A 54,983-nucleotide genomic window follows, 5' to 3' on the forward strand; every position below is an offset into this window, starting at 1 on the left:
TTCCATCCAACCACCCAGAACAAGACTTTTCTTTCCCTGCATCTTCTTCTGGCTACCGCAAGATCTCCCTCCTTCTTCTCTGCCGCTGCATCTTTCTCCGCCGTTGCATCTCTCTCTACTTCCTCCACCGCAGACTCTTCGGTTCTCTTCCTGCATCTTCTTATGTCTACTATAGGAGTTCCCTCCCTCTTTTCCGCCGCTGCATCTCTCTCTGTTTCCTCCACCGCAGACTCTTCGACGCTCCGTCTCGGATCTCAACAAACAAAGAAACAAAGATTTGTCATTTTTTTTTCTTCCCCTTTCTTATCCGTTTAATACCAAACACAGTATAAATAATACAGTTATTAGTCCGATACTGCACCAAACGCCCGATTAATTTAGTCAGTACTATCCGGTGGCTATTTATCTTATCCGACAGAAATAGTCAGTACAGTCCGAGCTGCCAAACGAGGCAAGTTGGTTGTCACGTAAACCTAATCCTTCCAAGCATATCCACAAATTTCAACAAACTGTCTTTGACCCATTTGTTTCTTGCATGTTATGTTTGGTAGGAGTAGGATAGAGAGAGATTGAGAAAAGATAAATCCCACAACAAAAAAAATTGATATAATATATTACTACTTGTAAATTATTAGTTATGAACTGTCGGCCGACTCTGAAATCTTAACACAGTATCGGTGAGATTACTTGCATGTCTTAAGTGACAGGCCCAATATGGTCCATTACCAACATTACTATTATTGTCCTAACGGCGAATTTGATACCAAATTAGGCTGCTCATTGTGTGACTGAGCCGAACTCCCACTTCCCATAGTGTAAAAATATCAATGTACTAAAAAAAAAAAAAACTACCTATTGCTAGGTGTTAGGTTGTATCATAAAAGGCATCGGTGATGTTAGTGGTGGAATCTCTAACTGTATATATTTCTGTCATATGTCCGACGTGGGATTCTATTCTCCAACACGCCCCTTCACGAGTGGCCTTACATGGGGTCACAAGGGAAACCAATTCCCACATCGAACATCTATCAAGTCTTTATACCAAAACATTGTTTAAACATTTCTCCGTTGCGTTGTGGCAAAGGAAAAAAAATTTGAATGCACCGGGCTTTGAAATGCACCGAACTCAAGGTGTTATATTCACACGCCCATAAACCAGAAACCTCATGGGCCTCCACTGCTTCTAATGCGCTTTAGGCCTTCCTGATGGCATGAGTTTAGGCTTGGTCGTGAGTTTCGGCTGCATCTCTCTGCGCCTAAACCATTAATTTTATGTTTTATAATTTTTTTTTGTTAATTTTTTTTTTCCATCCCACAACACCAAACTATCATCTTCATGTTCTATAAATTGATTTTCGGTGAAAATTTTCTAATAATTCATGTCAAAAAATTTGAAAATAAGGATATAAATCTAAATCTAAATGTATGTAACCTAGGAAGAAAAAAATTTCAAAGAAAGAAGGAAAAAAAAAAAAAGGAGGGAAAAAAATAGAAAAGGATACGATCGGTATGATGATAGCGACTTTATCCACAAAAGGTCGATATTAATATAGCGACTTTTGACCATAAAAGTCGCTTCTGATATAGCGACTTTATGCACAAACGGTCGATATTAATATAGCGACTTTTGACCATAAAAGTCGCTTTGATCATACCGACCCCCCTTTTTTCAAATTTTTTTTCTATTTCAGTTTTTTTTTTTTTTTTTGGTTTATGTTTCTTTAATTTTTCTTACCATAACAACAAACTATCGTATTCATATTCTTCAAAATATTTTTTTTTCGTGCAAAATCTATTATAATTCATATTTAAACACTTGAAATCAACGATTTATAACATAAATTTAAAGATATTTTTCTATTTTGAACTTAAAAAAAAAACAAAAAAAAATAGTTTCGGGACCAAATAAACATTAGGATCACGTTCAAAGGTCTTACAATATTGTCCTTAACTCCAACGCAAACTATTTCCTAAAGCTAAAATTTTAATTTTTCCACAAAAACTGTGAGTTATAACCCACAATTTTCCAATCGATTTGGAGAACATTTACAACATTCTTTATAAGCCTTAGAGTCATTCTACTAGCACCACATGTTACCTAAAATTAATTTAGGACATTTTGAAGATTTCAGACACCTATAATTCCTTTTGGGGGTCCCGCTATTAGCTTTCATTATTTTTTCTATTTTCAACTTTAAAGATCAATGAAAAATAGTTTTGGGACTTGATAAAGGATAAAATTACATCCAAAGGTCTAGCAACATTTTTGTTATTTCCCACACAAAATATTTCCTAAAATTAAAATTTTCAATTTTTTTACAAAAGATGTGAGTAGAACCCATGTTTTCCAATCGATTTTGAAAACTTTTACAAGATTCATTGTAGTCAAAATTTGAGTCATTTTAGTCGCCCCACATATTCTCTAAAATTAATTTAAGATATTCCAATGATTTTTGACACCTACAAATCTCTTTTGTGACCTAGCTGTTAGTTTATATTATTTTTCTATTTTTTCAACTTTAAAATTCAATAAAAAATTGTCACATTCCGGCCCAGGCCCCACCACATCTCGGGCTCAACTTCACCATAGCACGATATTGTCCGCTTTGGGCCCTACCACACCCTCATGGTTTTGTTGACGGCCAGTATGCCTTGATTTTGGTCGGGGTGTGTCAAAAATAGTTCAGTGACCTAACAAACAGTAGGATAATATTCAAAGTTCTTGCAACATTTTCATTTTTTAGGACATTCTTATGATTTCGGACACTTACAAATCTTTTTGGGCGACTCCGCTATTTTTTTGTTAAATGATAGATTTTGTTAGATTAGCTACTGACAGGGTTTAAATCCATGCCGTCATGCAAATGCTTAACACATTTCCACCATTGCAGTAAATGGCCACTTGCCGGGGCCCCGCTATTAGCTTTCATTATTTTTTCTATTTTCAACTTTAAAGATCAATGAAAAATAGTTTGGGGACCTAATAAAGTATAAAATTACATCCAAATGTCTTGCAACATTTTTGTTAATTCCCACGCAAAATGTTTCTTAAAATTAAAATTTTCAATTTTTTCACAAAAATTGTGAGTAACCCACGTTTTCCAATCGATTTTGAGAACTTTTACAAGATTCCATTATAATCAAAATTTGAGTCATTCTAGTCGCCCCACATGTTTTCTAAAATTAATTTAAGATATTCGAAACCTACAAATATCTTTGGGGGCCTCGTTGTTAGTTTATATTATTTTTCTATTTTTTCAACTTTAAAAATCAATAAAAAATAGTTCAGTGACCAAATAAACGGTATGATAACATCCAAAGGTCTTGCAATATTTTTGTTATTTAGGACATTCTTAAGATTTCGGACACTTGCAAATCTTTTTGGGGGCCCACTATTTTTTTTATTATCAAACGATAGATTTTGTTAGATTAGTCACTGACAGGGTTTGAACCCACGCTGTCATGCAAGGGCTCAATACATTTCCACCACTACTGTAAAGGGCCACTTGCAAGTGCCCCGCTATTAGCTTTCATTATTTTTTCTATTTTCAACTTTTAAGATCAATGAAAAATAGTTTTGGGCACTGTTCTAAAAATCTCCACCTAGCGCCGCTTAGGAGGCTAGCCACTGCCCGGTTAATGTCTAGGCATTTCAAAATTAAGAAAGGGCATATAAACCTGCTGAGGTGCTCGCCTAGACCGCCTAGCCCACCCAAACCCGCATTGACACCCGCCCAGGTTGCGACTCACTTAGACAGAAAATAGATAACTGCATTTTGTATTTTATTTTTTTTTCAATAAATTGTAAGAGACTTGTTGAATATATAAATGAACACACATTATTTGCTTGTTCCCCATGTTTTCATTATGTTCCAATACTTCTTAAAATTATATATATTTTAAGTATAAATTGTTACTTATTTACACGAAATATAATAAATCTACTTATATCCGCTTAGTCCACCAAGGCATTAGGTCCCAACCCACCGTCCGACTAGCGCTTAACGTCTTTTAGAACCTTGGTTTTGTGACCTAATAAAGGATAGCATTACCCTTTCATATGATTTACGTAGATGGTATCCCTAGGATTAGGATTTGGATCCCATTTGGATCCAAATTGTGAGGATCCTAGAGATCCTCACATCCTAACTATTCATTGTATATAGTGCGACCAAAAAAACATTTTGAATTTTAAATATAAAATTAAGGAGTTTTAACGAAAAGCTCACGGTACTGTTCACTTTAACAAAAAAACCACATTTTTACACTAAAAAATAAATCCTGATACTATTGACTTTACCCTTTATTTTGTCCTTATCATTAAAACTCAAAGTTTTTAAGCCTTTTTCATTAGTTTTCCTATAAAATTAAACACAAATAGTACCTAACGAAAATTGACCGCATGATATACGATGAATGACTAGAATATAAAAATCCCTGGGAGAAAAAAGATCTAGAGAGAATCCTCATCCCTAGCATTACCCATTTAAAATTCTTGACGGACATTCTAAAATTTCCAGAAAATAAGTGAGCTACCATAAAAATAAAAATAAGGGTAAAGTACAAAAAACTACTTCAAGTATTGGGGTCATGACAGTTTCATACCTCATCCTTTAAAATTGACAATGTTATACCGCATCTTACGAATTTGTGACAATGTCATACCTCCATTAAATTTTCTGTTAGTTTTTCTGTTAAGTGCTGACGTGGCAAGAGATGGGGACCACTTTCTATTAAAAATTATTAAAATATTATTAAAAACTAATTTTTTAAATATTTTTAAATATTAAAATAATAAATAAAAGTTAAAAAAATAAAAAATAAAACCTTAGTTGTCCCTTCCCTTCCCCTCTCTCTCTCCCCATCTTCATCTACTTAATCTTTAACACAAAAAAAATAAAAATAAAAAAAAATAAAAAATAAAAATTTTGAAAACCCAACCCCACCTGCCCCTGCCCCCCCCCCCCAGGAGAAGGAGGAAGAACCGAAGAAGAAGAAGAAGAAGAAGAAGGAGGAGGAAGAAGAGGAGGAAAAAAAAAATATTTGAAAACCCAAAAAAAAAATTTGAAGAGGAGGAAAAATTTGAAAAAAAAAAAAAGGAAACTGCAACCCAAAAAAAAAAAATGGAAACCGCACCAATTTCAATTTTTTTTGTTCTTCTCCTTCTTCCTCCTTCTGCTTCTTCTTCTTCTTCCTTCTTTTGGGTTTTTTTTTTTTTTTACTTTTATTTATTATTTTAATATTTAAAAAATATTTAATTTTTTTTTAGTTTTTAATAATTTTTTAATAGAAAGTGGTCCCCATCTTTTGCCACGTCAGCACTTAACAGAAAAACTAACAGAAAAATTGACGGAGGTATGACATTGTCACAAATTCGTAAGATGCGGTATGACATTGTCAATTTAAAAAAATAAGGTATGAAACTGTCATGACCCCAATAGTTGAGGTAGTTTTTTGTACCTTACCCTAAAAATAAAAATAAAGAAACATGTGAGCTCCCACGGTTTTCCAATCCCTTTTTGTGAATTTCTACAAAAAGCATTATAAAACATATTTTCCTTACACTTGTAAAGTTTAAGCTACTGCCAGGGGGAGAGATTCTCGCAGACAAAGAGGAGGGCGATGGGAGCAACTATTGTTCAAACAAACCGACCCACATGAACAATGCACAATGACATGGGGCCTGGAAATCTCTAAACGACACCTACTCATACTCTTGACTAATATACTTAACTGAAAGCAGTAAATCCACTCAAGAAACTCCTACTAATAAAACCTTAAATGGATCAAGCCACTGTGGTGCATTGCACAAACTAGCAACCATTTACAACCTATTTTGTTGCAATCATCTCGGTCACAGCTAGTTCTGGAGCCTTCAGATTTCCTCCTGTTTCAGCAACCGATCCATTCTCCGACAACTTCAGTTCCTCACTGGTCTCAGCACTTGGTGTCGGTTCCTTAATCAAATCTAAGTTAGTTCCAAATGAATCCAAGGATTTGAGCGCCTCATTTGCCCCATTATTTCTTCCATCACTTGGCTTCCCATCCAATACCTTCATTCAGATAATCAGCAGAGAATACAATAAATTCTTCTGAATCCAACTGGCTTAATTAATGGCAATTACAAATGTAGCAGTAAGAAAAGAAAAACAGCTTAATGCATATGAAACAGTTGCATTGCATAGAGGTCCTGCAAAGAAAGGATAAAACCACTACACTTCTAAAATAAGAATTACTGGATGAAGGGCAAAAATCTTGCCTGTTTCCGGATCTGCTGTTTTGCTTTATTTTCCTGAATTGTCTTCTGGCGAGCTTCATAGAACTCAAAATCATCCAAAAGGCTTGTTTTACTGGAATGATCCTTGAACATCTTGATCATTTTAAGCCCCTGCTCTGGCTTGACCTGCATAAACACATTAAGCTTATCACCGGACAAGATAGAGGAATAACAAGATGAAGAAAATAAGTGGACATACCTCTTGAGTGTCCCTGCTGTTAGTGACAGGTTTGTTTTCATTGTTCTCTAGGGTAATGTGCTTTAGCAAACTGTTGGGTACATCCTTTACAATGTGCCACTTAACTGGAAAATAGCCAGTCCACTTGTCTTGTTGCCAATGTTCCAAATTCTTGTTAAAATCTACCGGCCCCACCATCTCCGCTAGGCCAACAAATTGGCCACTGGCATTCACCTAGAGAAATAACAAGAAGAAGAAGCTAAGCCAAGGAAAGCAACAAATGAAATAATGGACTAAAGCAGTGGATAATGATGCTCACCGAGAAAAACAGAAACACGGGGCAGCCACCTGACTCCCCCTGAGCCTCTTGGTATGCTGCATGAAGTTTATTGTTTCCATTTGGTGTGCTGGCCCAAACATTATACTTTACACTCTTATGAACATCATCCTCACTATATGACTTAATAATGAAGAACTTAGCATCAGCATAATGATTACAGATATCTGTTCCGATGTACTGCTCCTGCTCTGCCATTATGCTAGCTGCATCCTTCTCATCGTCAACTTTATTCAACAGCATATTGTTCCCCTTAACTGCTACAGCAACAGGTGAATTTCCCTTTTGATTTTTTAAACTTTTAACTCTAGGTCCCTTGTTCAACTCATCCAAGCCTTCTATGTCTTGGTTACCAAAGCGGAAGGAACTGTCTCGCCCCCTGGTTTTATACTTGTTTTGAAGAGCTGTCCACCCACTTCCATTTCTATGCATACCAAAACCATTGGATCCAAATCCCATACCGAGTCTAATTGGGTTCCAATAATGACCATACAATTCATTGGCATACATCCCATTCACAAGTCCGTTAGCTGTATCCATACCGTATCCCATCCTCGTGTGGTACAAATCCTACAAAGTCATGTAACAGAAATCCTTAAGAGGCCATCCCCAAGAACAATCTATAAAAGTCAGATCATTCCATCAAATAAAAATCACTACACGATAAATGAAATATGACCTATAGCATAACTAGTAATGAAAAAGGAGCGCTGCAACCGGATCAATCAATTTTCTAGAGAGGTAAACTCCAAAGAGAATAGCTACTATTTCTACCTAGTTGGTTTCCCAACAGAATTCAAATGGGAAAAATCTGAAGATTACAGTTACCTTGCTGCTCAACCAACCAGATCACAGGTAAATGTGTTTAATATCACACATATACTAGGTACAAATATGTGAACAGAAGATTGATTAGCCCTAAGAAAATAGTACGAAATGTAAACAGTGATAGAGCTAGCATACCATGAATTGAGAGTTTGATCGGGAAGTCTGATTCTTGGAAGATGGAGTTCTGTTGACTGCGTTTCCAGTCATTGGTTTACCCAGTCCATTTGAATACATTGGCCGTTCAATCCATGGGGTAGGAGTTACCAACCCATCAAAACCACACATTGCATCATAGTACCCATTGCAGGAACCCCTTAGATTCAGTGATGGGTTTTTATATGGTGGTTTTGAGAAATCGGAAGGACTATTTCCCTTCTTACACACACTGGCCAGAACACCAACGGGATTCCCATTAGCTGTTCCTACAAGTGAGGGCTTGTGGCCAGCATCCTTTGCGGTAGAGACAGCCCCCTGGGAAGGAACAGCTGAATTAGGGGTGTGTGAGCCACTGTTAGGTTTCAGCTGCTTAAAATAGGGAGGATATTGGTACTGCTGAGGTCCATATAGCTGACCATCACTTCCCACAGTTGAAACCGGAGACCCCGATGTTGAATATGTGCTGTAGGGTGCATAACCATAACCATGATGATACATAAAAGAACCATTATCCCCATAGACAGCCTGAAATATGCAACAAGCATTATATGATATGATGGCAGGATATAAAAGAGTTTCTCAGAGAATATCACCCTTAAAATTCACCGAAGAGGTGTAAGAAGATGTAAACAGAAATACAAAACTCTGATAGGTACAGACACTTTGACCAAACAGACTGTAAAACTCACAGAATTCACATCGTTTCCATTTGGATTAACATAACTTGGAATCCCGCCCCACTCATTTCCAGTCCCATCATAGCCTACAAAACCCAGACCATCAACAACAGAATCATCAATAACATGCAAACCATAAAACCCTTCATTGCACAAGGGATTTTCAACACGACGATGGAATTCAAAACTCTTAGCTGAGCACTTATATAATAAAATCCAATAACAGATGTGATAAAGGAAGACAGCACCTAAGCATTACCTCCATAGTAATAGGCAGAAGATGTGTAACCATTAGGTAGATAGCACGCAGATGGATCCATAAAATTCTTTCGCAATGGGGCCGTAGACCGATCATAAGACTTGCTCTTAGAAGTCACGTCAACGGGCTGAAAATCATGAAATTGATAATCAAGCTCGAAACACAAATTCACCCGTCATTTTCCGATACAGTTTATTCACTTGTTAAAACAAACAAGAAGTTCATAATTTTTTTGAGTAAGGGCAATAAAGCATAAGAGCAGAGACGAGAATTACCTTCCTGGCAGTGGCAGGGTCAGGGATATCATCAGGACCCTGGGTCTGAGATTCCAAGGCCAAATTCTTCAGCAAGTCTGCAGCTTCTGAAGAAGACCCAGAAAGTCAAGGAAATACAAAATACAACAGTAGATGCAAACAAGCCCAAAATACAATTCAAATCAAAATAAAAGCAGAATTTAAAAAAACAAATAAATAAATACAAAATCCCAAATCAAAACGTTGAGAATCACCAGCTTTTACGTCAGACAGAAACCCCTAATAGCACTCAAAGAAGAAGCAAGCGACAGATCTACTGATCTAGCCCCGTACATAAATATATGTACAACAGAGCTAACATTCCAAAATACGAAAACAAAAAGAAGCCCAATAGACGAAGAAGCGGTGAAAGTGTAAGGATACGATCCGCAGGTGGGGAAACGGTGGTCGCCATGACAAAGAGTGACACTTGAGAGAGCGGCCTCAGCTGCTGCTGCTTGCTTAAAACGCGAAAGGGTTTTAGGGGTTTTTGGGTAGAGAGAGAGACGAGTCGTCTATAAAAGTCTTGGTCTAGCGCACCTAGTCATTCAAAATTGGCTTTAGGGCGGCATTTATATCATATGAATGTCCTTACATATTTTATCAACAAATTGCAACACAGGTATTATGAGGGGTAAAGATATTTATAAGGCGGGAGTTTGAACTCAGTGCAAATACATTGCTTTAGCTAATTGGTTTCACACACATGGCACGTGAGATATTTTGTATCGATGTGTACGATGAAACGAGTTTGGATTGGTATTTAGCTTGATACAACAATAATTCAATTAGATAACCTATTTTAAAATCTCAAATTTTATGACTTGAATCTTCGTTACTATATTAATTATCGCACCGTGTCTATTATATAATTCGAACCTCCTCTAAATCTATGGCGCAATAACCTTTCTTATCTATCACACTCTAATTTAGTACGTTATAAGACCTAAGAGAAGTTCCAATAATAACGTATATTTGAGTCCTACTCCAACAAATTATTCCTTAATTTTGCTATAGAAAGAACAATCTTCATACTCAAAATTCTCATAAAAATTAAATAATTATTATTAACGTTTTAAAATTCTCATTTTCTACTCCAATCTTTTTATATTTAAAAAAATAAACACTTGTGAATAGTACAAAATATGATTTTTAAAATATCAATAACAGTTTCATTTACTGAATGCTACCAATATCGATACGAACTATGTGAATCAGGATATTTTCTTAGGCTTTGTTTTCACTGGGCTACAGGGGCTGATTTAACTTTGCTAGACCGTGACAGAGGGGCCAGTGGAGCTTATCCTGTTTTCGATCATAAGTTACAAAGAATAAAACGAAAAATAAGGAAAATATATATACCATACAAACTTTTGCAACGAGTCGAGGCATCTCCTCTGATTTTATTCTTGGCACTAAAATTCTCAACAAAATAAATCAACAAGCACAACAAACACACGACACGGCATACATGAAGAAAATACGAAGCAAAATAAAATTTTAAACTGACTATATTGCAATATTTTCCCACCTTGCTTCTTCTAGCTCACTTACAATTACAAACGCAAAAACTTGCTCCCCAAATGGAGGAGGTTATGATCTAGATTTACAAGACCGGAAATAACCAAACAAGTAAAAGGCAAAGGTAAAACAAGGAGAAAGTACTAAAGGTATAAGCAAGCCTGAACCCAAAATCCTAGGCAACCCAAAACATGTTAGAGCTTCTGCAAAACACCTGTAAATTGACAACCCAAATGAAAAACTCTGGGGGTGGCACTACTACAATTACTCGGATCCCTAGCCTGCCCAAGAACAAGATACAAGAAACTCCAAGACATTATTGACTTGCCATTCCTCAATGAACTATTGACTACTCTAGCAGGGCAAGTCACTATAATCAGGACGGCGGTCCACACAAGTAGGTAGGCAGCATTGGATACTGGTTTTCTCCAACATATTCATTAACACCAGCACACTTCAACGCAAACCTTTCAAGAACACTGCAAGAGCATGGACCACCGTTACGCAAGGCAGAAGCTAGCAACCATTCGCAACCCCATTCACTACAACCCTCTTCTCTGACACAACTGGCTTAGCACCCTTTGGGGCATCTCCAGATGCAATTGATCCGTTTTCTGCAACTTTCGGCTCCTCACTTCCATTCACCGCCGGAACAGATTCCTTGGTCAACTCAGCGGAAACCTCCAATGAATTTTGAGTCTTCAGTTGCCCATTTTCCACCTCCTTCTCATCATTGTTTTTTCCTTCCCATACCTTTTTTTTTTGGTATTTTCAAATGGTCAAATGTTAAGTATTTGGACTTGTTAACATTCATCTCTAAACGGCAATATAAGAAGAAAACAAATAAGAAAATAAAAGGAGCAGCAAAATTAACAGGAAGGCAAAGTATTTACCTGTTTCTGAAACTGCTGTTGCTTAGCCTTCTTCTCCTGAATTGTCTTCTGGCGGGCCTCATAGAACCCAAAGTCATCCAGAATGCAAGTTTTGCTTATATGTTCCTTGAAGATTTTAATTATTTTAAGCCCTGGCTCCAATTTGACCTACACAAACCCATAAGATGAATATTCACAAGGGAAGAATAAAGAAGGTCAAGGCAAAAAAGAAACACTAAGCTGTGAACTTACCTCCTGAGTGTCCCTACTGTTGGTCACAGGCTTATTCTCATTATTTTCAAGAGTAATGTGCTTCAGCAAACTGTTGGGAACATCTTTAACGATATGCCACTTGACAGGGAAACAGCCATTCCACTTGTCTTGCTGCCAGTACTCCAAGTTCTTGTTAAAATCAACAGGGCCCAACATCTCGGCAAGGCCAACAAACTGTCCACTGGTATTGACCTAAAAAGAAAACAAGTAAATTACTTCAAACCGAATAAAACTTTTAAACTACAACCTCACAAGTCCTAACAGCAATGGATGATGCTTACCGAAAAGAGAAGAAAAACCCGGCAGCCACCAGATTTCTCCTGAGCCTCCTGGTAAGCAGCATGAAGCTTCTTGTTGCCATTTGGCGTACTGGCCCAAACATTATATTTAATGCTCTTATGAACATCATCCTCACTGTATGACTTAATGATGAAGAATTTGGCATCGGTATAATCCTCGGGAAAATCTGCTTTGTTGTATTGTTCTCGATCTGGGACACTGGTTTTTTCGTTTTCCTCATCATTACTAGGATTCGTTGGTACCTGCCCCTTGATTGCTAATGCATTAGAGGCAAATCCCTTTTGATTCTTGGAGCTCTTCGCCCGAGGCCCCCTGTTTAGTTCATTTAATCCATCCATGTTCTCATTACCATATCCATAATAGCCACCATTTCTTCCCCTGGGCTTATACTTGTTGTCAACAGCAAGCCATGTGCGTCCATTGGTTCGTGAATCATAAGCATGATACCCAAAGCCCATACCAGATCTAACTGTGTTTCCATACTGACCATACAGCTTGCTTGGGTACATCCTATTTATAAACCCTTGAGCTGTACCCATTCCTGACAATGGCCTTGGGTGGTGCAAACCCTGTGGGATCAAATAAATGAAGTTTGTAAGGGTGAACACATCTCAGTAGAACATTTAAAGTAAATATTCAGATTCAGCCTCCACAGAACATCTATTAGCATTTGATATGCGGCCAAGGCCATAATTGAACAGTCATGCCATACAACTCGGATGACATTTCCACTGGTGGAATATGGTAATCTCCAAAAGTAAGACTACAAAGCAAAGATTATAAAAAAAATATATTAAATATATAAGCATGTGACCAACATACCATGTAATGAGAATTTGGACGGTAATTCTGATTCCTTGAAGACAAATTAGTATTGCCATTGGAGATTGATGAAGTAATTGTACTTGTCACTGGTCTAGGTTGCCCGTCCGAAAAAAGTGGGGCATCTAACCATGGACGAGGAGAACGCAACCCATCAAAACCAAATCTTGGGTCCTGGTATCCAGGAGTAGGAACACGTCCTGGCAAAGCACCCCTCCCATATGAACCATTAGAGTTGAAAGACGAGTTTTGATATGTTGACGAGGGAGCTGAAACATTATTTCCTTTCACACCTCCACCGTTTGCAATGCCATTAGAAATTCCATTAGCTGTTTCCACAGACAGTGGCTTTTGGTCAGCAGCTACAGAGGTGGCGACATCAGTTTGTGGGGCCGCAGGGTTGGGAGTGTACGGTCCACTGGTTGGAGTCAGAGGCTGGAAATAGGGAGGGTATTGGTACTGCTGAGGTCCATATAACTGACCATCATTTCCCATAGTTGGAACAGGGGAGCCAGCAGGAGAATATGGGGCATACGGTGCATACCCATAACCATGGTGGTATATCAGAGACCCATTGTCCCCATAAACACCCTAAAAAAACACAAGGAGATAACAAATTTATAAGTTTAAGAGAACGAATTTACTCAAGTTAGATCCAAATCAAACACGATCACCATGAAACATTACACAAAAGGGAAAAAGAACTTACAGAAGTCATCTCTACTCCCTCAGGATTTACATATCTCGAGTAGTCATCCCACTCGCTGCCAGTCCCATCATAGCCTAAAAGAAATTCACAAAACCATCCATATCATACACATGAATTTCCTATCAAAAAGTACACATTAATTTTCATGAAGAATCTAACAATCCACCAAGCAGAGAGTTCAGGCATAAGTTTGACCTCCATAGTAATAGGCAGTAGACGGATAACTGTTCGGGAGATAGCACATAGATGGATCCGCGAAATCAGGTAACAATGGGGTAACAGAGCGATCTTCTGGGATCTGTCCATTTGCAGCATTGCCAGAATCAATAGACCCGGATTGGTTAACAGAAGGCTGCATGGAAAAGAAATCAGCCTTCAGAACCACATATAACCTAAATGAATAAATGTTTCAAATGCAGTTTGTTAATACTTTTTCATGATCCAATCCTCATGGCTGAATTTTCATGTTCCATTTATGTTTAGCAAATAATTATCCTATCTTGAATTCACATTCAATCATCACATTGCAAAGTACGGTACCTTCTTGGTAGGCTCAGGAATTTCCAGAGTCTTGGTTTGAGAGTCTAATGACATCTTCTGTAGCAAATCTGCTGCTTCTAAAGAACGCAAACGGTGAAGGATATAAACAATTTTGTAAATCAATCGAGATGTCTAATGTACAGTGCTTTTTTTCCTGTGTGTATTGTAAATTTGTAATAGCCATACACAATCAACAAAAAAAATCTAGGTTCTGGTCCTTCTGGAGCAGTGAAAATAGTTTGAATTTTATATGGAACAGTCAATTCATTCACTCCATCTACAAGTTACAAACAATTTACAAAAATCACCTGATATGAAACTTCAATTCAACCAAGCACACGTTAATCTTTACTTAATCAAACAACACCAAATTCAAAAAATTAAGCAAACCCATACCAAGAACTTGAATTGTCGCACATACAGCCATAAATTTCAGACACGGTCTACAAAACCACAAATCAAGCATAGAAATCCATAAAACCAACACAAAGCGCCACAATCCCAAAAACTAAACAAACGCCATAGAAGAAACTCACAGCGATCTACAAATTTAATGTAAGCCATAATAGCAACAAAGGTAGAGAAGATCTAGTTTCACCGAAAACTAATCACTAAAGAAAAGATCCAATTAGAATAAGAAAAATCGAAGACAAACAATACCCAGATGGCTAACGTCTAAAGTTTTAGATTAGGATACGTTCCACAGGAGGAGCAACGGTGGCCATGGCCGTCAATTGATAGCTAGATCTTCTACTTCTCCTTCCCTGTCCTAAGTATTGCCAAAAACCCTAAATCCCAGAGAGAGGTGATTGGGGTTTTAGCAATCGGAGAGAGAAATCTCGATGCTTAGAGAGAGAGAGAGAGAGAGAGAGCAGGGAACAACGGGTCTCACAGCCGCCAAGGGTTTGGGTTTTTGGAAAGAGGGATTTTTTCATCCAAAAGCGGTGATTCAAATAGAACCACGGCTCCTCTTCAACCCTCGCATTCAATCACCCGCGGGTCACGTTGTGAGCACATCGGGCCACTCCTATTGGACCAAATTTCCACGTGGCCTTTATTCATAGGACTCCCCTATGTCGTTTTTAGTCTTTCAGGGTCAACGTGAAATTGATTGGCCCGGTGATTTTAATCTGAGTGAATGTATCCCTCTCGGGAGGAGTTTGAAAACCCTAATTACAAAAGGACATGATGCCCCATCGCACTCGGGCATGTGGCAAAACCCTACCATTTTACATGGGGGGTGTTGTGGGCATTATGGGGTTTACACTGTGGGCAACCGAATTTTACAAAGATGTATAACTCAAAAGATAATTAGTCCCTCCCTCCCCTAGACATCAACGACTACCTTTTGATTTTTCATGAGTTTACCAACGACCATTCATCCATGGGTTGTGAAACTACTATAAGCTAAATTATAATTGGGTTTTTATCACAAATAATTCTTAAAATTGATTCACACCATCAAAATTATCTTTGAAATTAAAAATCAATCAATGTTGTCCCTGAAAATAGGTGTCGCAAATCAATATGATTATTCCGTCGCAATTTTGTTAAAATTTTTGTTAAGTACTAATGTGGCATACAAATGGGCTTCACAAGATTTACAGGTTTTTATCACTGAAATTGACTCACATCATCAAGATGGTCCTTGAAATTGACACACACCATAAATATGGTCTATAAAATTGAAAATCAATCAATGGAGTCATTCAAAATAGGTGTTGCAAATCAATATGATCATTTCGCCACAATTATGTAAAAAAATTTGTTATGTGTTGTTGTTCGTTTAATAATTAATTAAAATTTTGTATAAATACCTTTTTGCACAATGAATTTTTTTTTTTTTTTGTTATAGTAGGGCCTACTCTAAAGAGAGATCCCTTCCATAAATTCTCAAATGCACAAGGCTTAACCAAAGCCTAAGAGGGGTTGTGGAAATAGTTTTAAACCAACAATAGACGCACCTCAGTTATAACCTCATTATCTCAAGGCAGACTTCGTCGTTCTTTGCATCACCAGACCACCATGGAAGCTCTGAACAAGCTCTCCAAGATTAAGGTTGTGAGAATGCTAATTGCCTAAATGTTAATGATGATGTCTCAGTAGTCGTTTCCAACGGGCCAAGCCATCACCAAAGGTGATCTCGATCCAAGTTCAATTTGATAAAGGGTATCGAAGTGTAAGATGGGTGTATTTAATTTTTTTTTTTTTTTTTAGATAATAGAGAGCGAAGGAGGTAGAGAAATATGGACTGGGATTGGAGGTGATTGCATGACTATGTATTTGGGTTTTGACAATTTTTTAATTAACTATTAAATTATTAAGCATATTTGTAATTTTTTTTAATTTAATTAGACTTTTGTGACCCATTTATGTGTCACATCAGCATATAACATAATTTTTGACAGAATTGTGACAGAATAACTACGTTGATTTGAGACATTTACTTGCGGGACTATATTGATCACTTTTCAATATCAGTGATCATTTTGATATCGCGGGTCAATTTCAGAGACCATTTTGATGTCGCAAGTCAATTTTAAGGACCATTTGTGAGAAAAGATGACTTATGGAGCCTATTTATGTGCCACATCAACACTTAACAGAATTGTGACGAAATGACCACATTGATTTGCAACACTTATTTTCAGGGACTATATTAATTGATTTTAATATTTAAGGACCATCTTAATGATGAGGGTCAATTTCAAGGATATTTTTTGCTTCATGTAATATAACCTTGATTCTCCTCAATAAAGGTGGGGTGGGTGCGATTTGGCCAAGTTCACCCATAAAATATAACTTATTCAGTTCAATTCTAAGTAAAATTGAGGAAAATTCTCAAGTTTGTTTGTCAGATCATGTGGTTGTACGACCACACACACAAATAGAGGGCTTTCGGGAAGTGTATTCTTTTCTAATTCTATCCATGGTCTTTCCCGATCCTCTCTAAGGGCGTATAAAGCCGGTTTGACAAAAGTTTTCTCCGTATTATGGCCCAAACGTCATGTTTGACAAACTCATATTTGAACAAAAAAGACAAAGTAACTCATCAAACATAACTTAGGACATTTTTTTAATTACTTTATTGCCCATATTGATAGAAAAGTTACAAAGAAATTTATCCCCAAGAATTGAAAAACATAAAACAAAAACAGTAATGGTAGAACATATGTGTGATAGAACATGTGTTTAAAATTTAGTGAGCTGATATTGATGAAAAGTCATCATGCACTTTAACCATAAAATAACTTTTTAAAGTGTCAAACGACATTTAAAATGAGCTTAAATAGTGATTATACGAGTGATGCAAATATTCATGAGAGTCACAGTAGATGGTGTTGACAGATACAACCAAGAGATTCCTGACCTTGTGGAAGCCATCGAACCAATCTATTCCATAATATGTATTTTCTAGGTTTAACTATGAAAATATCAAAACTACAGGCCATATTTCTACCTCTACTCCATCAGTTTCCAAAAAGGTACAAAAATAAATCGCATTCTTAGTTTTCCCCACGTTGCGGACGCTTTTTTTGATCGTCACGGTGAATTGGAGATTGGAAATTGGTAACTGTGATGGAGGGGTAGTTTATGTTGAAAATTTGAAGTTCGTACTTGTGGACAGCTCGTGTCACTTCCGGGAGAGCAAAGAAAATCTGATTGATTTGGTCACCGGTGTAGCCAATGTTGCGGAGGAATAGAACGTTTTCGCTTGTTTTCATGTCGTAAACGAGGCCTGGATCCATCCGTTTGATGAGGTCAATCAATGTGGCCGGCACCAATGTCAAAGGATGTGTCCCTCGTGTTTGCAGTGACAATTGAACATGAATTATGATCAATGGCTGTTTTTTTATGTAAGTACTAACAAAATGTGAGCATCCATCTCAAAACCATTTTTTAAACACTTTATGCAAGACTAAAATCACCAACACAAGATGCTCTGAACACGTACCTGTGGTGATGAGAGCAGACCTACTGACTGCGGGAGACCAATTCGGATGTGCAGATTTGATAAGGGCAACGACTCCGGACACATGAGGTCATGACATTAATGTTCCCGACGGAAAATTCCAGCTCACAGAACGTTTATCATCAAGTGTTAAGGTGGCCGTTTGTAATGTGCCATGGTGGGAATGTGGATCATGTTCTGTTACTGTATAATGCACATACGTATGATCGGCTGTATAGAAGTACATCTTATGGTATATATACATGCAGGGTGATGCAGATTGATACCTTGAGAATATAAGGTGCAAGTGAGCTTGGTCCTCTTGAAGAAAAGTTTGCAACTCTAGGAGCTGGAGAATTACCGATAATACTTTTACTTGCTTCTCTTCGCACAACAGGTTTCGTGTGTGGTATTGTGGTATAGTACACAATATTAACACATGTCACGAATTTAAGTGCAGCCAAATTTGTCGACAACATTACCAACAACTAGTTTGAAGTACCGATGATATCAATAATATCGAGAACATATCTATATTTTTAAAAAATGCAGTTAACTGCGCTAGAGAGCGACTTACGTGGAAGATTGAGCAAGGTAGTGCTTGATTTTAGTCCCCTGCTAAGGGTTGACATGGACTGAGGGGATGATGTCGACGGCAACCTGCCTTGTCAAAGATGCCACAAAGATCAAACCCGATGCGTTCGCTTTCTTGGCAGCTGCCTTTGCCTCAATGGTCCTATGTTTGAGAAGCATAGAATTACTCTTCGAACCGCAAACTTTGATTTTATCCAATTCCCTGGCCTGCAAAACCTGCATTTTAATTTAATACATTACATAATTAACAAGTGATTAATAGATCAGATGGAAAATTATGAGAGAGAGAGAGAGAGAGGTCACTCATTAACTAAATATATGGTTGCATCTGCTAATTTTTCCTTAGTAGGTGTGGTAATAAAGCTTTCTCCCTATGCAAAATGGAGATTTATGAATGACTCAGCTAATTAAGGTGCTGAAATATATATTCACGAAATGATTAGGGTCGTGACCCACTGTTAATTAAATTAGAGTATCACCTGAAACAAAGTAATTAAAATTTGACCTTTTCATCACTGTATCATAATTAACATGTAATGCCATGTATAACCCATGATTTATATGTATTAACAAAGAGCTTATTGTATAGGATTATTCGGGTTGGAGACATTCGATCAACGGAGGAAGCAGCTACACAAATTCCCCAAGGAGCAACGTTTGTGACCTGTGAGGGGTCGGGCCCTTCATTACCTGCAGAGAACACCACACTAACGCCCAACTGCATTGCATGAAATGAACCAATTGCAGCTAATGATACAAACAGTGGCAAAAATGGCGGCTTTGATCCAAACGACGCTGATATCACGTGAACTCCATCGTGCAAAGCATCATCTGCAAGAATGTCTGCTTCAGGGCACCTGCCATCGTAGTCCTTTCCCCAACCCCAACATACTTTGTACACCGCTAGATGTGCTCTTGGCGCTCCTCCCCTGGCGGTTCCTGGTGCTAAGCCAAAGAAACTTGCATTGTTTTTCACTATATAACCATGGGTACGCTAATCAAATCAACCAAAAAATAATGTACCATAAAACTTGTATGCTTAATTTGTTATTAGATATTTCTATTAATTAAGGACTATTGTGAAGAGACAAAGACATTGATATTGGAGGCCACGCGTGGTAGTGGTGGAGCTCAGCTAGCATGAGAGAGAGAGAGAGAGAGAGAGAGAGAGAGAGAGAGAGAGAGAGAGGTGGTGAGCTTTGCTTTCTTCCATTCCATTCCTTTCCTTCCATGTCAATTTGTGGTCATCATCCCATCTTATCTCATCTCATCTCCAGGGGTTTCTAGCTAGTCCGAAATTGGACAACATTATGTGCACCATATAGACTAAAGACTATTATGTAGAGGTTGGATTGGACCCCACCATTCACTGGCTCTCTGCTTGAAAAATGGCATGCACTATATAATGTTGAAAATGGAAGAATTTTGGGCATGTCACGTTTTAGAAGAGATTAACATACAGAGTTTTTCGTTTTTGTGAGATTAATCGGACAAAATATATTGCCAGGCGGTCTAATCAAACATTTCTTCTTAAAGAAGACAACTAGTAGAATCTCTGTCATGCTCAGTCAAGTCAATTAGAGTCATAAGGGTGGGAGGTTGACCAAAATTAAATTCATCCTACATTTCCCATTTTGTTGCTAAGTATGTGTAGTGTTGAGTGATTAACAAATTAACAACTCCAATTTTCTGGAGGAATTGACCTTTTGTCACATCTCGGCCCGGGCGAGACCACTTCCCAGACCCGACTCCACCGTAGCACGATATTGTCCGCTTTGGGCCCCTAGCACACCCTCACGGTTTTGTTTTTGAGAACTCACACGAGAACTTCCCGATGGGTCATCCATCCTGGGAGTGCTCTCGTGCGCTACTCGCCTAACTTCGGAGTTCCTACGAAACCCGAAGCCAGTGAGCTCCCAAAAAGCCTCGTGCTAGGTAGGGATGAGAATATATATTTAAGGATCACTCCCCTGGGCAATGTGGGATGTTACAATCCACCCCCTTAGGGGCCTGACGTCCTCGTCGGCACACCATGGCCAGGGTTAGGCTCTGATACCATATTGTCACATCCCGGCCCGGGCGGGACCACTTCCCGGGTTTGACTCCACCGTAGCACGATATTGTCCGCCTTGGGCCCCTAGCACACCCTCACGGTTTTGTTTTTGGGAACTCACGCGAGAACTTCCCGATGGGTCACCTATCCTGGAAGTGCTCTCGCGCGCTACTCGCTTAACTTCTGAGTTCCTACGAAACCCGAAGCCAGTGAGCTCCCAAAAGGCCTCGTGCTAGATAGGGATGAGAATATATATTTAAGGATCACTTCCCTGGACGACGTGGGATGTTACACCTTTTCTTCTTTTCCCAGTTGCCTTCATTAAAAGGAAAGTAGTATAAGTATTATGCAGACACATTGAGAGACATAAAAATATTTCAAATATTATAAAAATATCATGATATATTTTCATGTGCCGTCCAAATGACAAGTGACGAGATGCAAATGGTTTTTGTAGTGAAAATCTGGTGTGAGTTTGTTACACCTATTTCCTAGGTCTTGTAAAATAAAATAGAATAGTAATAGATTATTAGCAAGAGAAACAGAAAGAGATATACATATATAAATGCTTTTGTTGTTTGTATTTTTCAACGAGTGTGAATCAAGAATCTTTTAGTGATGATGTTTGTTCTCATCATTTTGAATTAGAATAATTTTAACAAAATCACTATAAATGCTCATCTTGTTTGTATCTTTTAAACAGTCTATCACAATCACACCGTTTCAAAATCTTGCGAGCCAAGATTAGTGGAGAAATAAATTAATAAAATCAATCTTTTACTGAGAATAGGGGGAAAGAAATAGTTGCCATGAATAGCAAGGAGAAAGTGTATAAATTTGACTACAAGATTTGTGTCCTGTGTATTAATTTACATTATCATTGTAGGTGCAGCTAGAAAAGCAAAACTACTATGTACTTATCACCTTTTTGAGCAAGTTATAGTTAAAAGCCAAATGAAATGGGTTCAACTTGATTTTATGCTCATGCTCATGGAACAAGTTCATTATCCAATATAATGCTCCAAGAGTGGATTGCCCTATATATTAATATCTTCATACATACATTACCCACCCACATATATGTGGTAATTGTATTAATACCAGTGTCCAGAGTCTCTCTGAGAATCTTTTTAATACAACTTATTTTGATAAAAATGAATTGTAATAACTAAATGCGAACGTATTTTTATCTTATGGCGGTTATTTATTAGCCTTTCGTGGCTAGAGAACCTTACTTTATTGATGCTGGTTGTCTTGTTGACGTAGCCTCTCCTAAGTTGAATTGGCCTTTTGATGGATTATGAATTCAATTTGTCCGTAGAAAAATGAAAGTTAGGTAGCAGCAGCTGACTACAAACCTTCCTGCTATTGCCTATTGTGTACTGATAGAGAGTGGGAAAGGGTCAAAAAAAAAACAGGCATGTGGACGAAAGGAAGAAAGAAAAGAGAGAGAATGTGTTGGAAATGGAGAATGATGGAAAAAGAAAGATTGGTGGAATTGAAATCCACCATATCTGCGCAGTGCGCACTAACAAGGAAGCACAATATATTTTTGAATCCGAAAAAAAAAAAAAAAAACCCCTTCTCTACTAATGTGGGCCCATTTCTGCCATGGCCAAGAACCAGCACCCACCTCAATCCCTCTCCTCTCTACCCCATCATTACCTTACCACCAAGAAGAAGAATTCTCTCTCACTCTTTCTCCTCCTCATTCTTCAACAATTTCAAACTCACAAGAAGAAAACAATTTCCCCACTTAAGTTCTCTCCTTACTCTTTTGGCTCTGCTTTTGGAATTTCATTTGCTTTTCAATTGGGGGTCTGAATCCAATTCATCCTTGTGAAATGGTGATGGGTGGTTGGTGAGGAGGAAGTGGGGTTTTTTTGGTTTTTTTTCTTCTTCTGGTTTTGGAAATAATGGGGAATTGCTGGTACAGGTGGGAACCTTCTGTTTACAGAGTCTCTTCCAATGCCAAGTCAGGTTAGTCCCCATCGTAAATCTTGCTTCTTTTTCCTCTTTTTCTTTCTGTTTTGTTTTTCTGATTAGGTTAGTGAGAGATTAGAGTTGAACCTTACCTTGGTTCAAAATTCAAAAGATCATGCTCTGTTTTGGATCCTCATGTATAATTAATAAATTAAATTATGTGCTGGCTCCTCCTCATGCAACAGAAATTTCAAGAAGAATTCGTTAATCAAATTGATATAGACTCTCTTGTGAAAATGGAAAATCAAGATTGCATTTTTAGGATGATTCACATAACCATATGCAAAAAGATCATTTCTTTTACTTGTTTGGACTGAGTTATACCAAAAGACCGAAATCGACAAATTGAGCTGATTCTCTAATTTTTCATTAGTTTTTGCTGATATTGAAGTAGGTTATACTATTTTTGTTGGATTCTTTATGTAATCCTTTACGTTTAGAGGAAAAAACAAATGAAGAGGATCTACTTTTTCACCTTTTCCATATGGCCGGTTGAAAAGGTAATAGATTATTAGATTTCCTTTCCCGTACGAAAGTGGATATTCTACATTGCCGGTGCCTTGTTTCTTTTCTTGATTCTTACTAGTATTTCTGTTCACTCTAGCGAGTTTTCAAAAGCATATCCTTTCTTGTTCAAAGTTCAATTTTTTCCCTTCCTTCTACTTGGAGTTATATGCTCGAGTCTTTACTTTGTGGGACCATTAATCTTCAGCTTCCTCCTGGTCCATACGAAGACAATCGAAGATTTATCTTATCCCTCTTGTATACATTTGTATCTAGAACTAAACTTGCACAGGAGACTAAAAGATTACACATTTTGCCATAAAATATTAACTTTGGTATGTAAAAAAGAATTGCATGTTACCTTCAAAAAGTTGATGGTGCATACTCTACTCTGGCATGCTAGGGATTTTTATTTTAATTGTTTTTCTTAGTTCTTTCTATATGATGCACTTCAAGTTAGTTGTGATTGGATTTGGATGGTTCAGAGGTGTCATGTTATGCTCTCAATTTTCTTTTCAGAGTCCCCAAAAGAGCAGAGCCCCTCAGTGAAACATAGGGAAGATGATAGTAAGTTACCATCAAATCCTGAAGAAGTTGAGATCCTACGTCGTGATTCAGCTGCAAATCCTTTGATTGCATTCACATTCAGTGAACTAAAGATAATCACTGCAAACTTCAGGCAAGATCGCATGTTGGGTGGGGGAGGATTTGGAAGTGTGTATAAAGGGTTCATTACTGAGGATTTAAGAGAGGGGATTGACCCCCTTCCGGTAGCTGTTAAAGTTCATGACGGTGATAACAGTTATCAAGGACACAGAGAATGGCTGGTAAGCTTGGTGTTCTGTATTTTAACTCACTAAGAAGATTAAAAGAAAGATCAGTTTCATTAAGAGGTTGATTTGTGCATTTCTAGGCCGAAGTCATATTTTTGGGGCAGCTTTCTCATCCAAATTTGGTAAAGCTTATCGGATATTGTTGTGAGGATGAACAACGGGTGCTGATATATGAGTATATGGCTCGGGGTAGTGTGGAAAACAATTTATTTTCCAGTAAGTACATAAGTATTTTCTCTCTCTCTTTTTCTATATTAATTTCCAAAAAATATTTCTCTGATTAATCTGGAAATGCTTAGAGAATTACAGAGAGAACAGGAAGACAAAATATAACAGAGGAACAGAAATATGATTGACCAGGCACAAAGACTTGAGAAAATTCCATTTTTGCTTTATTAATGCTTCTTGCATCTGGCCCATCTGGACGACCCTTTGCGCCTATGATGGCCATGAAAGTGGCAAAAAATGATGTCTAGAACTTCTGTCAAATGTCATTTTCACATCAAAATGGAAGATAAATGCCAAAGGGACATAAAGAGACTTGTTTTGGGGTGAACCGTATAATTTTGTGAAACCTATGGCAATTGACAAGTCATGCTGTTATTCGTTATTTGGTGAGTTTTGTGGAATAATATAAGACTGTATCTCACATGCGTATTTCCCTTTTTATAGGAGTGCTGCTTCCTCTGCCTTGGTCCATAAGGATGAAGATTGCATTTGGTGCTGCTAAAGGACTTGCCTTTCTCCATGAGGCCGAGAAACCTGTCATCTATCGTGATTTTAAGACATCTAATATTCTGTTGGATCTGGTTAGTATACTTGATTTTTTTTTTTTTCAAAGAGAACAAATTACATCACTTGGGACATGTACCAATTACCATATCAGTTGCACTGTCTAGTCTCCATTTCCGGATTCAATCCAAGTATGGATGATATTCTCTAGGGGTCATTAAAAAAATCATGGGTTGATCGAATGAGCTGATTTCAGTTACTGCAGCATACGTATCATTGATCTTCTGAGTAATTTCAATCAGATTACAATCGCACCTTCTTTGCATGCCTCAAAACAGGACTATAATGCAAAGCTCTCTGACTTTGGCCTTGCAAAAGATGGACCGGTGGGGGACAAATCTCATGTTTCTACACGCATAATGGGGACATATGGATATGCCGCACCTGAGTACATCTTGACAGGTAAGTTCTGTTACAAATTTAGACGCACCTTTTGGCAATTGGCAAGGTCTTTGTAAACCAAATGGAGATGAAGTAATTTCATTTTGTTCCCCATAACATCCAAAATTAGGATTGCATTGTTAAAAATCGACAGTTGAACTCATATTGGGAACTAAAGATCATTTACTATATCTATCTCCATACGTGCAGGCCATCTAACTCCTAGAAGTGATGTTTATAGCTTTGGTGTTGTTCTTCTCGAACTTCTGACCGGTAGGAAATCTTTAGACAAGTCACGGCCAGCCCGAGAGCAAAACCTTACTGACTGGGCTCTCCCAATGCTGAAAGAGAAGAAGAAGGTGCTGAACATCGTTGATCCGAGACTAGAAGGAGATTATCCTGTTAAAGGAGTTCAAAGGGCAGCCATGCTAGTGTATCATTGCTTGAACCGAAACCCAAAAGCAAGGCCTCTAATGCGAGATATTGTTGACTCTTTGGAGCCTCTGCAGGTTCCGGAGGAAGTTTCTGACAAAAAAACTGTAACCGAGATCATCCAGTTTCCGGAAGCTGAAACTAAAAGAAAAGAAGACCCAGTGTAACTGACATGCATGCGTTGTTTGGTTTGTTAGCTTCATTTGTGTGCGTCTGAGAAAAGATATGGTTTATGTGATGATAATTTGTAATTGGATTATTGTAATTTTGCGTAAATGTCAATCTCAAAGCACATATTCTCTTGTTGACAATGCAATATTCATTTGACAAGAACACAGAATATATAAACGATATATAAAATGAAACAAGTGCAGACCGCAGAGGCAGAAGAGTGATGATATGTCACCGGAGTGACATCACTATATCTAATTCACTCATCTTCAAATATTGGAACTTTAAACCACTTATTTTCTAGTTCACTCATTTTCAAAGATTGAGTCAGAAAAAAATCAACCCTATTAAAACTTGTTTGATCGTTTTGATCAACGTTGTTAAAATTTCCGTGTTTAACTGAATAACATAGTTACTAAACAATTTAAACTTAATTGGCCTTTTTGATCTTTAATGAATACCCTAGAAAAAAAATGGTTCGGAACCCTGTTCATTGCCATACAATTACAGTCGAGTCACCCATTCCAGTTGACAAAAGAACGAAGAAAAAGTGAGCCATTTGGTTTAGATTTTTAGACTATATCCAAATGATATGTCAAATATAATACGTTAAAATTTTATTTGATGGTTGATGTATCAAAATCTTCTTCTTCTTTTCTAATGGATGTGTTAAATATTTATTTTATTATTTTATTGGGCCTTACTATTAAAAAATAATCAAAATTAGTTTTAGTTTGTATTCTATTCTTTGTTAACGGGAGCCATGCATTAAAAAATTAAATTAAATATATTTAACTCATTCTTTGTTTACTGTCAAATGACTCACATGCCACAAGTGACATCCTACATTGCCCAGGGGAGTGATCCTTATATGTATATTCTCATCCCTACCTAGCACGAGGCCTTTTGGGAGTTCACTAGCTTCGGGTTCCGTAGGAATTCAGAAGTTAAGCGAGAAGGGGGTTAGAGCAATCTCATAATAGGTGACCCACTGAGAAGTTGCTCGTGAATTCCCAAAAACAAAACCGTGAGGGAATGGTAAGCCTAAAGCGGACAATATCGTGCTACGGTGGTGGAGCGGGCCCGGGAAGTGTTCCGTCCCGAGCCGGGATGTGACATCATATCATATATGACATATCTATTGAAAAACACTTGAATATCTTTTAATCTTATTTAACATATTTTACATCTCATCGGGAGATAGTCTTAGGAGACCACGGAAAAGCATACAACGTCTTGATTCTTGAGATAAACAAAAAGCCCAATCTTTGAATTATTTGAGCCCAATATCCCAAAACGTCATTCATGCTTGCTGCGTAGTCGGAGTCTCCAAGTTCTAGAGTGTTCGGAAGAAGGACAAACGAAAGGGCAACCGACGGTCCAGATGGAGTTTGGGTCTGGAAATTTCAAGAGCTTAAGTCAAGGGTGGGCAGTGGGTCCCTATAATATTATTGAATCCCTACAAGGCTAAACCTAACGCCTTGCTCGCTCGCAGTCGCCACTTTTTTAAGATTTCACTCAAGCTCACTTCCTTTCCTTGTGCTCTCTCTCTCTCTCCCTCGGGCGTTTCTTATCCAAACCCACCAAAACCCAGAAGAAGCTCCTCTCTAGTCTTCCACTCCGTTGCTTGGCTCTAAGGTGACACCTCTCTTCACTCTCTCTCTCTCTCTCTCTCTCTCTCTCTCTCTCGCTCTTGAAGCCCTGTTACTCAATATTTACTGTTTTCTGGTGCTTTTGAGAGGCGGCTGGCCGTCCGCTGTGTTGTGCGCTTTCCTTATCAATTGAAGCCCTTTTGGATTCTGTGTTTCGTTTTCCTTGCAGCTTGTTTTGTATTGGATTTGTTCTTTGTTCCCTTTGAATTCAGTTCACCTTGATTTTAATCATCCATTTGAATTCAAATGAAAAGACATGAAATTGGTATTTTCCCATTAATTGAATATAGATGAATTGTTTTTTTTTTTTCAATAAACAAATTGGATAATGTGTTCAGCTGCCCTTATCTGTGGCTCGTATATTGTTGGGATTAACGCTCAATTTTATCTCATTTTGTATATTGTTGTTCGGATTATGCGCTTTTACGTGGCTATAAGTATTTTACTGACTTGTCGTGTTTCTGATGTTACTGAATTTGACAAGGGTAGATGGCATCCACATTTGCAGCCATGACTTCAGTTGGTTCCTTGGCTGCTCCTAGCGGCCGTGTCATTGACAGGAAATTCGACAACTTGTCGTCTCGTGCTTCATTCTCTTCATTCTCTGTCTCTAGGAGGCAAAATGTGGCTATCAGGAGGACACGGTCTCCCAGGATCTGTGCCATGGCCAAGGAATTGCACTTCAACAAGGATGGCTCTGCCATCAAGAAACTACAGGTGAGTCTTTTGAAGAGCAAGGCTGCTATTTTGTTTACATGCTCTAACTTTACGCGCTCAAAATTATTATCTTATTGTTATACAGACTGGTGTCAACAAGCTCGCCGACCTTGTTGGGGTTACACTTGGTCCAAAGGGAAGGAATGTCGTTCTAGAGAGCAAGTATGGCTCCCCCAAAATTGTTAACGATGGTGTAACCGTTGCAAAAGAGGTATATGATCCTTTCTTGTTTCACATTTTCGGTGGGAACAAGTTTAAAGCTTTCAAGTGTTCTCATTTTTGCTTTTATATGTTGTGGTTCTCAGCACATGAACTTAGATTCCTTTGCGTTTTGAGCGTCCATGTTTCTTTTAGCATTTCAAGTTGTAGTGTGAGATGAGAGCAGCATGTTGTGAGTTTGGCAAAGCATATGAGCTAAATGATGTTCGTTTTTCGTTGAATAAAGTTCTGAAATGAAACGTATTCACTTTGTCCAAGGGATTGCAATTTTGAGTTTAGGACAGTTTTCTTGAGTCACTTGAGGACTCCAATTTCGAGATTTTTAACTTCGTTCTTTTTGGCCTTTAAAGGTTGAGTTGGAGGACCCTGTTGAGAACATTGGGGCTAAGTTAGTGAGACAGGCAGCTGCCAAGACTAATGACCTAGCTGGTGATGGTACAACCACTTCTGTTGTCCTTGCACAAGGTCTTATTGCTGAAGGTGTCAAGGTTTGTACCATGGTCTTTCTGATTGCATTTTGTTGGGAGAGTTTGTGTGAAAACTTCTGTTAATTGAGTTCAATTGTTCAGGTGGTTGCAGCTGGGGCAAACCCGGTTTTAATCACACGTGGCATTGAAAAGACCACCAGAGCTCTAGTAAATGAGCTTAAGTTGATCTCCAAAGAGGTAGTGTAAATTGTTTTCTGATTTATTTCAGTCTCAACCATTGACCATGTGGTGCTAGCATTATGATTTCCTTTGTTTCTTTGCATTGCTTCATATTCCTTAAATCTCCTCAGAACAAGAAAAGTTTACAACTCATTGCAGGTTGAAGACAATGAACTGGCAGATGTGGCAGCTGTTAGTGCAGGAAACAACTATGAAGTAGGAAACATGATTGCCGAAGCTTTGAGCAAGGTGGGTAGGAAAGGTGTGGTGACCCTTGAAGAGGGAAAGAGCGCTGAGAACAGCCTATACGTTGTTGAAGGAATGCAATTCGATCGTGGTTATATCTCACCTTACTTTGTCACTGACAGCGAGAAAATGGCAGTTGAATATGAGAACTGCAAGGTAACTTGTCGTCTTTCCCTGGGTGATGAAAGCTTAATTTTCAATGTGTTATTTGTGCCTCCTAATGCAAGAGTGGGTTGTGTGCAGTTGCTTCTTGTTGATAAAAAAATTACAAATGCAAGGGACCTTGTTAACATTTTGGAGGATGCTATTAGAGGAGGATACCCAGTTGTAATCATTGCAGAAGACATTGAACAAGAAGCTCTTGCAACTCTTGTTGTAAACAAGCTAAGAGGAGCCCTTAAGATTGCTGCCCTTAAAGCTCCCGGGTTTGGTGATCGCAAGAGCCAGTACCTTGATGATATTGCTATTCTAACTGGAGGTACTTTTACGTCTATCATTTTTTGGTCTCAACTCTTTGCCTAGGTGTCATGTGTGCTAATGGTATAGTTCTTCCTCCTGTTTGAATAGAGGGCTGGTGTAACCTAAGAGTCTCCTTTATTATTTTCTGTTTGTAATGTGATATTGAGATACTATTAATTTGCTTATAGGAACTGTTATCAGAGAGGAGGTAGGACTCACATTAGAGAATGCTGGAAAGGAGGTCCTTGGCCATGCATCGAAAGTGGTTCTTACAAAGGATAGCTCCACAATTGTTGGTGATGGAAGTACCCAGGAAGCAGTTAACAAGCGAGTTGCCCAAATTAAGAACCTCATTGAGGTGAAACCCTCTTTTCTCCTTCTCTAGAACATGCTTATGGACGTTTGTCATTCTTTATAGTCTTATAGTCTTAACAAGTTAAACATTAATGCAGGCGGCAGAGCAGGACTATGAAAGAGAAAAGCTAAATGAAAGGATTGCAAAACTATCTGGTGGTGTTGCTGTTATACAGGTAAGTTTCTATGTACACGTGTAGACAATTTGGATTATGATGCATGCGAATTGTAATTCATTTGTATTAACTTTTTCTTGAATTCTCCCAAGGTTGGAGCACAAACTGAGACAGAGCTGAAAGAAAAGAAACTGAGGGTCGAAGATGCTCTGAATGCAACGAAGGTAATGCAACTCAAACTAATATTTTCATATTAAATACTTATTTTCTTTCATCTGATTTTTGGCGCATTAAAGCACCATCAAAATTTAAAGCGTTGGTAATTGTCCAGGCAGCTGTTGAGGAAGGTATTGTTGTTGGAGGTGGATGCACACTTCTGAGGTTAGCATCGAAGGTTGACGCAATCAAAGATACTCTTGATAATGATGAAGAAAAGGTAACGTATCGTCGATTGTTAAACTCACCCTATCTTTTGGGGTATGACTCAGAAGAAGGTTCTCATTATGACTGAAATTCTATTGAATATTGGCTCAAATCAAATGGTAATTGCAGGTTGGAGCAGATATTGTTAGAAGAGCTCTTAGTTACCCTCTGAAATTAATTGCCAAGAATGCTGGTGTAAATGGAAGTGTTGTCAGTGAGAAGGTATTGTTTCATTTGGCTCAATATGGAATACGCGTACTCTCTGAATGCTATGTTTGTTATAATAAATTGGAGTCTCCTTTTTCAGGTGCTTTCAAATGACAATCCCAAGTATGGATACAATGCTGCCACTGGAAACTATGAAGATTTAATGGCTGCTGGAATCATTGATCCAACCAAGGTGGGTTTCTGTACAGAATCTGCGTTAGAGCAATCATGGACTTCCACGAATAAAATCGAAATCTCATGCACATAATTTTACCAAAATTTTGATTCCTTTTATTGTTCAGGTGGTGAGATGTTGCCTGGAGCATGCATCCTCTGTTGCGAAAACTTTCTTAATGTCAGACTGTGTAGTTGTTGAGATTAAAGAGCCAGAACCAGCAGTGCCCGCTGGCAACCCCATGGACAACTCAGGTTTGCAGATAATCTAGTGCTCTCTATTCCACTTTTGTCTTGTCAAAATGCAAATTGCCAACTTCTTGCTCATGTTGTGACAGGCTACGGTTACTAAAGTTGATCGGAGAGTGAGTACGGTGTGAGGAAGCGGAGCAAACAAGGTCAACCTAGAATCCTAGACCCTAGAGGGTGGCATCAAGTTTTTAGAATGATAGTATTTGAATGGAAGAAATTTTTGTATGCATAAAAGATTCAGGTGAGAATAGCTCACCGGAGTGCTGCAGATGTTGAAACCTGTTCAGTGTAGCAATCACTGCAAATATAATTTGAACGGAAGAAATTTTCGTGCCAAGAGTGTTTGTATTCTCGGTTAGTTAAGTTTTGTTTGAGTTATTGGAGGGATTTTTAGTGTGATCGGTACACGGATTGGTACACCAAATGATATTATATAAATGGTGAGATATGTGTGTTAAAGAGTTAATAACTTAAAAAATAAAATTTTCCACCACTTCTATTAAAACACGTGATGTACTATTTGTGTTTCCGTTACAATGAAAAATTTCTCAAGTTATTGTTGAAACTTTTACATTGAATTATATGTCAAAAAGAGGAAAAGAAGCTCACCGGAGTTAAAAGAGAATGGTTAGGCGTCGGCCAAATAATTTGAATGGGGTTCGTGACTGATAAGATGCATTTAATGGTGTATTGGGTGATTCGGTTGGTGTATTTATCATGTTATTAAGTTTAGAGCGGTATAATGGACTCTAGATATACAATACCTAGTGCAGTGAATGGGTATGGTATTCCTCCAACCCTACGTAACTCCAGTTGCTTGGAAATGGAAAAGCAATAAATATTGGATGTGGAAAAGAAGAGCATGCATTATTTTGTCTTTGTAGTTTCAGTCCAGTTTCACTTTAATCTCCGTAAGTTGTTTCAATGTACTTCTTGCTTTTGGTAGACATTAACTTCTTGTTATAAATGATTTGGTCTTGTTTTAAGATGTAAAAAAGCTCACACGCATGTCCCTCGTTAATATTGTTGAAAATTTGACGGAATTAAGTTGTAGGTGTTAGTAAAATATTTACAGAATTCAAATCATAACAATTGTAACTACTATATCAAAGTTAAAGCTAAAGAATTAAAAATAACAGAACTTAATGCTTAACAAACCATCCTATGTTTGTGCGAGTTATCGAAACACCCCTTAATAACTTTTACTTGTTTGCTGACTTGTTTTTGGTCAAACTACTTTTTACTCGCTAATCTACATCTTTTAAGTTTTAAATATATGGTGAGGATTTAATACAGAAATGAAGAGTAATTAATTATACAAGGAAGACGTTATGGAAGGGAGGATGTAAAAGTGATCCGTACATGAATTACCGCTACAACAGAAAACAGTTAATGACGATCCGAACATCTCGCCACCTCACTGTTCCAACTAAACTTTAGTTAGTCAATCAGTCTATCTCTCTCTCAATTACATGCTTTTGGGGCCACGTACACGTATCCAATCGAATATTTTGATATGAACTGGACTTAGTTGCTGAAAGATCAGCCGCAGCTGCTGCTTATGACCAATCACGGTTGGACATGTGTTCAGTCATGATTGGTCGTAAGCAGTAGCTGCTGATCTTTCAGTAGCGAAGTTCTATCCTTTTGATATGGCCACGTATACGTATCAAATCGAATATTTTGATATGGCCACCCTTCTCTTCGGCTTCAATGCTATTGTTAGTAATATTTTAATTTTTACAGCCTTATTTTTACCCGTTTAGAAAAAAATATTCAAGGTTTCACATGTGTATAATTTCCAAGCAGAAAGCTAGATAAAAAGATGAATGAAGTAGCAAGTAGGTGTATACACTAATGTAATGTGAACCCAAAGCTTGCTTGGTATTTGTGGCGATGGGCTCCCTTTTCCTTAATTGAACAAAAAGCTAAGGCAATAAAGGCATGTAGGGTATGCCATTGCCAATTCATAATGTATAATATTTGGAGAAATCTACAAAATTAGGTAACAGATTGACACACCAAAAGAAAGATACAATATCTATATGTTTTCACTCACGCATAATCTCTTACTCTTAGGAGTGTGGATGCAATGGTGTGGGATAGCCCACTTCAACAACTACGAGCTTTTTATTTTGCTTTTATGTTTCACTTTGTAGTTTTTAATAGATAATTGTAAACGTTGAACAAAGCAACAACATAGCAGCAACATATGTGAATTGATCAGACCAATGTGCTTGTCCTCTTAAACTCGAGTTTAAGTCTCCTTTCAAGTGTACTAGAATGACATTAAAAAGCTAGAATTAAAAGACGGTCAAGTCTTAATGTCTGTTTTCATTGAAGAAGAAAAAGGAAGCCAATATAATCAGCACATTACACAAAACAAAGCGAGTGAGAGTGACTAGAGAGGAGGGCAGATGAGATGATACATAGAACAGGTAACGTGGGATATAACATACCGAAAACCAAACAAGAATAAGAAGCGTTCCATTCCCACATTTCCCATTTTTCTATTTTTCGTCCAATTCATGCATGAAAATGGCAAATATGGGGATTGGAGTGGGTGGTGTTGCCAAATGGCCATCTCTTTCTCCTTTTTTTCTCTTTCAGAGTAATGAAAACTTCTCTCCTTCTCCTTGACGCCGCCTCATTCTCTCTCACTCCTCTCCTCTCCGTTCCTCAATTCCTCTCTCACCTCACCAAGACCAACAACACTTATTAACACACACTGTCACTCCCTTTGCACTCCCGATTGCTTTTAATTTCCCCAAAACACCCTCTTTCTCTTCTCCAATTCTCTGCCCAACACTCTCTGTATATGCCTCTGTTTTCTCTCTCACTCCGATTCTCTACTGCCACCCTCATTGCCCTTTTTTTTTCACTTCTCCCCCGTACGTCTCTCTCTCTCCCCTTTCTTCTTTTGCTTGCATTTCTTTATTGGGTTCCTTTTCTTCTGCATTGTTCTTTTGTTATGTTAACCCGCACCTGATATTCCTGCCTTTTTCTATTTTTGATATATTGATTGTGAAGTTGCGATATTCTTGTGATACTGAATTATAAATTTGGCGTCTTGATGATCAGGATCATCTGGGTTTTCTCACATTTGATCAGCTAAAACCCACATTCGATCAGCTATCGAATTCGGGTATTCGGGTATGTTTCTTTCTCCTTTTTATTTGATGGGAACAATTCAAAGCAATCGGATTGATCATCCATTTTCTCTGTTTTGCACGCAAGAGTCGAGAAAAATATTTTTTTCTATTAAATTAATTTTTTTAGTTGAAAATATGTGATGATCCTCATCGTTTTCATGCATTGTGTGGACTCTGTTTCTGGACTGAGAGCTGACATAACGGCCTTGATTGATCGGTACTTTTTTTTTGTCTAATGGAATGTAGTCCTTATTTAAAAAACAATTAAAATATAAAATAAAAAGTTATAAAACTGGTGTATTTTAATGATCAATTTCTCTAGTAGGAGGAATTTTATCAGATTGAAGTGTTTTGTCATTTCAAATTGGAATTCTGGTGTGGTTTGTGTTTGTAAAATGTGGGTTATTTTGCATAAATATTGTAGGATTATGTCTTGAAGTTGATAGTTTTAAGTGTGTTGGTTTTGTACGTACTGATTTTTGTAATAATGTCATTTGTGTTTATTTTGAGCTGTAATATATAAATTCTTGCTGGATTGAAGGGTTTATCTTGGGAATTTGCTTGCCTGCTAGTGCTTGCTCTGTCTGGCAGAGTGAATTTGTTAAACGGACTGCGGATACGACATGGAAGAAGGAAGAACTGAACTAGAGTTTGATGAATTTGAAAAGCTTCTGGGCGAGATACCAAATGCTACTTCTGGGAACACACATTCTGAGGAATCTGGAACAAAGAACGCGTCATTGTCTCCTATCTGTGTGAACTCCTGCAAGGGGCCATTGAGTGACAAACTCCATAACAATGGGAGGTTGGATGAGGGGAAGAACTCGGCAAAGAAAATTCAGAAATCACCTGTGAAAAGGGTTCAACGAGAGGTAACAAATCTGCCCGATGATCAATCCTTAACGTCTGCACTCGCAGGACTGAGCTTCAATGGCGCAGTGAATATGGAAGCTGGGAGTCATGTCGAAAATTGTAAATCCTTGCAGAACTACTTTTCAATGGATGGACAAATCCCAAACAGCTTAAAGATGCAGGTTTCGAGCATGGATACGCCAGTCATGGTTGTTCCCTCTTTCCAAGCACCAAATAAGATACCTTGTGGATTTTATGAGTTTGATGTGACAAACTCAGGCCAAGAAAGTTCAAACATGTCAAAGTTCAATTCTGAAGAGCTTAAGAAACCGCAGGCTGCCTATTCACAACCTATTGAAAATTTATCTCCTGGTGTTCCTCTAGCTCATGCTGTGGAAGGTTTTCAGTTCCTCTCTAATGTGCCTGCTCCTGGTCTGCAGTTTCCTCTAACTTCTGATCATCAGCAGCAATTCTTTCTTGATGCACAATCTAATATTCCTTACCTACATTCGCAACAGTTAAACCAGAATCAAATTAGCTGGAGAAACATGGAAGAGGAGCAATACCATAGGATGCAGCAGCAATATGTATACTTGCAGCAGCTTCATGATCAGCGGTTGGAAGCTCAGCATCTGGTTCAAGGGAATGGGAATATCGCAAGCAGGCTCACGCGTTCAAACCCGAGGCACCCCCATTTTGAGGTGCCAATCTCTCATCGGCTTGAACAATCTAATCAAGAACGAATATGGAACAATTATGTGGTTCCCAGGGGTCCACACGAATCGAATCCTGCTCTTTCGTACACAGATTTTAACGGGGTTCAATTTCTTGACAAGGTGGGAAAGCAGAGTTTTCCTAAGAAGATTCTAACAAGATCACAGGGAATGAACACACTAAAAGCTGTGAGGTTTGGTTCTGTTGGAACAGATGAATCACTTACTCATATTAGCCAGAATGGCAAAGTTGTCTCGAATGGTCATTTCCGGCATGCCTTATCTACTCGAAATACCGGATGCTTTCAATTGGATAGTTTGAACACATGGGGTATGTTCCCTAGTTTAATGCATCTTAAGAATACAGATATGAAGGTGCTACCTCAGAAATATACTGATCTGAAGACATTGCCTCAGAAATATAACTCCATGGATGAAATTACTGGAAGAATTTATCTAATGGCTAAGGACCAGCATGGTTGCCGCTTCTTACAAAGAAAGTTTTCTGAAGGCACCCCAAAAGATGTCGAAAATATTTTCTTTGAGATCATTGATCACATTGTTGAGCTCATGACAGACCCTTTTGGGAATTACCTCATCCAGAAGCTGCTTGAAGTGTGTGATGAGGATCAGCAAATGCAAATTCTTCATTCAATCACTAAAAAACCAGGGGAACTTGTTAGGATTTCATGTGATATGCATGGGTTTGGCCTCTCTCTCTCTCTCTCTCTCTCTCTCTCTATATATATATATATATATATATATATATCTGTGTGTGTGGGTGGGTGGGTGTGTGCACTCGCTCGCTTGTGCATGTGTTTGAGTTATAATCTCTCTGCTGCATATTTTCTATATTTTGATATGATAAAATTGGGGTTCTTCCCAACCACAGGACTCGAGCTGTTCAAAAGGTCATTGAAACCCTCAAAACTCCAGAGCAGTTTTCCATGGTTGTTTCATCGCTAAAGCCAGGGATAGTGATGTTGATAAAGAACACAAATGGAAATCATGTTGCACAGCGCTGCTTACAGTATTTAACACGTGAATATCGTGAGGTAAAACATATAGTACATTGAATGATTTTTGAAGTTTATGAGTACATGGATGTTGCTGATGTGGAGATGTTTACTATCTCTGTGCAATGTTGCAAGCGTGATAATTTATTTATATATCTTCTTATTTGTTGTCACTTGGTTTAATTCAGATTACCTTACTACATGAATCAGTTTGTAAATTCATTAAATCATGTATCACGGAATGAAAGATGGCAATGATTTCTTTTGCAGTTTCTTTTCGTAGCTGCAACTACTAACTGTGTAGATCTTGCAACTGACCGCCATGGTTGTTGTGTGCTACAAAAATGCCTTAGCCATTCGGATGCTGAACAAAGAAACCGATTAATCTGCGAGATTACTTCAAATGCACTAATCCTTTCTCAAGATCCATTTGGGTACTCTATTTTCACCCCTTTCTTTTCAACGTCCTTGATTTAATACATTAAAAGCATGGCATGATATCTGCGTCATTTTTTGTTTGCAGGAACTATGTTGTGCAATTTGTCTTTGAACTTCAGCTTCCGTGGGCAACTTTAGATATTCTTGACCAGTTGGAAGGTAATTATGGGGATTTGTCTGTGCAGAAGTATAGCAGTAATGTGGTTGAGAAAAGCCTGAAATATGCATGTGAAGAGCGGCGAATACGCATTATCCAGGAGCTGATAGAAAATCCGCGCTTGGATCAAGTCATGCAAGACCCTTATGGAAATTATGTTGTCCAAGCAGCGCTTAGTCAGTCAAAGGTAAGTATTATAGTCCATCTTACATTCTATCTTGTGGTTTAAATGAAATTCGTGTTCCTTTACGAAAGAACAATTAAATTAAGAGATCTGCATTTAACAACAAAATATAAGAAGTGAAGTGATCAAATCAATTTTCCAAGTTATTTTTCATCGGGGCAACGATGAGGTTCTTCTATGCTTGCCCTTCTGAAATTCTCTTTGCTGTTTGAGCAGGGAATCCTTCATTCTAAGTTGGTGGATGCAATAAAACCTCACATGCCTGTTCTTCGGACCAGTCCTTATGGGAAGAAAATCCTCTCTAGCAACATTTTGAAGAAATAAACTATTGGTATTTTGCTACAATATCTTCTTCTTTGACATAGCATTCAAGCTTAACCCATTTTCACTCTGACACAGCATTCGAGCTTATACGATTTTCTTTCTTCCACGTTGTAGGTTTTAATTCGTTCAGAGAGTTCCTGTAAATCTGCAATAAGCAGGTGAAGAAAAGCTTTATATAGGGCTTAATGGTTTTAGTTTTGAACAGATGTAGATGGAAATTGAGTCTTAATCTTTGTGTTTTCTTCCTCAACAGGTTTTGACAATGTCAGGGCAAATCTCGCAGCATGTCACCAGATCGATATGCTTGTAGATTAGCAGATTCGTTTTTGTCCCGTTTGTTTTTGCGTAGGAATAAAAGGGAATATGTGAAGATGAAGATGTAGAGCTGTTTGAGCTATGGGGAAACTGTACCATGGTTGGAAGTGGAAGATGGAGCAATGTGTATCTTACACCTATAGATTATTACTGCCAACGTGCTTCATCTGTGTTTTTGTTGTTTATTAGTATTCGTTCAGAAACACCGTGTTATTGTTTAGTATTTAATAAGAAAATTGTTAATGGTACTATAAAAGTTTTATTTTACACTTCTTATAAATACTTTTTTTTTTTTAAATATAAAAAATTTAAAGTGCAAAATAAGAATTTTTAAATACATATAATAAATCCCATTAATCGATGATTTTTCGTTAACTATAGCTATTCTAATACTAATGTATGTCTTCCTTTTGCTACTAATTTTCGAGCCGTTATTACAACACTCACACAATAAGATGCTGTCCTATGAAATTATAGGACATGTTAATGTTTCATTGGATTCAAGGGTTTGAATCATTTTTTATTAATATGTTTGGAGTTATGTTGTAATATACATATAATCTCAACGACACTAAACTGTAATTCACATATGCGTTTCACAGTTTTATTTTTTGGGAATTGTTATTAGCACTTCAAAAATCTCATTCTACACTCCATATAAATATATTTTTCTTTCTAATTATAAAATGTTTAGAATGTTAAATTAAAATTTTAGAACGCTAATAATAATTTTTATTTTTTAATTGAAAGTTTGCAATGATTGTATCACAATTAAAGTTGCATGATGCACATTTTCTGCAGTAAAACAGAAGTCATACCATTAGAGTTCTGTGTTACTGCTTTGTTTCAATGTGATCGGTACACGAGTTACACCATATATTATTATACAAATGATAGAATATATGTATTAAAAAGTTAATAACTTAAAAAATAAAATTTTCCATCACTTACATAAAAACACGTGATGTACCACTCGTGTTCCCGTCACAATAAAAAAAAAAAATTCTTGGCAACCACCCATAAAAGTAACACGTGTCATGACATCCTTGAACTGAAGACGAGCCTATTAGGGCCACTAGTCTTGGACTCGCTGTAATCCAAAAGCTTTTTCTTTGAGACCAAACAAATGGAATTTCCGTCCCACATCCCTTCAGCAACTCCAACATCTTCATCTTCTTCTCCTTTACTTTAATTTCCGCTTAAACAAAAACAGAAGACAATGTCTTTGGCTTCAACAAGTCACCTGTCTCTCTGTTCTTCACCGCCTTTGCCACCAACAAGTGCTTTGACCAAGCAGCAGAACAAGTACCACCCACTTATGTTTTCTCCGACCAAGAATTTCTCTGGTCTGAGCACTTCAAGCTGTTTTATCAACACCCATTTGGTAAGACTGTCTGTTTTCGTCGTAAAAGCATCGGAAACTGAGTCGAAACCAGCAGAGAGTGGAAGTGAAGGAGGAGGAGAGGAAAAAGGAAAACCAGAAGCATATGAAGAGTATGAGGTGGAACTGGTGCAGCCTTACGGGCTGAAATTCTCCAAGGGCCGAGACGGCGGAACTTACATTGATGCCATTGCGCCCGGTGGATTTGCTGACAAAACTGGCAAGTTCACCGTTGGCGATAAAGTTGTTGCCACAAGGTTGTTATCTAATCCTTTCTTCCCCTTCTAATTTCGGTGGCTTTATTTGTATGATTGTTGAACAGCATGACTCTTTCTTTGCATATTTCTGAAAATTTATCCGGAAATATATATACACTCAAATGAAATTGGTTACAAGCTTTTAATTGAAATGGAATCCGAGGGACAATAATATATCAATAAAGGGACAATAAACTGTGGTTTTTATACGATATCAATTGTCGATTTAGTGTCATTCCAGTTCCATTTGTGATTAAACTCATATAATACGTTCTAGTTAGTGTCCCTTCTAATTGTTTGTAACATTGTATTTATGATTTTGAAGGTTAAGTATTATAGCCTAAAGGAATATCATGACTTTTACATATTGTTCTTAAAGCAATCGTAGTTTGGCACGTGCATAAATTTTTCTTTTTGCTCTTTTGATGAGTTATTTATGGATATGCGAAAAACTACCGATGAGTGCCTGTGTTGGCAATGTGATCAAAGAGTTCTATCCATGCAGTGCAGTTTTTGGGGATGAAATATGGCCTGCTGCCGAGTATGGGAGGACAATGTACACCATTCGCCAGAGGATCGGTCCACTTCTCATGCGAATGCAGAAGAGATACGGTTAGCTCATTCTATCTGCCTTGTTTGTACTTGTTATCGCGACTAAAATACTCATAATTCATTCAAGTCCAAAGCTCCTACCTCTTAAATCAATCTTTTGTAACATTGTCTGAGGTTTTTGGAAATTTTGTTTCTTTCCAGGCAATTTAGATACTTCAGGTGAATTAACAGAAAAGGAGATTATCAGAGCTGAGAGGAATTCTGGTGTAATTAGCGGAAGATTGAGGGATATCCAAGTAAGTGAATCATTGTTCCAGTTGCGAACACAAATAATGCTGAATTGTTTCTTCTTGTTTAAGAAGATATTTCTAGAAATGGCCTCCAATGTAGTCTCTATATGTTTGTATGTAAAATGACTTCAGATGCAAAACTACCTGAGGAAAAAGGAACAAAAGGCGCAGAGAGAAAGTGACCTTCGACAAGGCCTCCAGCTTTATAAGTATGCAGCTTGATCTTATATTTATTGCATGTTCTCTCCTTCTTCATCTTTCTTTGATAAGGAAAGTTAAAAGGTTCAGTTTGCTTCCATTCTTTAAGGTTTTTCTTCATTATGACCTCGGATGAAGTCTAAACTTCAGATAACCGGAGGTTGATCTCACTTACAACATTCTTTTCCGTTGTCCTTTTATTGGTTGAAAAAGGGGCGGGAAATATGAGGAAGCATTGGAGAAATTTGAATCTGTGCTAGGATCAAAACCTGAGTTAGATGAAGCTTCAGTGGCAAGTTACAATGTTGCTTGTTGTTATTCTAAGCTTAATCAGGTATTTCCAATAAGAATACTATCATTACGATTAATTTGTGCTTCGGTTTCAACATTTCCCTTGGTTTTGGCGTTCAAAGGTTTGGCCATTTTAACTAGATTTTGATTTATCCTTCTACAGTTGACGTTGTTGTCAGGTTAAATAAATTGTGAAGGATTCTCTCTTTTGTAATCAATGTTGTGATCAACTAACTGATTTGTTTATATTGTAATTCTTTATATAGATACAAGCTGGGATCTCTGCACTTGAGGATGCCCTGAAAGCTGGATTTGAAGACTTCAAGGTAACGTACCTATATTTGAGAATACCATGGTTTATTTCATAGAGCTTCTTATGGAATTTATTACTATTACTGTCAACAGAGAATTCGGACTGATCCTGACCTGGAGAATGTAAGAAAAGCTGAGGCTTTTGATCCTCTATTGAAAAGATTTGACGAATCATTCATCAACGAAAATGCCATCAACGCCATAAAATCTATATTTGGCATTTTCGACAAGAAATAGAGCAATGAGCTACTTCAAAAGTTAAAAGGACTTGAGCTGGTCTGCATTTGAGATTAACGGCAAGTCAACGAAGGCATTGATTGAGCCATCAGCCATCTCGTGCTTCAGACAGATCAGTTTCGCTAGTATCAATTTGTTCATGGCATTAGATTTGGATGAGTTTGGAAGATATTTTTTCTGTATTCTTGCTTACTTCAATCTTTTTCTCCGATGAGAATCTTCTGTTTGTAATTTGCAAGAATTGAAGATAGAAAGAAACTTAAAGGGGTAACAAAAAGTTTCGTATACATAAATTTCATCTAATGACAGGAGTGTCAATTGCTTTTGTGTTTACAAATGTTATTGCATCTTAATCATTTTTCAGGGCACCTCCGCCGAAGCATTAAGCATCTAAATGAAAAAACAACTTTATCAAGTATAAATACGGTGTTCCTCGCCCCTGGATCTATGTAGCCCCGGAGATTACAAAGTAACGGCTGCGCATGAATGGATGATTGGTCCGTCGCCGATCCTGTGTCTGAACTTGTGAGAAGTTTCATAATCAAAAGAATGCAATGTTGTTAACGTTCTCATAAACGAAAAGTGACTATCTTGAGTGCATAAAACAGTCCTGTGAGAGCTGCAGCTACGCTGTAATTTGGTAACGTGAAATGGACTAAAACTGAATTTCAAACACCTGAGTGCCATTCAATTTTAGACTCATCGCATGAAGAACATGAATTTTCCTTTCTTTCCCTCCTGGAATTGCTGTGATTTTCTTGGGAATTTGCAGAGCGGACGCTGATCGAGAAGTTTCATAAAATAACGCAAACACAGCCTCTTCTGTTCTCGTTTTCATTGTCTGTATCTTCTAGTTCACTATTGAAGAAGCACAAATCACGCAGTGATTAGGTGAGAAACCAAAACCAAATTTGAAAGGCATTAGTAAGCATAATAAGATGAAAAGCAGAAAAGAATCGGTATTTCAAGGGGATGTAGAAACTGAGGCATGCACAATTGCGCATTGCATATTGAGCGTGGTAATCCATACTGTGTTGTATTATAGATAAAACATCACTGAATGCAAATGTTTGGTTTCAACTTTCACATGAATGCTACACTTGGACCAAAAAGGAGAAACGATCCAAATTTTCCAACCAGAACTCGTAGAAATTTCTCTCTTTTCAGATACAGTAGTTTATGATGTTTTCTGACCTACTTAACATTCAGAAAGAAAATCAAGATCGAGCATCTTGTGTGAATTCTGAATTTTGAATTCTGATGTAGGATTTTCTACATATTTTCAGAAATTGGAAGCTGTCAATCTTGGAGAATTAATCAAAGAATTCCACCCAAAGAAAAACTAAACGCAAAATAATTTGAGTACAATAATGAAGTAGCATGGTAGAGAGAGAAAGAGAGAGAGAGAGTAAAGACCACGTACCTGCACTGAAATTCCCTGATGTCAACAAGCTGCTTCCCTAAAATGTCTATCCACTGCACTGTCTTCTTTAGCTCCTCCTGTTTTGGAGCACTGGAGTCCGAATTGGGTTTTCGGAGACTACTTTTGAGACAAGGCTGAGCAGTAGATGGTTGTGGATTCGCATTACCTAATAACTTTTCCCCCTTGATGATTTCTTCATCAGCCAAGTGATCAGATGTCTCAGGAACTGATGCAAGTTTTGAATTAGGCAAAGGTGGAGGTGGAGGTGGAGTTGGGGAATTCTGTAATTCGAGTGGTCCAGGAGTGTATATGTGAGGGGAATTAGGCTTGCAAAAGCAAATCAAGGGAGGACAATGAATCTTGCAAGACGCAAACCTCATCAAATATAAATATATATATATATATATATATATATATATATTATCTATCTATCTATGTGCCTGCCTGCCTGCGTTCCAAATTATCTCATTTTGCAGTTCCAATCTCAATTCTCAAAAAATGCGACAAAGTATGAATTTGGCAATGTCCGTACGCGCACTATCTGTTACAACTGAAGGCCGGTGCAGTTGGATTCCAACTCCTCCCACCAGAAGGAGAAGACTCTCAACAAACCAACCTAAAAAGTAAAGCATAAAAAATGAGGCTTGCTTATTGCCTACTGCCTACAGCCTACTGCCTATGCTTGTGGGAATGGGATGCCCTTTTATAAATTATAAAGTAGAGGGAGGGAACAGAAAGAAAGCAGCAATTATGTCTATGGAGACTGAAATTACGATGATACCCTGTTCTTTCAGGGTTTCACTTCCACCTCCTCCGTCATGAACATGATGAACATCATGGACAATGTTGAGAAGAAACAGAAAAGGTAATGAGAGAGCAAAGTCTACAAGTTTAGAAAGAAAGAAAGAAAGAACAAAAACGAAGGAAAGGGAAAGGGAAAGCTTTGAATAATGGAATTTTAATTAGCTGGAAAGGAAAGCACCCATGACGACAACCCTATCTCAAATCCAAATCCAAATCCAAAAGCTTCTTTTCTTTCCCTTGATTACCAATTAGCAAGTACCAACCATCAGTCAGGCAGGCAAATACTAGTCTTATATTTTGTATCATTCTCTCTTATAATATATGCTCTCAAGTGGAAATGGCATGCCAAATTGTATTTTATTTTTTTAATTAGGCAAGCTTATCGTTCTATAGAAAATTAATGTATTTATTTATTTATTTATGTGTGTTGTTAGGATTCATGCCTGCCATTGTTAATTTTATGAATACAAATAATCAACCACCCGAGTCTCGTAATCTCAAATAAAAGGCTAGGCTACAATCAATTCTTCTTTATATATAATATCAGGGTTACATAACAAAATGGTAACAACAAATCCAATATAGATATAATTATTTATAATATTTGAAAGAATAATCACTAATTATGATATTAGATATGTTTGAATTGTTTACAATAGCAAAGAAAACTTTATCTTCACTCATTAGATGTAATTTTTTTTCGTTATTAATAAATAAATAAAAGAAGAAAAAGAACAATTGATAGGTTCAGATTCGTTAGTCATCGGGCATGCTTAGATATAACTTAAACATGTACTTGAATGTCGTCCTTAATCCCTTTTTTTTTTTTGGTGGTTAGATGTGATTGATTAATGAAGGAATATTGGTAACATGCATGCACATGATTAAATTAATAATTCGTAGACATATGGTCCATGCATGCAAACCCATAATATAATATATGGAATTTAATATTTGGGGACATCAGACCAGCCCAGGATTGAACTTTGAAATCATGCCGTCAGATTCAAATCGAAATTATTCGTATCGTGTAGTTGTATTCTCATATCACTGCTCGCTAGTCATTCTTTTTTTACGAATTTGGCTCTCTTTTTCTCATAAATTAATTAAGAAAGAAATCTCTGCCCTTTTCTTTTCTTTTTTTAAGAGAAAGAGAGAGAGAGATTGTACCGACACACCCTCATATGGTCGGATCCGTACATCATCTGAACAAAACAAGACCACCTAAAATATATTTCGAAGTTAATAACTACACCTTCGTTATCAGTAATTTTCCAAGAAGTACGAGCTCATTTGGACGTACTTTTAAAATGACTGAAAGCGTTTTTGGTGAAAATATTTTTGGAAACAATCTTTAGTAAAAATACTAGTAAATCCTGTAAAAACACTTTTAGAATCCAAAAATATTTTCTCTAAAAACGTTTTCAATCATTTAAAAATCACAACCAAACGAGCCCTTAATCTTCTTCTGCTAAACTCCAGCATCAAATGGCGGAACCACAAGTAACAAACCAAGCGATCCGTTGCCCGTTAAACTGGGCATCGGTTGAAATAGATGAATGAAAAATAAAGCCGGTTGCAGTTTGAACTCAAATATTATAACTCATCCTAGGGCCTCTTGCTGCCTCAGACCTTCTTATTGATGAACTTTAAGAACCGGGAAAGCAATTACATCTCTAATGCTCGCCGAGTTTGTTAAAAGCATGACTAGCCTGTCAATTCCAAGTCCCTGAAAATATATACAACTTCTACCCATTAGTTTTCCTATGATTTTCTCCCAAATTACAAAGATGCAGAAGGAAGGATAATGACCGTACCATTCCTGAAGCTGGAGGCATCCCGTATTCCAAAGCTGTAATGAAATCATCATCAACAGTCACCTCATACGAGTCATCCTTTTCCTTTCCTTTATCATCTGCACCATCTGTTTTGGAATTACCTGCCGCTTTCTTCTCATTGTGCTGCCTCACTTGCTCTTCCAACCGTCCTCTCTGCCAAAATTTATCACCAATCATAAATTCTCTATGCTTTGTAATAGAAACCAACTTAGTGAACTATACAACAATTGGCAGTGAAAATAGACAATCAGTGGTTCATGATTACCTGATCCATAGGATCAGTCAGTTCAGAGAAAGCATTAGCAAGCTCACGACCACAGATGAAAAGCTCAAATCTCTCAGTCAACCCTGCATTTCTAATTTGGAAGTACTCAGGAGTAAGGTGACATGTAAAAATGTCAAATTGCTAGTAGTATGTAAACCAACATGGTTCGTATCATACCTTCGGTGTGGCTTGGCCAGAGGAGATATCTCAATAGGATAGTCTAAAACAAATGTGGGTTGCAAAAGCTTTGATTCTACAACAATCTCAAAAACCTGGAGATTTGAATTATTAGGACCAGAAAAAAAAGGAGACAACCTATAACCAAGCAAATAACAATAATAAATCCACACTTAAAAGAGTGTCTGATTTTCATCACTGAAATCTGTTCTGTTCATACCAACAGCCTCCCATCAGATTGATAACTCAGCAAACTAATAAGTCTATCCACATATAAAACCAAGATCAAGAATTATGGACTGTAGATTGAAATCAACCTCATTAAGAAGGTGGCCCGTAGATGTGCATGCTTCAATAGAAACTTTGTCTTTGTGATCAAGGTCAACTCCAAGTGTTTTCAAAGTAACTTCTTTAGCCACTTTAAGATCATTGCCCAACTCACCAAAATCAATCCCAGTGGATTCTTTTACAAGATTGTGCATGGTTTCCCTCCTCCAAGGACGCTCAAGATGTATCTCAGCCCCCTGAATAGAATATGATACCAGTTACAACGTACTAAAAGCAACTCAATATCATATATTAACTAACAAGCACACGTAATTTCCAACTTGCTTTTCACAGAAATGTGAACTGCAGAGAAATCCCGTCACAAGTTGGGTGAAGTCGCATTTACCTGATAATCAACAGTGAGAGTCCCATGAACTGCAAGCGCACATCGTGTAACAATTTCCTCCGCCATGTTCATCATGCTTTCATAGTCTGAATATGCCTCATACATCTAAGATTAGACTAATACCAATAATGATCAGAGCTTCACTTGATTAAACTAAGAAAGTTAAATACATAATAGCCTATACCCAGCCATGCTAATTTGGTAAAGTATATTCAGACGAGTTGAAATAGACAGTAATAATTAATTTACCTCTATTGTGGTAAATTCAGGATTATGACGAGTTGAAATGCCTTCATTCCTGAATATTCGACCTATCTCATACACTTTTTCAAACCCACCAACCTGTCATCCATAGAAAGATCCTTTTCAATATTTAATCCAAGTGTAATATATGCCCAGAAGTATAGAGAAATGAAATATGCTGTGAATCATTTGCTACTGTACGAAACTTAAACCAAGCTTTTACAGTGTTTCTGTGAACCAGTAATAATTCGCATTCTTAACAAAAGCAAAGTCCTCACCAGCATTCTCTTTAAGTGGAGCTCAGTTGCTATTCTCAAATACAGGTCCCTTCCAAGTGAATTATGGTGTGTTACAAATGGCCTAGCTTCCGCTCCACCAGCTGCTCCCTAGTTTATCAAATCAATTAAAAACCAAGTTCCAGGTATATGATATTAAAATAAATTCATATAAATAATCAGAAATTATATATTCCAGGAATTGAATAGTATTTCTTTAACTTGTAAAAATCACTCCAGGTAACAATTTCTTGCATAACCATCACCAACTGATATGAATATGTAAACAAGTTAATCAGTGACCATTTTGGATTTGCACTAATTATTTATTTCTCTACGTGCAGTCGCAATTTCTCTCTTAACTGTACAAATAAGTCAACGACTAAACAGCCAGCGGTCAATTGTCATCTAAAAAATACTGTTAAAATATAAAGTTTTATGGTCACAAGATGAACTCCACTTCAAGTTGTTCAGTTCCAATTTACAAGGAAAAACTTTCAGCCAGGCTTTTAATTGAATACGTGTATGATATGAGCATATACTATCTAAAATAACCACAGAAACAGAGCCTACCAAATCAAACATCTAAAGCGCCAAACAAATATGAGACTGGGAGAAATTGTCAAACCTGCAGAACTGGAGTTTCAACCTCAACGAAACCACCAGACTCCACTGCCTTTCGTATCTCCGATATAATCTAATCAGTAAAACAAAAAATTAAATTATTTTCAATAACGGAAGTATAAGTTCTAAAATTATCAAACATACAAAGGAACATCTAAAAAATCTAGTAGGTTTTAATTGTTTTCTGGTAAGGAGAGAAGAGGAATGATTTACCTTTGCTCTTTTCCGGAATACATCAGCTACCTCAGGATTAGCAATCATATCTACATACCTAAATGTTAATAGGAAAATAAGATACAATAAACAAAGAGAATTATAAACCTGTAAGTAAACCAAAATTTTCACATCTATTTATCAAATACAGGAGGAAAGAAAGATTTCTGTATAATGTCTAGACATAAAAAAGGTAATACTCAAAAAGAAAATATCAACTCACCGTTGACGGTAGCGCTTGTCCACATCTGTTAGACCATGATACTTGTCTGGCAGCGGGAGTAGAGATTTTGTAAGAATTGCAAAAGAATTCACATAAATCGAAAGCTCCCCTGAGGAATTAACCAAGAATTTTTGTTAGCTTTCTTTGCAGGACCTTGAAGCAAATATAACTTCTTTATAGACAAGCATGAAACTTGTTGGTAGATTTAACATAATTAACCAATGGAAATTCGCAAATAGTAAAAGGTTTTTACTTTTACCTAGCAACTAATCCATAACTCAGGTAGAATATTTGTTCGTTTTATTATGGAAGCCATTTCTCCTATCAGTGAAGCATAGCAACTACTTATAAACAAGAAACATGAAATAAGTTACCTTTCTCTGTCCGTTTGATGGATCCACTAGCACCAACTATATCACCAATATCAACAAGTGCCTTTAGCTGATCAAATTGTTCGTCTGCAAGCCGTTCCTTTTCACAATAAAGCTGAAACCAAATGTCCATAACTTCACTCACAGCTTATCGAAGTGCTCGTTTCGTTTCACTTAAACGGTAATTAAAAGTGCGTTTTTTCAAAAGAAACGAGGAATGAGATACAGCCAATCAATATTTGCAAACATGTTAAGACATGAATATTATAACAATGCAAGCTTTCCTAACCTGAATTGTGCCGGAATCGTCCCTCAGTGTCAAAAATGCAAGCTTTCCAAACGCTCTGCGAGCCACGATTCTTCCTGCAATGGACACAGCATCCTTCTCGCCTTTTGCCTCTTCACCGTCCGCTAAATCCTTGTATATATCTTGCAGCTGATTAGCAGAGTGAGTCCTTTCCCACCCATAAGCATATGGCTCCAAACCTTTACCCCTCAGTTCTTCTACCTACGAAACCCATATGGAAATTCAAAGCGAGAAGCAAATTTGAAGTCCAGAATTTGAAATCCTTCATGTCCCAGAATTCTGCCATTAAAGTTTCAGAGTATCAGTCAGAGCTTCATTGGATAGAACTTACCTTCTTCAAACGAATGGCTCGAACAGCGTCTTTATCGGAGGTGGAGGAAGATGTCGATGCGCGCCGGTCGCGGCCGCCAGCTCTGGCGGCGTTGGCGGGAGTGGTGGTGGTGGTGGAGGTGGAAGAGCAACAACGGAGGACAACTCTAGAATACGAAGAAGAATGAGAAAATGGTCGTCTGAGAGTGGTGGTGGTGGTGGTGGAAGCAACGCGGAAGAGGTGCTTCAGTGGCTGCGAGGATAGGCTCCATAGCTTCACCGCATCCATCCCCTTGTTTTTGGTTTCACAGCCAAAGTGTCTACTTCTCACTTCACTACTTCCAACTTTTTTTTTTTTTTTTTCCAACTTTTACCAAGAACAACTCCAATGGCCGGAGGGGCTTTGTGGAATGGGCTAAATCTGGCCCATATTTATGTGATGACCCATTGAAGTTGCGATCCAATTTTGGTGCCGTCCTGCGTTATAGTCGAAAGCCAATTACATAATGTGATGTGTTTTAATTCTTGGGGTATCTCACACACTTCTTATTAATTTCTTCATTTAATTTTCTTTAATTCATCAGATTCGATGGTCGAAAATTAATAAGGTATGTGAAAAGTAAAAAATGATATGTGAATAAACATACCCTTTAATTTTATTATAGGGCAATATGAGATTGACTTAAAAAAATATTGCAATGTCATCTTTGTTTTGCATTGAAGTTCTTACTAATAGGGGGATACAGAGATATTTATAGAATTTTTAGAAAACGAGTCGATACATCATAATACAAATGAAAGAGAGTTATTTGTAAGTCTCTCCAAATCAATGCAACTTGGGTTCTTGTAGATGAGATCGGATCATAGGATACCATGCCATGCCTTTGAATTTCCAAGACAGTTACCCCCAACTCAATTTACTTTTCTTTTATTGTGATTTCAGTATTCTGGCAATGTTTAAAGACAGCAACAGTTGGTTCCTAAAATAGTAGTTTGGTAAGAAGGGTTAGGAAACAGCAGCTCTACATACACTTGTTGAGCAAAATGCAGGACGGGTCGTTGTCACTATTTATGAATTATCTGACATTCAACAAGATTAAATGATTGATGTTATAAACATCAAGGACGCCATCTGCCAATAGATAACGTGTCAAAGCAGATTTTCAGTAACTGCTAATAGATAACGTGTTAATAACAAAATATAACTATAACTTCTTGAGTATATCTACGACTTCAACAGTAAAAGTAAGACAGAGCGGTCAAAATTGAGATCCACTCAGTCAAACTCCGTCATTTGTTTTGCTGAATTCAATTTTTGAGTCCCAATTGCCCAACTTTCAACAAAAATAAGACGAAACGAACAGAACAGAACAGAACAGAGGCCCGTTACCATACGCACGCCAAGTCCACAGAGGAGGCACGAAAATGGTGTTCAACTGCCTGATGGTGGAGTCGGTGGCGCACCTGTCGGCCGAGACGTGGCAGTACTTGACATGCTTACCGGAGCGCTTGAGCAGCCACCAGCTGTTGGATCTCATCTTCTGCCTCCCTCTGCAGCAGTTGGGTCGCCTGGCTTTCTGCCTCTGGACCTTCCTCTGCGTCCCTCCGCTGGACTCCTACTACTCCTACTCTTACTCCGACTCCGATGACTCATCCACCACCGTCGATTACGATGACTATTACTACGATCCCCACTCTGATTGATTTCCTTCTGCTTCTTCAACTGTCTTCTCCTTCGCCGGCGCCCCCTGTACGGTAATTTTCTACTATCCTTTTTGCGTTTTCTTTTATCTCAATTGCTTTGTTTTCGTTTCTGGAATGTTGGGTTTGTGCCGATTTGCTTGATCATTGACTTTTAATCTTCTTGTAGAATGATGGGTTGAGTGCGTGATTTCTTTGCATTGATGAATTGGGTTGTTCAAGATTGCTCTTTTTTCTTCTGATTATTAGAATTTAACGGGTGATCAGCATGAGGCTCGAGAAGCTAGATACATAGTGTGAAGATACATACTGTGACAAAAGCGCTTCGCTCTTCGAACAAATGTTGAGAATCAAGTGTTCTAAGAGTTGATTGCCATGAAAAAATAAAACTTTGTTAGTGCTTGTGGCATTGACTTGTTATGTATGTATGTATGGCAATGTATGTCTTGCTAGTTACTCGTTTCACTAGTTATACAAGGTTGGAAACTCCTAGGTCTGATATGCGGTCCGGTCTCGGAGGCTATCAAGTGAGTGCACTCAAATTTGTAGGCATGACGCATTAGGGGTGTCGAGTCTAAAATTTAGATATATCAAATTTGTAGGCATGACGGTTGATGTTTTGGTAACATTGTAATGCTTTCAAAGAAAAATTTATTGTTGATAGTGATGAATGATGATCATGAAACAGAGTTGGGACGATGGTGTGAAAAAATTAGGGAGATATTATTGGCACTCCTAAAGGTCTTCCTGCCCTCATGTTATAAAAGTACAAGGGAAATTTTGTATAGAGAGGAGTGCAGCATATAATTTCTAGAGGGCCAATATAGCTCTCAAAATTTATCGTTAGGAAGTATCCAACAGAAGCTGCACCAGCGGCTCATATTAATCGTTGTTTATTCTATTTTGGTTTGGCTGGAATCATAATATTCTTTTTTAGGAAGGTGGATTAACCGATTAAGTATGGAGTAAGAACTAAACATTAAGTCAAACTTGATTTCCTACGATTTGGGTTGCACAGATTCATTTGTCGAGTCTGAGGCAGGAGGGATGAAGGTGTGGTGAGTTTAAGATAATAAACAAATAGTCACATTTAATGAATTTATTGAGCACCTTCAATTTGAGGGAAATAGTTGAAATCCATTGGAAATTTGGCATGATGTGGAGTTCAGACCATTGCTGTACTGATCTTCAGCAGGTTAATGCACTCTAGACTTTGAGTAGTCCAAGAAACGCCTGGGAGCAAGTTGCTAAGTTAGCATTCGCGGTAGTCTTTCATACTTTAAATTGAAAATTAGAGGATAGGAACATGTGTTTACTGAATGTCGAGTTATGAAGTATGCTCTTAGGTTGGCACTCGTTTGATGGGCTGTAAAGACCTCTCGTAGAGAAAAGATCTTGAACATCAAACATGGCCTTTTCTAGAAAATGACTCCTTCCTCTTGGAGGTTGAAACCTACTAATATTTTGGAGATGATGTTCTGTGCACATTGCCGTATTATAGACTTGCTATGTCAAATTGTCAATGTAAGCGACATCAACCCATATTCTTCATGCAGTGTTTTCCACGTAGTCTGTAATTCAATTAAGAAACCCTTGGTTTTTAATTGAGTGGCCTTGGAAAAATATCCCATTTTCATGTTTCTCGGTAACTTTAAATTGAGAACATAGTTTTTAAACACTTTCAATTTTTTTTTGCTTTTATTTATAAACAGAAGTTCCAGATTTTCACAAACTTGATGGGGTCCATGCAACCCCTTCAGAGTTATGCTTTTTTTTCGAAGAACTGTGTGCTTGTTGGAAGTTAGGAATAATACACAAATTATTCAGTGTTGGATTTGCTGATTTGTTGAGCATTTGATGCACAGATTGCTTTTGTGAAATCTAACTTTTAAATTCTTCAGATACTGGCTAAAGCATTTCAGCACTTATTGTAGGAAGATGCAGGATGGAAGATAGATTCTTCGATAAACTCTTTCGTTGCTATACATTGTAGGTTTGCCTGGGAGGGGACATGATATCATTGAAGAGCAGGCTTAACTTCGTGTTAGATTTCTGGTCGCTGGTGGAAGGAAAGGAAAACTACTTTCTGAATACATTTAAGTTGAGATCCCAGTCCTGTGTTTGTTTTCTTTCTTTGTATGAAAGCTTCAAACAGTCTTAGATTCTTTGAGTTGCTGATTTCTTTGGGTCTTATTATATGTGGAAGCATCGATACTGGATCATATGCTAGTGATATTGTATATACAAATTGTACAAAAATATTGGATGATATAGTTAATAATTAGTAACACTCAACCTCGTACAGCATCTCACTTTCTGCAGTCATGTTCTTGCATTTGATGTAATTTGTATTTGATTATTTGGATTTAATATGATGTACTCAGTTGGAGCGCTAACTAATAAGCTAATGAGACCGAAAAATGGGTAGATTCAAGCTCAGAATTATTAGGCAAGTACATCACCATGGCGCCGGTTTTTAGAAATGGAAACTTAAGCATGATGAATTCTTCATGGAAGGGTTATGTCTCTGACATTGTTGGTGGAATTAAGAGTGTGAGACTAACGAAATGTTCTCACCAGTCTAATGATTTACGATACTAGAGAGACAAGGAATGCCCTATGTTGCAAGTCTTATTTGCTCTATTAATCGTGTTCCCGTCAAGAATTGCGGACTTCCACACTGGAATTCTGCACAGGAAAATGTACAAAGACCTGCAACACTAAAGAAAGAGAGTAGTGTGTGATGTCTCGTGTGGTGTTTGAGACATTTTCGATATGATGTCTCAATTAGGCAGCTTCTGGTTCAAGGTCCGGTAGTAATGGTTGTGAATTAGTTGGTACATGGTCTCTGTTTTGGTAATCTGTTAGTGTAGGGATGATGGTCGCTGCAGGGAAAGTATTAGTTGCTAAATCCTAAATGCATGTTGGTTATTATTAGGAGTTGGTTTTTTCGAGTGATTTGAAAGCATTAACTCGGCATGTTAGGTTGAAGATTGGTGATTACTGCCTTATGCGGTTCGTGTTTTCTAATCTTCTGGAATTTTGCAGATATGGGCACAGCCAAGTTGGCTGGAACAATGTGCCGTGTCTCTGCTCCACTTTGAATTCCACTTCTCGTGGTCAAATATGGCACATGACATGCATATACAAGTCAAACATGGATACATTGCAGTTGTATTGCAATATGTTGTCCAGTTTCTCCGCGGCGTTAGGTAGAGGAGGCTGTTCATCTTTATCACGTGTGATGCGGTGACGAGAATCCATTCATATTATTCGTTAGGGGGTCTGGGTGGATCGTGATGGTTGTAGATTATTACTATTCTTCTAGCAGCAGAGGTAAAAACACAAAGCGAGAAAGTGAAATAAGAGAGAGGTGGTTTAGGTCAAAGAAGAATGCTAACAACATTCTTATTTGGAAATCATATTATTTTCATTCTCATTCTGCAATTCTGCACGACAATTTAAACCGTTTATTTCCAAGTCGTCATCTAAAAATCATCTCTACAAAAAGTTAAAATGTATCCAAAAGTTTTTGCTCATCTAACTATTATTCAATAATTATCTTAAACATTGAAATTATGACAATATTAGTCTAAACAGTTTTGACGATATCTTGTTTGGTTCTTTTGTTGCAAAGTTGCTATTTAAAAAGTGACCTAGATAAC

General features: G+C 37.6%; 9 protein-coding genes and 1 long non-coding RNA gene across 32 annotated transcripts; 5 read left to right on the plus strand and 5 right to left on the minus strand.

The window, feature by feature from the left end:
- Positions 1-5,504: 5,504 nt before the first annotated feature.
- LOC137742130 (YTH domain-containing protein ECT2) lies at positions 5,505-9,658 on the minus strand. Of its 3 annotated transcripts, none has more exons than XM_068481889.2 (9): positions 9,390-9,658; positions 8,988-9,073; positions 8,713-8,839; positions 8,466-8,539; positions 7,756-8,301; positions 6,775-7,362; positions 6,477-6,689; positions 6,260-6,403; positions 5,505-6,053 (listed from the first exon to the last, which is right to left on the minus strand). In XM_068481889.2, exons 1-9 carry the CDS (start codon positions 9,418-9,420, stop codon positions 5,832-5,834), a joined length of 2,031 nt encoding a protein of 676 aa, XP_068337990.1. In that variant the 5' UTR covers positions 9,421-9,658; the 3' UTR covers positions 5,505-5,831. The 3 variants fall into 3 exon arrangements, with proteins under 3 accessions (XP_068337990.1, XP_068337991.1, XP_088536176.1); XM_068481890.2 differs by having other exon boundaries at positions 8,988-9,070; positions 9,390-9,623; XM_088680050.1 differs by having other exon boundaries at positions 9,221-9,623.
- Positions 9,659-10,498: 840 nt separating this feature from the next.
- On the minus strand, positions 10,499-15,021 carry LOC137741693 (YTH domain-containing protein ECT4). Of its 4 annotated transcripts, none has more exons than XM_068481397.2 (9): positions 14,740-15,021; positions 14,043-14,119; positions 13,698-13,854; positions 13,503-13,576; positions 12,794-13,384; positions 11,953-12,540; positions 11,651-11,863; positions 11,420-11,566; positions 10,499-11,279 (listed from the first exon to the last, which is right to left on the minus strand). In XM_068481397.2, exons 1-9 carry the CDS (start codon positions 14,765-14,767, stop codon positions 11,043-11,045), a joined length of 2,112 nt encoding a protein of 703 aa, XP_068337498.1. In that variant the 5' UTR covers positions 14,768-15,021; the 3' UTR covers positions 10,499-11,042. The 4 variants fall into 4 exon arrangements, with proteins under 4 accessions (XP_068337498.1, XP_068337499.1, XP_068337500.1 ...); XM_068481398.2 differs by having other exon boundaries at positions 14,043-14,116; positions 14,740-14,985; XM_068481399.2 differs by having other exon boundaries at positions 13,698-13,800; positions 14,740-14,965.
- Positions 15,022-17,315: 2,294 nt separating this feature from the next.
- LOC148692604 (uncharacterized) lies at positions 17,316-19,818 on the minus strand. 2 transcript variants are annotated; one of them, XR_015952971.1, is made up of 5 exons: positions 18,900-19,818; positions 18,572-18,804; positions 18,282-18,482; positions 17,998-18,198; positions 17,316-17,887 (listed from the first exon to the last, which is right to left on the minus strand). It is a non-coding gene; the product is annotated as an uncharacterized LOC148692604 (long non-coding RNA). The 2 variants fall into 2 exon arrangements; XR_015952972.1 differs by lacking the exon at positions 18,900-19,818 and having other exon boundaries at positions 18,282-18,343.
- A 2,207-nt stretch (positions 19,819-22,025) lies between these two features.
- On the plus strand, positions 22,026-25,877 carry LOC137742622 (putative serine/threonine-protein kinase PBL16). Its single transcript, XM_068482532.2, has 6 exons — positions 22,026-22,621; positions 23,648-23,955; positions 24,042-24,177; positions 24,634-24,770; positions 25,032-25,155; positions 25,345-25,877. Exons 1-6 carry the CDS (start codon positions 22,558-22,560, stop codon positions 25,731-25,733), a joined length of 1,158 nt encoding a protein of 385 aa, XP_068338633.1. The 5' UTR covers positions 22,026-22,557; the 3' UTR covers positions 25,734-25,877.
- A 1,276-nt stretch (positions 25,878-27,153) lies between these two features.
- LOC137743331 (chaperonin 60 subunit beta 2, chloroplastic) lies at positions 27,154-31,540 on the plus strand. Of its 6 annotated transcripts, none has more exons than XM_068483203.2 (15): positions 27,154-27,375; positions 27,879-28,106; positions 28,192-28,317; positions 28,676-28,813; positions 28,895-28,990; positions 29,132-29,374; positions 29,462-29,696; positions 29,866-30,035; positions 30,130-30,207; positions 30,300-30,371; positions 30,479-30,583; positions 30,700-30,792; positions 30,878-30,970; positions 31,080-31,206; positions 31,290-31,540. In XM_068483203.2, exons 2-15 carry the CDS (start codon positions 27,879-27,881, stop codon positions 31,301-31,303), a joined length of 1,818 nt encoding a protein of 605 aa, XP_068339304.1. In that variant the 5' UTR covers positions 27,154-27,375; the 3' UTR covers positions 31,304-31,540. The 6 variants fall into 6 exon arrangements, with proteins under 6 accessions (XP_068339304.1, XP_068339305.1, XP_088535774.1 ...); XM_068483204.2 differs by having other exon boundaries at positions 27,182-27,375; positions 27,874-28,106; XM_088679648.1 differs by having other exon boundaries at positions 27,221-27,375; positions 29,132-29,696.
- A 2,123-nt stretch (positions 31,541-33,663) lies between these two features.
- Positions 33,664-38,610, plus strand: LOC137743394 (pumilio homolog 12). 2 transcript variants are annotated; one of them, XM_068483277.2, is made up of 9 exons: positions 33,664-34,094; positions 34,285-34,356; positions 34,897-36,624; positions 36,813-36,975; positions 37,207-37,370; positions 37,460-37,718; positions 37,932-38,046; positions 38,154-38,197; positions 38,293-38,610. In XM_068483277.2, exons 3-7 carry the CDS (start codon positions 34,979-34,981, stop codon positions 38,037-38,039), a joined length of 2,340 nt encoding a protein of 779 aa, XP_068339378.1. In that variant the 5' UTR covers positions 33,664-34,094; positions 34,285-34,356; positions 34,897-34,978; the 3' UTR covers positions 38,040-38,046; positions 38,154-38,197; positions 38,293-38,610. The 2 variants fall into 2 exon arrangements, with proteins under 2 accessions (XP_068339378.1, XP_068339377.1); XM_068483276.2 differs by having other exon boundaries at positions 33,764-34,356.
- An 832-nt stretch (positions 38,611-39,442) lies between these two features.
- On the plus strand, positions 39,443-42,209 carry LOC137743551 (protein MET1, chloroplastic). Its single transcript, XM_068483468.2, has 7 exons — positions 39,443-39,992; positions 40,498-40,604; positions 40,746-40,840; positions 40,967-41,043; positions 41,246-41,366; positions 41,590-41,649; positions 41,729-42,209. The coding sequence occupies exons 1-7, from the start codon at positions 39,574-39,576 to the stop codon at positions 41,870-41,872; spliced, it is 1,023 nt and encodes a 340-aa protein (XP_068339569.1). The 5' UTR covers positions 39,443-39,573; the 3' UTR covers positions 41,873-42,209.
- Positions 42,132-43,784, minus strand: LOC137743552 (uncharacterized). The gene is made up of 2 exons (XM_088679600.1): positions 43,296-43,784; positions 42,132-42,730 (listed from the first exon to the last, which is right to left on the minus strand). Exons 1-2 carry the CDS (start codon positions 43,673-43,675, stop codon positions 42,667-42,669), a joined length of 444 nt encoding a protein of 147 aa, XP_088535726.1. The 5' UTR covers positions 43,676-43,784; the 3' UTR covers positions 42,132-42,666.
- Positions 43,785-45,562: 1,778 nt separating this feature from the next.
- Positions 45,563-49,972, minus strand: LOC137742607 (lysine--tRNA ligase, chloroplastic/mitochondrial). Of its 2 annotated transcripts, none has more exons than XR_011069421.2 (14): positions 49,640-49,972; positions 49,291-49,509; positions 49,005-49,116; positions 48,631-48,739; positions 48,408-48,465; positions 48,199-48,267; positions 47,574-47,681; positions 47,302-47,394; positions 47,053-47,157; positions 46,697-46,903; positions 46,380-46,474; positions 46,203-46,285; positions 45,917-46,090; positions 45,563-45,828 (listed from the first exon to the last, which is right to left on the minus strand). XR_011069421.2 is itself a non-coding variant. In XM_068482516.2 (14 exons), the coding sequence occupies exons 1-14, from the start codon at positions 49,904-49,906 to the stop codon at positions 45,736-45,738; spliced, it is 1,800 nt and encodes a 599-aa protein (XP_068338617.1). In that variant the 5' UTR covers positions 49,907-49,972; the 3' UTR covers positions 45,563-45,735. The 2 variants fall into 2 exon arrangements, 1 of the variants encoding a protein (XP_068338617.1); XM_068482516.2 differs by having other exon boundaries at positions 46,203-46,293.
- Positions 49,973-50,855: 883 nt separating this feature from the next.
- LOC137742634 (uncharacterized) lies at positions 50,856-54,765 on the plus strand. 10 transcript variants are annotated; one of them, XR_015953740.1, is made up of 3 exons: positions 50,857-51,372; positions 51,488-52,371; positions 53,312-53,625. XR_015953740.1 is itself a non-coding variant. In XM_088680587.1 (2 exons), the coding sequence occupies exon 1, from the start codon at positions 51,043-51,045 to the stop codon at positions 51,319-51,321; it is 279 nt and encodes a 92-aa protein (XP_088536713.1). In that variant the 5' UTR covers positions 50,856-51,042; the 3' UTR covers positions 51,322-51,367; positions 53,220-53,625. The 10 variants fall into 10 exon arrangements, 4 of the variants coding, with proteins under 4 accessions (XP_088536713.1, XP_088536712.1, XP_088536714.1 ...); XR_015953741.1 differs by lacking the exons at positions 51,488-52,371; positions 53,312-53,625 and adding an exon at positions 54,367-54,765 and having other exon boundaries at positions 50,856-51,372; XM_088680587.1 differs by lacking the exon at positions 51,488-52,371 and having other exon boundaries at positions 50,856-51,367; positions 53,220-53,625.
- Positions 54,766-54,983: the final 218 nt, after the last annotated feature.

Source organism: Pyrus communis, chromosome 11 (assembly GCF_041283825.1).
Source record: "Pyrus communis isolate YQ-2024b chromosome 11, ASM4128382v1, whole genome shotgun sequence".
Lineage (NCBI taxonomy): Eukaryota > Viridiplantae > Streptophyta > Magnoliopsida > Rosales > Rosaceae > Pyrus > Pyrus communis.

Coding starts and splice junctions, on each gene's coding strand:
- LOC137742130 (XM_068481889.2), bottom strand. CDS start 9,420: ATGGCGACCACCGTTTCCCCACCTGCGGATC. Junction 8,540..8,712: donor TTCTGCCTATTACTATGGAG/GTAATGCTTAGG, acceptor TGGGTTTTGTAG/GCTATGATGGGACTGGAAAT. Junction 6,404..6,476: donor ACAGCAGGGACACTCAAGAG/GTATGTCCACTT, acceptor GTGTTTATGCAG/GTCAAGCCAGAGCAGGGGCT.
- LOC137741693 (XM_068481397.2), bottom strand. CDS start 14,767: ATGGCCACCGTTGCTCCTCCTGTGGAAC. Junction 12,541..12,793: donor GTCCAAATTCTCATTACATG/GTATGTTGGTCA, acceptor TTGATCCCACAG/GGTTTGCACCACCCAAGGCC. Junction 11,280..11,419: donor AACAGCAGTTTCAGAAACAG/GTAAATACTTTG, acceptor CAAAAAAAAAAG/GTATGGGAAGGAAAAAACAA.
- LOC137742622 (XM_068482532.2), top strand. CDS start 22,558: ATGGGGAATTGCTGGTACAGGTGGGAACCTTCTGTTTACAGAGTCTCT. Junction 23,956..24,041: donor AAGGACACAGAGAATGGCTG/GTAAGCTTGGTG, acceptor GTGCATTTCTAG/GCCGAAGTCATATTTTTGGG. Junction 24,771..25,031: donor CTAATATTCTGTTGGATCTG/GTTAGTATACTT, acceptor GCCTCAAAACAG/GACTATAATGCAAAGCTCTC.
- LOC137743331 (XM_088679648.1), top strand. CDS start 27,879: ATGGCATCCACATTTGCAGCCATGACTTCAGTTGGTTCCTTGGCTGCT. Junction 30,036..30,129: donor AAATTAAGAACCTCATTGAG/GTGAAACCCTCT, acceptor ACATTAATGCAG/GCGGCAGAGCAGGACTATGA. Junction 30,372..30,478: donor ATGCTCTGAATGCAACGAAG/GTAATGCAACTC, acceptor GTAATTGTCCAG/GCAGCTGTTGAGGAAGGTAT.
- LOC137743394 (XM_068483277.2), top strand. CDS start 34,979: ATGGAAGAAGGAAGAACTGAACTAGAGTTTGATGAATTTGAAAAGCTT. Junction 36,976..37,206: donor TAACACGTGAATATCGTGAG/GTAAAACATATA, acceptor TTTCTTTTGCAG/TTTCTTTTCGTAGCTGCAAC. Junction 37,371..37,459: donor CTTTCTCAAGATCCATTTGG/GTACTCTATTTT, acceptor TTTTGTTTGCAG/GAACTATGTTGTGCAATTTG.
- LOC137743551 (XM_068483468.2), top strand. CDS start 39,574: ATGTCTTTGGCTTCAACAAGTCACCTGTCTCTCTGTTCTTCACCGCCT. Junction 40,841..40,966: donor GAAGATTGAGGGATATCCAA/GTAAGTGAATCA, acceptor AAATGACTTCAG/ATGCAAAACTACCTGAGGAA. Junction 41,650..41,728: donor CTGGATTTGAAGACTTCAAG/GTAACGTACCTA, acceptor TACTGTCAACAG/AGAATTCGGACTGATCCTGA.
- LOC137743552 (XM_088679600.1), bottom strand. CDS start 43,675: ATGAGGTTTGCGTCTTGCAAGATTCATTGTCCTCCCTTGATTTGCTTT. Junction 42,731..43,295: donor ATCAGGGAATTTCAGTGCAG/GTACGTGGTCTT, acceptor CTTCTTCAATAG/TGAACTAGAAGATACAGACA.
- LOC137742607 (XM_068482516.2), bottom strand. CDS start 49,906: ATGGATGCGGTGAAGCTATGGAGCCTATCCTCGCAGCCACTGAAGCAC. Junction 49,510..49,639: donor GAGCCATTCGTTTGAAGAAG/GTAAGTTCTATC, acceptor TGGGTTTCGTAG/GTAGAAGAACTGAGGGGTAA. Junction 48,466..48,630: donor GACAAGCGCTACCGTCAACG/GTGAGTTGATAT, acceptor ATTAACATTTAG/GTATGTAGATATGATTGCTA.
- LOC137742634 (XM_088680587.1), top strand. CDS start 51,043: ATGGTGTTCAACTGCCTGATGGTGGAGTCGGTGGCGCACCTGTCGGCC.